Source organism: Pongo abelii, chromosome 7, assembly GCF_028885655.2.
Source record: "Pongo abelii isolate AG06213 chromosome 7, NHGRI_mPonAbe1-v2.0_pri, whole genome shotgun sequence".
Lineage (NCBI taxonomy): Eukaryota > Metazoa > Chordata > Mammalia > Primates > Hominidae > Pongo > Pongo abelii.
In genome coordinates, this window is record NC_071992.2 from 61,311,963 (window position 1) to 61,384,051 (window position 72,089).

General features: G+C 39.1%; 1 long non-coding RNA gene and 1 other non-coding gene across 2 annotated transcripts; one reads left to right on the forward strand and one right to left on the reverse strand.

The window, feature by feature from the left end:
* Positions 1 to 1,234: 1,234 nt before the first annotated feature.
* Positions 1,235 to 56,248, reverse strand: LOC129060989 (uncharacterized). The gene is made up of 3 exons (XR_010141007.1): positions 56,154 to 56,248; positions 39,370 to 39,530; positions 1,235 to 1,590 (listed from the first exon to the last, which is right to left on the reverse strand). It is a non-coding gene; the product is annotated as an uncharacterized LOC129060989 (long non-coding RNA).
* Positions 56,249 to 68,133: 11,885 nt separating this feature from the next.
* Positions 68,134 to 68,240, forward strand: LOC112134863 (U6 spliceosomal RNA). Its single transcript, XR_002916195.1, has one exon. It is a non-coding gene; the product is annotated as a U6 spliceosomal RNA (small nuclear RNA).
* The last annotated feature ends 3,849 nt before the right edge of the window (positions 68,241 to 72,089 follow it).

Consider the following 72,089-nt stretch of genomic DNA (forward strand, 5'->3'; position numbering starts at 1 on the left):
TTTACTAGGTAATGGGAAATTATTTTCCAAAGTGTTTAGCCAATTTCCATATAATAGCAGCTGCATAAAAGGATTCCTATTGATGGGTCCAGATTCAGGGCAGGGGCAAACATCATTCAAGCAGAGAATCAATACAGGTACTTGTTCTCATAAAATCACTGGAATAACTAGGGAAACAAAAGTTAAGCCTGCCACTGTAATAGTGAATTCAAGAGCACAGTACCATAGCTGAAATGCAGGGGACAGAAGCTGCTGTTGCTGCACACTGCAACCCTGAGTCTGGCTGCCACATCTGTCTCTAAATGCTCACACCTCTATGGCCTGGCTTGCAAGCAATAACAGCAGAAGGAATATAGCCTGTGCTTCATCTTACCTTCCAAAACTTGTTCAATACACCTACTTAGACAACTCTACTTTTCCTTCATGTTATTTTTCCTCTGCAGAAGAAGTTTTCTCTTCCTTTCTTTTCCATATATATATATATATGGAACCAATTCTTGGTTTTAATTAGGATTGTATCTGGCCCATCTCCCTGCCCTACCAAGGGGGCACAATGTTTAGTCCACCACTTTCTACCCTCTACAATGTACAAAATATCTAGGCTAAGATTTTTTTAATCAAAACAACTGATTAATGGTTTATAAAGTTAATTTAGTACAGCATGATCAGCATTAAAAATGAAATAAAATAGTATAGGAGAACATAAAAATAACAGTTTATCACATATAGTATGTTCTTATAGTAAGGATATTTTTTGACACCAATTATATACATACATGCAGTAGGTATGTATGTATATGTATTAGTTTTCTATTGCTGCCATAACAAATTACTACAAATTTGTGGCTTAACATATAAAGGAATGAATTAATGGCATTCACAGCAACCTGGATGGAATTGAAGACTATTATTCTAAGTGAACTAACTCAAGAATGGGAAACCAAACATCATATGTTCTCATTCATAAGTGGTAGCTAAGCTATGAGAATGCAAAGGCATAAGAATGATACAATGGACTTTGGAGACTCAGGGGGAAGGGTGGGAGGGAGTGAGGGATGAAAGAGTATAAATTGGGTTCAGTGTATACTTCTCGGGTGATAGGTGCACCAAAATCTCACAAATCACCACTAAAGAACTTACTAATGTAACCAAATACCACCTGTTCCCCAAAAACCGAAGGAAATAAAAAATAAAAATAAATAAATTTTTTATTTAAAAAATAAAAACATGTAATGGCTTAAAACAGCACTCATTTATTATCTCACAGCTGTACAGGTCAAAATTTCCAATTCCCATAAACACCAGCTGCATAAAAGACTTCTTGTTTATGGATAGAGTGTGGTTCAGTGGAGTCCTCTGCTTAGAGTGCCACAGTACTGAAATAGAAGTGTCAGACAGGCTGTATTCCTTTCTGGGAGTTCTAAGAATGAATCCACTTCCAAGGTCACTCTGGTTGTTGGTAAAATTCAGTTCCATGTGGTTATTCTACTGAAGTCCTTATTGCCTTGCTGGCTGTCAGATTAGGATATTCTAGCTCTTGGAGGCCACCCACAATCCTTGGCTCATGGCTCTTTTTCTCTGCCTTCAAAGCTAGCAATGGACAAGAATGAGATGAAGTGAGTCAATTAGAGTACAAAATTAAAAGAGGCACTCACTTATGTAAGTGCACTTGCAGGACTCTGAAAGTGAGTTCCTCTTTAAATTTCATATCGTGGGTATCTTATTCACATCACTCCTGACTCCACTGCAGTGTGTGTGTGTGTGTGTGTGTGTGTATGTGTGTATTGTGTCACAAAGAACATTTTCTTTGAGTCAAAAAAGTTTGGAAGACATTACTCTAGGCCAGTGCTTCTCAAATTGTAATGCACATAAGTCACCTGGGAATCTTGTTAAACTGCAGATTCTGATGTGGTAGGTCTGGGGTAGGGCCTGAGATTCTGCATTTCTAACAATGTTGCTGATTTCCAGAATATACATTGAGGAAGCTAACAAGCCCTCTAAATAATTCTGATATATGCTATCATTTCAGAACCACTGTAGTTCTCTTCAAACACTAATTACTGGGCCCAGCTTCCAAAGTTATTGATTTAGTAGCTTTAGGAAGAGACTTAGGAAGTTGTTAGAAATTGTATTGTTAGAAATACAATTTCCTAGGTGATGCTGCTGCTACTGGCCCAAGGAACACACTTTGAGAACCATTATAGTGCTCTGGACCTCTGGGCTCCAAACTTACCTTATCAGGCTGGAGTTCCTGCTTTGCTATCAGCTTCACATGGCTTAGCCCAACTTCTCAACAGTGTCTTTCATCGATTTAAAAGCATATTTTAAAATATTCCTTCTTTTAAAGTAGTTTAAATGATTTGAGGCTATATGACTTTGGGCTCTCTGTTATTCCATATGGCTAAAAATTGAACAAGATTCACATTGCTTTTGCTTGATGGCTCAGCATTTGTCTTAATTCAATTCATTTCACTGAGGAGCTGTAGGGTTCATTTACAATTTTTCTTGGTTAGGAAGCTAAGTTTTTTTATTTTAGCTATACACAGAATCCCCTCTCTTCCCTCAAATTCAGTAAGTTTCAAGGAGGGTAAAATATAGCATATGAGTAAACTGCAGACAGAACTCGGAACATGGCAACCCAAAATATGGCATCTTGGAATAGTGAGTGTCTTAAGCTGAAAAATTAAGAAAACTACGGAAGCAGGAAGGTCTCTTTGACCTTCTCCTCCTCTCCTCTCTCCTCAAGCAGGCCATAGAAACTAGAATTCTTTTTTTTCCCTTTTCTCTCCTGAAGTGGGCCATAAAACAAAACCGACCTTCCCCTGAAGCAGGTTATGCAACCCTCATTCCAAAAGACCCTCATTCCAAAAAGTCCTCCATCTAACTGGATGAAAGGACCATCTTTATCTTTGAAGACACAGAAAAGAATCTGAAAAAAACAGGCCTTGCTGACTTCCCCCCAGTTTATTACCATTATATCATCTTCCTTTTTCTCCAATCATGTTTCTTCACAACCATCTATTTTTTGAATCAGACTTAGCATAAAATATACAAAGATATTCCTGTTTTTTTTCAGATCATTTCTGAGGCTTCTGTATCACATACAGTTTATAATAAATCAGTTCGTATGCTTATATTAATCTGTTTTTTGTTATAGGGGTCTCAGCCATGAACCTTGAGATGGTTAAGGAAAAGATGGTACTTTTTCTCTCCTATACTTACTACCATCTTTATCAGAAGCTCATGTCTTAATTTCTGGTTGGTCTTCCTGAAAACCAGGATAGCCTCACTATCAAATAGATAGTAATCAGTAAATGCACATTAAGTAAAATATGGAAATTTTTCAATCATTTTAAAAATTGCAGGGGTTCTTAGGGTAAAGAATATTTTATGGCTCAACAATTATGAAACTCTAACATGAAACAACAATTCAATACATTGATCATTCTCAGGCATTCATTATATTCATCTTTAAGAGACAAAACTGAGTTCAAAGATTGCTCGTTCATCTCTGTAATGCCAGTGCCTATTACAGAGCCTGATACCTAACAGACACTCAGTAAATGTGTGGCAAATGGATAGTGTTTGCATGAATGAACTAATGAATGACACAGAATAGAGCAGCATTAGCAACTAGAATAAAATATTGTCCTGTCTGAATCAGACATTGGATAAGATCACAATAAATTTGTTAATAATAGTAAAAATGAGAAGATTTTGAAATTTGAAAAGAATAAGAGTAAAAGTTAAGGCAAAAAAAGCATCATTTTAATTCACTTACATTCTCTTATGTTTTCTCAAGTGTAAGTTTTTTGAGGGTCACCTCATTAGGAATTGTTAATAATGTTTGGAATCTCCTGTCTCTTCTGCAGCCTGCCATCTAGATATATATCTTGTGATTGCATCACACACGTTTTGTGAATATCATGCATTGTGGTTCCATAGTAAAGTCCTTTTTGAGAACCACTGAAATATATCATCCAAATGATATATTTCCAATCATTTATAATAAAATAATTTTATATAATTATTTAAAATTAATACTTATTACACTAAATAAAATGATATTTATATTAAACATTTTTTTTGCCTATTAATTTATAATATAAATCACACAGGAAAACAGTTACAGTTTTATTTAAACATGAGTAGTAATTATTAATCATATATCATTACATAATTACAAATTATTACATAAATAATTTGCTCTTCAAAAGAACATTTTCCTTAAGTTTCAATAGTTTCTAAAATATTTGAAAAATTGTTTGCTTAGAAATTTTTCTTTCTCAGTTTTTTCTCCTTAAATCAAGACAATTACATCCACAAGCTTGTAATAAGTTTTTTATAAAGTTTTGGAAGAGTAAGGAGACGTGACATTCTCTTCTATATTATTACAGTAATTTTGAGGAAAACCTTGACAACCCCAAAAGCAAAGTGAAAAGAAAAATGAGACAGGCACATTGTTTAATATACAACAAGCACTTTTTAATATTCTTTATACTATTGTTGGTTAATAGAACTTCTGAAGCTTTTATTCCCCCATTGAAAACCAGGTTTTGAGGTGACTCAAAAGATTGATTCATTTTCTGGGTCAACTGCAAAGAGGACAGAGTATCTTAGACTATTATTGAGTAATAGAAGATATATGTAGTTAATATAGAAAGTATACAAAAAAATATAGTCTATCCGGAACATTGAGGAAAATACACTGGCATGCCTTCACTATGTATAACATTGACACCATCAATAATATATCACAATGATGATATGAGATAAAATATGTTAGCCATCTAGGAGCATAGATAAGAACCCTTTTTGATCAATCTTTCACTATTTAAAAATAAGGTATTCTTTTGTTTGCTCTATGGAATATGTCACTGCAGGGTATTACATTAGAGATGGGTATCCACTCTGAACTTTTGCAAGGCTATTTTCTGTATTTCAGAACCACCTACATGTTTTCATTAATTTAAATAACTCTAGTCCTCTCTATATTCTTTTTGGCTACAAAATGACTCTTGAAAATGATAATTTCAGACTTTCAAGTTTTTGGTCTTATTTTATTCCAAGCTTTTATTTAATTGCTGGTAACTCAGAAGCTCCAGTATATGGTCACTTAGTACTTCAGCCCCACTGATCTTTCAAAAAATATTCTATTACATTGTACTGAGTAGTTGAATATGTATTTAAATAAAATTGTAAACAAGTCATTTTGTTTACATAATATATGATATATTAAAATATATAATAAAAAATTAAAAATAATTATATAAAATAATTTTATATAATTATTTATAATTAGTGCTTATTACATTAAATAAAATCTAAACAAGTCTCCTTTCCACTTTATATACTTTGCCATTGTGTAGAGCAAATATTCTCAGAATGTAATTGGAGTACCTCTTTAAGATATCCAGCAATAATGTTACTCAACTGATTTATTTGTACATTTAATTAGAGAAAATATCAGGATTCTCAAATATCAAAGCCACTTTTAAAAGATAACAATGTAGCCATTGTGGATGTTTAGAGGAGCTGATGCAGATTCTGAAGGCAACTTCTGGAGTTCTATGCATATATTAAATATTGTTAGCATCATGGAACTAAGTGCATAACACACCAAAGGTGACTCTTTTGAAATGAACAGCTCCCTTTGATGGATGAACCATAGTTCAACAAATCTCCCCTAGTTCCTGGGACTGCCTTTGCCTTTATGTTCATGGATGGCTTCTTAAGTTGTTGTGACAGGACAAGTGTGGAGAGGGAGGTTTAAGACCATGCTGAGGTAATTATTGTTGAAAAGAACTGAATTAAGTCAAAATAAAACTCACGAGCATGATCTTGATTTTTGAAATTGCCTTATGTAATTTCTGATGACCAGATTATTCCATCATCCAAGCCCAGGTCATGTGTCACCTCTTTTCTCATTCATTGATTTCCCTGCTCCCCCATTTAATAAGCACGAGCACCTGCTATGGGCCAAGCACTATTCCAGGTGCAAGGGATCACCAGAGAGAAAGAAGAAAATGATCTGTGCCATCACAGAGGTAACTGAACATTTTTTTAAAAATTATCTTATGGTGATTAATATAGTTTTGTTATTTAGGCATATTTCAATCTCCTATTAGATATGAGGTGTTTTGATGTCAGCCTCATGGTCTAATTCATGAATATTTTCCCCATTACACTTATCACAACATCTTACCACTGTAAAACCATTAAAGTGTGATGGATGAATGAATGATTAAATAGCGGACCGAATGAATCAATCTTTCTGGTCTGTTATGTTTGAGCAATGCAATATAATTTTTACTCTTCTGAAATAGTACAACTTTTGGATTAGAGTCATATAAAATTTGGGGGCACCAAAGAGCTATTATAATAAAATTTTAAAAGTCATCCAAACCTATTTATTTGGAATTTTGGAATGCATTTTTATAACCTAACATGACCGAACGAGGAAGGGAAAAAAGGCTGAAAATGTAGAATGATATATTTACCTAATAGAATTAACAGTTACTTAGAAGAGGCTATTAATGTGTATTATAAAATAATAGTATTTTATTAAATTGCAGTAGGGGAGTTTTTTATACTTCCCTAAATATTTCTTTTTGCATAATAATGACTCAATGAACAAAGCTTAGAAATTATCTCTGCACTTTGGTTTATTTAGAAAGAGTTTCCTTTCATGTGTGTAAATGATCTTTGAAGAAATAAATTACACAGGTAAATTTTTTTAATGAGATTAATATGAACAAAATTTAGGAAAGAGAGGAAAGGAAATGTCTATTGGAAATGTCTTCCACTGAGGCATCTTCCTTCCTTTCTGAGATGTCATTTGGGTTTGGCTTATTCTGCTCTGTTCTTTAGCTTTTAATTTCTTCCTGTATTTCCTGTCCCAACATTGTCATTTTATCTTTACTTTTTTATATACTTAAATTATTTTGGTATAAATTATTTTTGTTCATGAGCAGACTCAGTTACAACATTTTTTATACAAGGTGTTTCACTTAACTTTAAAAATTGTTCTTCAGTTTCAAAAGGCATGGGGCAAGGGAAGGAGAATTTATTTCAAATTTATGGGTTTGCCCAGAAATTCAGAGGCAGAGTTAGGCAATAGTAGTAACTCTATTACCTATGTGAGGACTATAGTTCCTCACATGCACACACACATTTGCTTCACTCTTCTTTTCAAGATGCAAGATAGTTAGCACAGGGGAAGGCAAATGTCGGTCACCACCACTTGCCGTCAATTTGCAAGACTGATGTCTAGAGAAAAGTTAGAAATGATGGAGCTATGAAAGATGTCTGTCTTGAATTCCATAACTTTAAAAAATCGTGTATATGTAATGTTACACACATACTGAAAAGTATATCATACATATACGTATGGTTTGAAGAATGGTTATGATAATAAAATAAACAGCAATGTATCCCCCATGTTAAGAAATCAAATCTACCCAGTGCTTCAGAAATGCCCTGTGTACTCTTTTCTTTCCTCTAGCAAAGGAAACCACTATCTGGTGTTTTGTGTTAATTATGTCCTTGGCTTTCTTTATGGTTTTGCCACTTACTTATGTATCTCTAAACAATGTATTATTTAGTTTATTTTTGTTTTTAACTGAGTAAAAAGTGCAAACCTAGCTGTGTAAAGAAAGGAGAATATTGCCACTATTAGATGAAGGTTCCAGGGTAGGTAAGCCAAATAGAATTTCTGGGCCACGTGCTGGTCTCAACTTCCTTTGGAGTTTACAAGTGCCCGTCCTGAGGAAACTGGAAAAAGCCATGAATTTGTCCTATAAAGCATAAAGAAATGTGGCAGAAAGGTGGGCTAGATGTGAAACCAGATACCAAGAAGAAGCATGGCCACAGAGAGTGGGCTGCTTTCTGTTTTCTGTTTACAGCCCACAGAGGCCCAACTCCAGCTCTCAGGAGTATATTGAAGCAGAACCTTTCGGCAGGATAAGATGAGAGTCCTCAGCTGATCCAGGCATAAGGCTTAGAAGGGAGAGTGGGGACCTCATTAGCACATGGGCCAGCTCTCCTGAATGTTCTGTTCCTGGGTTTAAAAGATAGCAGAATTTTAGCGGGGATCTTAATGATGACAAACCACGTCACATTGAATAAAACTTTTGTAACCTATATTAGAAGCTCAAAGTACAGTGAACTCTTCATCTCTAGAAAGAGAAACCTGATATAACTCTTAAATTACATTTCTCCATCTCTGAAAAAAACTTAAACATCAAACAGATACTACATTGGCCTTAACACAGAGTCAAGAAAGATCTGGTAAGATCTCATGCAAGCCTGTCTCCCTAACCTCATGGCTCACCACTTTCTCTGTGCTGTAACAATGCTCAAATATTTGCACACCTTGGAACACATCCCACTTTTTATACCTCTTTGTCTCTGTTCATATTGTTCTCTTGGTTTGGGGCTCACTTCCTGCCTAATTTCCCTGCCAAACTTCTCATCCTTTAAGATTCATATCTCTCTTATACAAGAATTATTCCTTCAGCCTCCTAGGTGGTATTTGTCTCTGTGCTCCCATAATACTTTTCACTTATCACTGGTATAGCCTTATCAAATTGTATTTTAATCATTTTTCAACCTGCATAGTCCCCTCACTTTCTGTGAGCTTCTTAAGATCAATGACTGCAACTCATATATTGTTTAGCCACACCTGTATACCATTATCACATCTAAATGTTAACAATAATTCCTTATTGTCATCAAATGTCCAGTGTTCAAAGTTCTCTGATTAACTCATACCTCATTTGTATTTGTTAATATAGGATTAAAAGAATGTCCATGTATTGCAATTGGTTGATATGTCTCTTAAATCTCTTTTCATCTCTAAATTACTCTTCCATTTCCTTTCCTTCTCTTTAATCTTAAAATGTATTTGTTGAGGAGCTGGGTATTTTTCTTTAGAATTTCCATTGTCTTTCCCATGGAGTCATATCTTATGTGCCTCTGACTTTTATATTTCCTCTAAATTGGTAGTTAGATCTAGAAACCTGATCAAGCTTGAACATTTTTGGCAAGAGTTCATATATAATGTTGTGTAATTCCATTAAGAAACACATATAACTTCTCTATTTCTCATTTGTGATGTTAGTATTGATTGATGACTGTTGCCTAGAGCTGTTAGTTTATAAAGGCTGTGAAATAATGATGTTCTAATTCTAACATGTTTTCTTCATTTGTTAGCTGGAATACTTCTATATAGAGAAACTTTTAACAGCTTATTTACTAAAGGCGGGATAAATGCTTGATTCCTTACCTTTATTCACTATAATAGAAAATAACGAGTTGGTTCTCTGGCAAAAGACTAAGATTTGTTTTCTTTGGGTAATTAATGCTTAGTACAAGGACTATCACATAAAAGGAATGTCCTAATAGCATGTTATATGAGTGAATAGAATCAATAAATTAACACACAAATTAAGTGAATGACTGAGTCACATTGATTGTACACAGCCCTACACATACAACACATAGCAGCCCTGTAAATAGCTGCTTCTTGAGACAGATCTGGAGGTCCTTAGCAGACTGATGTTCAGATATTCCAGGCCCCAGTCATGCCTACTGAGTGCTGCATGATCCCAAGTAGGATGGGGGAACTGACTTCTCATAGCCCCACTGCAAGATTATGTAGCACTGGATTACTGCCTAATTGGTTTTGCCTTGTGTACTGATAATCATACTCTGCACTGGCTTGTGCACATCTTCTACTAAGACATTTCTTAGGCATGCCACGGACATGTCAGTGTACAATTATTGGTTTTTAGTATAGTTATGAAGGTGTGGATTTCTCTATATTTTTACCAACACTTGTTATTACCTGTCTTTTTTATTATAGCCACCCTAGTGTGGGTGAACTGGTGTCTCATTGTGAGTTTGGTTTACCTTTCTCCAAGGGTTAATGATGTTGAATAACTTTTCAGGTGCATATTGGTCATTCTTTGGAGAAATGCCTATTTAGATATTTGCCCATAGTTGTCCCTTATCAGATATGTGATTTTCAAATACTTTCTCCTATTCTATGGGTTGTCTTTTCATCTTCTGTATAGTGACCTTTGACAGAAAAGTTTTTAACTTTGAGTGAGGTTTAGAAAAATTTATCTAATTTTCCTTTTGGTGTCATATCTATGAAGGCTTTGCTAAACCAAGCTGCAAAGATTTACCCCTGTGTTTTACAGTTTTAGGTCACCCTAAAGGTCTGTAATCCATTGGAGTGAATTTTTGTGTATGGTGTGAGGAAGGAATCCTCCATCATTCCTTCACATGTGGATATCTATAGCTATCCCAGTACCATTAAAAAAAGAAGACTATTCTTTCCCCCATTGATTGCTTGAGCACACTTGCAAAAAATCAGTCAACCATAAAGATGGAGTTTTCTTACTGATTCTCAATTCGATTGCAACAATCTATATGATTAACCTTATACCAGATCTGCACGGTCTTGGTTATTGCAGCTTTTTAGTAAGTTTTGACATTGGTTAGTATCAGTCCTCCAAGTTTGTTCTTTTTCAAAATTGTTTTGGCCATTTTGGGTCACTTGGCTTTTTACAAAAATTTTAGGATCAGCTTGTCAATATCTCCAAAAGACAGCTGGGAAAGAGCTTTGAGACCCACCTTCGCCTTTAATATGTTATTGAGGTACATTACAATGATAAGCTTTCTAATGTTTCATCTCTGGGAAAGCCTTATTTAATCTTTTTATATGTGTATGTGTGTAATATTTTATAACATATGTTACACATAAGTAATATGTACATATACATATTATATAATCATTATATGTTATACATTGTTTACATAGCATATATAATAGCATGTGCATAGATTTGTTACATATATTATTTGTTTCTATGGTCACAAGTGGGTATGGCCTACAGTTTTCTGTTCTAGAGTCCTTCCTTCGGTTTTATATCAGGGTTAGGCTAGTCTTCCTAAATGATTTGAATAGTTTCTTTTAGGTTTAGACTGACCTCATTAAATGTGTTGGAGAGTTAACTTGCACTTATTTTCTGATTTCTGAAATAGTTATTAAAAATGGAAAATGTTCATTGCCTTCATTCTTAGAGTTTTAGTTGGAATTATCTATTAAACGGACTGGGCTACTCCATTTTAGATGTCAGTGTGAGTTAGGAGTTGTAGTTCCTGAGTACAGCTATAAATACTTTCATTGTCATTGGGCTATTTTAATACTCTAATTTTGAACACTAGTACTTTCTAATAACCAAAAATTATACTTTCACACATTCATTGGTGTAGAATTTTGTATAGCAGCATCTTAAACATTTTTCCAACTCCCAGGTATGTATAGCTATTTTTTTGTCAATGTCAATTTTACCTTGTCTCTTATTTTTTTAATAGCTTTCCAAAGTTTTTCTCTTTAAAATTATTTCTTTCATTTTTTGTCCTGTTGTTCAGATATCAGAAAATTCTCTCTATATATATTTTAAAGTATATCTATTCAGTAAAGATTCTTTCCCCTGTTTTATAAAGTATAATTGACAAATAAAGACTGGATATATTTATGGTGTACAACTTGATGTTTTGATATATGCATACCTTGCAAAATCATGAAATCAATAATTAACATATATCTCTCACCTCACAAACTTTTGTAAGTGTGTGATGAGAAAATTTAAGATCTATATTTTTAGCAATTTTTAATATGCAATACGTTATTATTAACTGTAGCCACATGCTGTACAAGCTCAGTGTTTCAGAACTTATTCACCCTGTCTAACTGAAACTTTTTTACCCTTTGACCAACATCTCCACATTCCTCTTCCCTTCCCCCGGCCTCTGGCAACCACCATACTACTCTCTGCTTCTATGAGCTTGACTTTTTTTTTTTTTTTTTTGAGACAGAGTCTTGCTCTGTCACCCAGGCTGGAGTACAGTGGTGCGATCTCAGCTCACTGCAGAGCTTGACTTTTTAAACTCCAAACATAAGTGAGATCATGTAGTATTTGTCTGTGGCTGGCTTATTTTACTTAGCATAATATCTTCCAGGTTTATCCATGTTGTTACAAATGAACAGATTTCCTTCTTTGAAAAGATTGAACAGTGTTCTGTTCTGTGTGTGTGTGTGTGTGTACACATAAGCATCCATTGACAGATAAATGGATGAAGAAAATGCAGCATTTTCTTTATATGTATGCATATGTTGCATTTTCTTTATCCATTTATCTGTCAATGGATGCTTAGTTTGATTCCATAGCTTGGTAATTGTGAAGAATGCTGCAATGAACATAGGAATGCAGGTATCTCTTCAATGTACTGATTTCATTTTTTAAAATTTGTATACCCAGAAGTGGGATTGCTGGATCATGTAGTAGTTCTGTTTTTATTTTTTTGAGGAATATCCATACTGCTTTCCATAATAGTTATACTAATCTACATTCCCACCAATAGTGTACAAAGTTTCCCATTTTCTCCACATCCTTGCAACATTTGTTGTATTTTGTCTTTTTGATAATAACCATTCTAAGAAGTGTGAGGTGATAGTTCACTGTGGTTTTTATTTGCATTTCCCTAATGATTAGGGATATTAAGGATTTTTTCATATGCCTGTTGTCCATCCATATGTTTTCTTTTAAGAAATGTCTGTTCTCATCTGTTGCCCATTTTAAAATTGGGTTATTTATTTTCTTGATATAAAGTTGTTTGAGTCCCTTATAAATTTTGAATATTAACCCCTTATCAGATGTATGATTTGCAAACATTTTCTCCCCTTTTGTATGCTGTCTCTTCACTTTTATTTTCTTTGCTGTCCAAAAACTTTTTAGTTTGATACAATCCCATTTGCCTAGTTTTGCTTTTGTTGCCTGAGCTGTGGGGGTCATATCCAAAAAGTAATTTCCCAGACCAATGTAAAGAAGCTTTTCCCTATGTTTTCTTTTAGTAGTTTTATAGTTTCAGGCCTTACAATTAAGTATGTAATCTATTTTCAGTTGAGTTTTACATAGGGTGCAAGAAATCAGTCTAATTTCATTCTTTTGCATGTGTATATTCAGTTTTCCCAAAACCACTTATTGAAGAGACTGTCCATTCCCCATTGTGTGTTCTTGCTGCCTTTGTTGAACGTCATTTGACTGTAAATGTGTGAATTTCTTTTTGGGCCCACTATTCTCTTCGATTGGTCTATGTATTTGTTTTTATGCCAGTACTGTGCTGTTTTGATTATTATACACTTGTAGTATATTTTGAAGTCAGGTGGTGTGATGCCTTCAGTTTTGTTGTTTTGGCTCAAGATTGCTTTGGTTATTCAGGATTTTTGTGGTGCCATACAAATTTTAGATTTAAAAAAAATTTCTGTAAAAATATCATTGGAATTGTAATAGGAATTTCATTAAATCTGTAGGTCACTTTGAGTAGTATAGGCATTTTTATGATATTAATTCTTCCAATCCATGAAAATAAGATATTTTTCCATTTATTCTTTTCATCTTCAATTTATTTCATCAATATTTTATAGTTTTCAACATAGAAAACAGTGTAGAAACTCCCTGGTCAAATTTATTTCTAAATATTTTTTGTGTTTTTAAAATACTATTATATAGAATTTTATTGATTTTTTTTTGGATAGTTTGTGGTTAGTGTACAGAAATGCTGTTCATTTTATAGCTGATCTTGTATTATACAACTTTATGGAATTTATCAGTTCCAAGAGTTTTTTGGTGAAATCTTTACAGTTTTCTATGTATAAGGTCATGTCATTAGCAAAGAGGGACAATTTTACTGCTTTCTTTTCAATTTTGATGCTTTTTATTTATTTTTCTTGCCTAATTGCTGTGGCTAGGACCTCCAGTACTATATTGAATAGAAGTGGTAAGAGTAGAGATCCTTGCTTTGTTACTAATCTTAGAGGGAAAGCTTTCAACTTTTTACTGTGGAGTATAATGTTAACTGTAAGCTTGTCATGTGTGGCCTTTATCATGTTGAGAAACATAACAAAAAGAATATTGGTATATTCTTTCTGTAGTTATTTGTTGAGAGTTTTAATCATAAATGAATGTGGAATCTGTCAAATGCTTTTTCAACATCTATTGAAATAATCACATGATTTTTATCTTTCATTTTATTAAATCACATCATTTGATTTGTATATGTTAAACCATCTTTGCAACCCAGAAATAAATACTACCATCTTTGCAACCCAGAAATAAATACTATGTAATCATGGTATGTGATTCCTTTAATGTGCTGTGGAATTTGGCTTTATGTATTTTTTGAGGATTTCTGTGGTTCATCAGGGATGAGGATTCTTGATTGCATATGTCTATTTGTCTTAATTCTCTATATGTCTATTTTATAAAAATTCTTATGTTATTTAATTCCTCTTACTCTTGGTTACCTTTTGACTGAAAAAGTGTGACATTTTTCATAGCAATTATTTGTGTATTTTTAATACTTTAAAATATTTTGATTGGCATATATATATATACACACTTCTTAGAATAGCTATCACCAAAAAGACAAAATACAAGTGTTGCAAGTATGTGGAGAAAAGGGAAACTTTGCACACTATTGGTGGGAATGTAAATTAGAACAACTGTTATGAAAAACAATATGGAGAGTCCTCAAAAATTTAAAAACAGAACTACTATATGATCCAGCAATCTCACTTCTGGGTATATGTATATGTATTTTTTTTAAATGAAATCAGTTCATTAAAGAGATACCTGCATCCCTATGTTCATTGCAGCATTCTTCACAATTACCAGTAAAAATATATTTTTATATATGTGTATATACGTATATATATATTTATATATATGTGTTTATTTATGTATGTGTATATATATATATACAATTTTAAAAATTCTCTTTGGTAGAGATGAGGTCTTGCTATGTTTCCTGGGCTAGTCTCAAACTCCTGGGCTCGTCTCAAACTCCTGGGCTCAGGCAACCCTTCTTCCTTGGCTTCCCAAAGTGCTGTGATTACAAGTGAGAGCCACTTTGCCCAGCCTGCTTTATATGTTTGAACACACCTCATATTCATAAAGGTTTGATGCTGTTATGTATTCTTAGTAGATTGTTCCTTTTATCAATATTAATAATCATTTTTTATTTCCTGGAAATTTTACCAGGAAAATTTTTTACTGACTTGTATGACAGGAAAATTGCTATATAATCATTATGTTAGTATTTGGCAGATTTTTTAAATATCCCTTTATTTTTTAACACTTTTCTTTTTCAGGTTTGTCTTTTGGTAAATAATAAATAGCTACATTTTTATCTTTATAGCAACCTGACATCTCTGTCTTTTAATAGGTCTAATAAAACAACTCAGATTATGTGATTCTCCTTTTTGGGTTCTGCCAACAGGAAGCATTGTAATATATCACTTGGCTTAGCACATAGGTAATGTTTCCTCGCTTTTGCCTGGGCCCTGACCACAGGGAGATTGTGACATAATGCTGGGCCCAGCATCAAGGTGAGGTCACTCTCCAGCTTTGGTACTGCACAGAACAGACACTGTGACATATACCTAGGCCAATTGCCTAGGTGAAGACTCTCCTCTCTTGCCAAAGTCCTGCCCACAGAAGCGGTTTTAATATACCACTGAAATCAGCATCCAAGTGATGTGACACTTCTGCCAGGGTCCTGCCCACAAGGTGGATTGTGACATCTTACTGGACCCGCACCCACATAGGTGAGGAGACTTTCTTGCCTTCTCTCTGGCCACAGGTGATATTGTGCCATATACCTGAGACCATAACAAAAGCCTAATAACAACTCATATGCCTGGAGCCAGGACATGTGCAGGATGGTGACTCTTAAACTTTTCCACAAGTGTAATTGCGACATATACCTTTGCCCAGCTCCTGAGTGATTTTATAATTCTATCTAGGTATAGCCCACAAATCAGATTGTGACAAATACCTGGGCCAAGCACCTTGGTGATTTGACTGCACTATCTTAACAATGTCCTCAGAGGGGATTGTAACATATTTCTGGACTCATCATCTAGGTTCCATGACTCTTCTCTCCTGCCTGTACACTGCTTCCTTTGGTAATTGTAGCTTTTTTTTATATACTTTAAGTTTTAGGGTACATGTGCACAATGTACAGGTTTGTTACATATGTGTACATGTGCCATGTTGGTGCACTGCACCCATTAACTCTTCATTTAACATTAGGTATATCTCCTAATGCTATCCCTTCCACCTCCTCCCACCCCACAACAGGCCCCGGTGTGTGATGTTCCCCTTCCTGTGTCCATGTGTTCTCATTGTTCAATTCCCACCTATGAGTGAGAATGTGCCGTGTTTGGTTTTTTGTCCTTGCAATAGTTTGCTGATCCAAATGATATGACTTTCATGCCTGGGCCCTGGCAACAGGAGGCATTGTGACAAATGTTTGCACCCATCATTTAGGTGATATGACTCTTCTCTTCTGCCTGGACACTGCCGACAAGGGACATTGTGCCACATAGCTGGACCTAGCACACAAGTTATGTGACATTTCTGACAGGACCCTGCCTACAAAAGGAATATTGAAATATTTCTGGCCCAGCATTTAGGTGATGTGGCTGTTCTGTCTACTTAATAACTACAGATGAAATTGTAACATATACCTAGGCATGGCTCACAGAATGATAATGGCTCTTATATGTGGACTCAGCCAATAGAGGATATTTTGACTCTTATAACTAAATTCAGGGACATGCATGATGTCCTGGATCACCTTCTTGTACAAAGGTCACAAAAGATTACAACATTGACATGTATTTTACAAGGTCTTTGAATTGTACAGACAGAGTCAAAGCAGGGCTCGGCACACAGATGAAACTGTGAGTCTTCCATGCACACCCAGCTGACAGTAAGGACTGTCATCATCTCACATGGATGAAGCGAACTGTCACACATGAAAACAGGACATGTGTGGTATTGTAAATCTCATCTTTGGAATTTTCTGACAGTGTGATTGTGATATAAATCTTTTCCAAGCACCTGTGTAATTTGACTCTCCAGACTTGTTCCAACCCATATATAAGATTGTGATGTCTACATAGGCCAACCTTGAGATGATGTGACTCTCCTGCCTGGGCCCTTCTCTCAGTAAGCATTGTGACATATCACTGGATCTGGCATCCAGGTGATGTTACATTCTTTCCTGGGACATGCCCACCAAAATTATTGTGACATATTTCTGTGTCCACCTCATACGTGATGTAACTCTCCTCTCTGGAATGGGCCCTGAACAAAGGAAGGATAGTGACATATTGCAAGGCCAGGTACACAGGTGAATGTACTCTTTTGCTAGAGCCATGCCCAATGGAAGGCATTGTGACATATCTCTGGGCCTATCACCTAGGTGATGTGGCTCTCCTGCTTGGGCCCTGCCAACCTGGGGAGTGACATACTTCTAGGCCAGGCACACAGGTGATGGTACTCTTTTGCCAGGGCTATGCTTCATAGAGGACATTGTGACATATCTCTGAGTCTATCACTGAAGTGAAGTGATGTCCTTCATGGACCCTACCCACATGGAGCACTGTGGAATAATCAGAGAACATGCATCTAGGTGATGTAACTCTCTTGCCTGAGTGCTGTCCTAAGAGAGCCTTGTGACATATCTCAGGACCCAGCACCCAGGTGATGTGGCTATTCTGCCTGGTTTCTGCCCACATGCTACATTGTGACATATTTCTAGGGAAGCACCTAGGCGATATGACTCTCCTTGTCTGCCTGAGCCCTGCCTACTGGGGACATTGGGACATATCTCTGAGCTCATAACCTAAGTGATGTGACTCTCTTTTTCTGCCTGGGCCTTCACCATAGGAGGATTTTGACACATTGCTGAGCCCAGCACTCAGGATATGTGACTCTCTTCTTTTTCCTGAACCATGCCCACAAAAAAGGAATTTTGACCTGTTGCACAGCCCAGCACCCAGATGATGTTACTCTTCTGCCTGGGTTCTGCATAAAGAGGAAATTATGGCATATTGCATATTTCTGGGCCCAGCACCCTTATGATGTGACTCTTCTGCCTGTGCTGGAGCCGGCGAAGGTATTTTGACATATCTTGGGCCCATTATGTAGGTGTTTTGGCTCTCATAAGTTGGCTGGGTTTTTTCCACATATGGGATGGTGTCATATTGCTGGGTCCAGCACCCAGATAATGTGACCCAATTTTCTATACCCAGCCCAGCGAAGGCATTGTGACACATTGCCTGGTACAGCATCTAAGTGATGTTACCCTCCTGCCTAGTTTTTTGCCCACAAATGGAATTATGATACATTCCTTGCTTCAGTTCACAGGCATGATGATCAAGCTTATATTGGGATTCAGCCAATAGGAAGTATTTTGCCTCTCTTTGTTAAGCTTAGGGCAATATTTAAGGTGCTGGGTTGCATATTCATACCAAACTCACAGAAGCTTACAACACTAATTTATATTTTATAAACTCTTTTGTGGTAGAGAGATTCATAACAGGGCCCAGCAAAAAGTTCAGATTGGGATGCTCAGTTACACACCCAAGTGAAATTAGAAGTTGTCACCATCCCACATTTATATGCCCACTGCTGAGGTCCTGAGTCTAACAAGGGAATACAGCACAAAGTTACAATTGTGACTTTTATATGTGGATCTGGACACAGGTGGGATGGTGACTCATTTCTGGACCCAGCCCACAGGAATAATGGGTCTTCTCCTTAACCCTGCCTGTAGGAGAGATCTTGACTATCAAACCTGGGTTTAGGGCAATATGTAAGATTGTGAGTCCATACCAGCACGTAGGCCTCAGAGAGGTTTGCAACTCTCATGCAGGTTTTATAAAGTTCTTGGATGTTGAAGAGAATGTCGTACATTGGCCCAGCACAGACGTGAGATTGTGACTCTAATATACACACTCAGCTAAAAGTTAGAGGTGTCACCCTCAAGGAAAATGAGATTGTGTCATATCACTGGGTATAGTACCCAGATGTTGAGAATTTTGGCTCAAATTTCTTTCCATGGGTGCAATGTTATATATCACTGGGTCAGAATCATAATAATGTGACACTTCTGCCTGGGCCCTGTCAACAGGGGATATTATCACATATCTCTGGGCCTACCAGCTAGGCGATGTGTCTCTCCAGCCTGTGCCCTGCTCCCAGAGGACATTTTGAAATATCGCTGAGTCTAGCGTCTAGGTAATGTAACTCTCTTTCCCTGCCTGGGTCCTGCTTACCGAAGGAATTGTGACATACGGCTGAATAAAAAACCTAGGTGGCATGTCTCTCCTCTGTATTCAAGAGTTTATATCTGTGCTGCATTCTGTTTCATTACTTTGATATTCTACCTTTATACGGGCACCAAAGTGCTTTGATTACTGTAGGCTTGTTTTGTGTTTGGAAATTATTAAGAGTAATGCTTCCAATACTTTTCTTCTATTTAAAGATTGTCAGGCTTTTCATGGTCCTCTGAGTTCTTATGTAATTTTGCGGGGTTTTTTTTTCTATTTTTGGAAAAGTATAATTTAAAATTGAAAAGGGGTGTGTTGAATGTGTGGGTCACTTTAAGCAACATGGACATCTTCGCCATATTATGTCTTCCAAACCTTGAAAAAGAGCACGCCCGGCGGGGCGCTGTGGCTCACGCCTGTAATCCCAGCACTTTGGGAGGCCGAGGCGGGTGGATCACGAGGTCAGGAGATTGAGACCATCCTGGCTAACACGGTGAAACCCCGTCAGTACTAAATATACAAAAAATTAGCTGCGCATAGTGGCGGGCGCGTGTATTCCCAGCTACTCCGGAGGCTGAGGCAGGAGAATGGCCTGAACCCAGGGGGCGGAGCTTGCAGTGAGCCGAGATCGCGCCACTGTACTCCAGCCTGGGCGACAGAGCAAGACTCCATCTAAAAAAAAAAAAAAAAAAAAAAGCATGCTCAAAAGTGTGTTGTTGGCCAGGCCTAGCGGCTCATGCCTGTAATCCCAGCACTTTGGGAGGCTGAGGGGGCACATGGCAAGGTCAGGAGATCGAGACCATCGTGGTCAATGGTGAAACCCGTCTCTACTAAAATACAAAAAATTAGCTGGGCGTGGTGGTGCGTGCCTGTAGTCCCAGCTACTCGGGAGACTGAGGCAGGGGAATCGCTTGAACCTGGCAGTTAGAGGCTGCAGTGAGCCAAGATTTCCCCACTGCTCTCCAATCAATAAGGGAACGAAAAACTTGAATGCGCTATACAATAATTACACCTAACAAATGTATACAGACAGGAGAATCTGAATACACCTTCTTTTCAACGGCCCACAAAACATTCTCCTAGATGGAACACCTGTGACACCACAAAAGAAGACTTAACAATCTGTTTAGCAACAGAGTGATACTCCATCTAAAAAAAAAAAAAAAAAAAAAAAAACTGTGTGGTTTAATTTTTATATTTTATGAATTTTTCAGCTTTTCTTCTGCCACTGATTTCTAGTTTCATTCCACTTGCACTATAAATAATTGTCTGTAAAATTTCAATTTAAAAAAATTGTTAAGTCTTCCTTTGTGGTGTCACAGGTGTTCCATCTAGGAAAATGTTTTATGGGCTGTTGAAAAGAATGTGTATTCTCTTGTCTGTATACATTTGTTAGGTGTAATTTTTGTATAGTGCATTCAAGTTTTTCATTCCCTTGTTGATAGTCTGTCTTGCTTTATTTATTACTGACAGTGGGATATTGATATATCTTTTTTTATTATATTGCTGTCTATTTTTGCTTCAATTCTGTCAATGTTTGCTTTATGTGTTTGGGAAAACGGTCATATGTTTATAGGTTCTCAGTGAATGAACCCTCTTACTGTAATTGAATGTCTTAGTTTGTCTCTTTGAATTTTGACTTAAAGTATATGAAATATGACAGTTTTCAGCTTCATAAGTTGTTGTCTGTACTCCTGTCATTTGTTTAACACCTGCATGGAATGCATTTTCCATCCTGCCATTTTCAGTCAATTTTTTTATTAGTTCTGAAGTGAGTCTCTTGAACACATGACATAGATAGATCTTGATATAGATCATGATATAGTTAGGTTTTTTTATTTTTCGTTTTGAAGGACACTTTTGCTGGATATAGCATTCTTGCTTAGACTTTTTTTTTCCAGTGTTTTAACCATGTCATCCTACTCCAATCTTGCCCAAAAGATTTATGTTCATAAATTTACTGGTAATCTTGCAGAAGCATGCATATAAATAACACATCTCTTTTTTCTTCCTGCATTCCAGATTATCTTCTTGTCTGTGACTTTCAAAACATTACTTATGTTGTGTCTTGTTAGAAATCTCTTTGTGTTAATCTTATTTGAAATTTGCTGAGCTTCTTGATTTTCTTATATTTTTTACTAATGTAGAAGTGCATATTAGTCATTTTTTGTACTTCTACTCCACAATATTTATTTCTTTTTGTGCTTTTTATCTTTTTGTTCTTTTCATTTTTTATTTTATTTTATTTTATTTATTTCCATTTTATTCATTGAGCATCATTGAGGTGGTTATTTTGATTTTTTTAGGTTAATTTATTTTTTTCTTTTAAGAAATAGATCTAGACATTAATTCAAATTGTCTCAGGTAATTTTTACGTCTCTCTTTTTTATAATTGATTTCTGGATATTCATTTTTATCTTTGAGCCATATTATCTTGATATTTTGTATATGTTGTAATCTTAGGTTGCAGTTTGTATAATATAAAGCCACATGTCAAAATCCTTACTAAGTGGCTTTTTTCTGGGGAAATATGTTACCAATTTTTTAGGCTAGAGATTCTTGGAGTCTTTCAAGCCTGTTGTATGGATGTTTTCTCTGGGCTTGTGTGTCTTTTAGTTAAAAAATATTCCCCATGTTTTTTCTTTTCTTTTTTTCCTCCTTTTTTTTTTTTTTTTTTTTTTGAGTTGGAGTTTCACTTTTGTTGCCCAGGCTGGAGTGCAATGATGTGATCTTGGGTCACTGCAACCTCCAACTCCCAGGTTCAAGCAATTCTCCTGCCTCAGCCTCCCACGCAGCTGGGATCACAGGTGCCTGCCACCACACCTGGCTAATTTTTGTATTTTTTGTAGAGACGGGGTTTCACCATGTTGACCTGGCTGATCTTGAACTTCTGACCTCAGGTGATCCACCTATCTCAGCCTCCCAAACTGTTGGGATTACAGGCATAAGCCACCACTCCCAGCCATTCCCCATGTTTCTTATTGAAATCCTATAGTCAGTTGCTATACCCATTGTCTGTCTATGCTACTGAAGTGTTTCTTCTCTTGTAATAGTCCAAAACTGTCAAAGTATACCACCTTTTCTTTCAATATTGTCATGGAATATAGAAATTAGTCTTTGGTAAGGTCTCAAAAAGCCAGAAGCATGGATACAGGTGCCACTATTTTATTTATTTTTGGAGGGGGAAGACACGAGTTGGGAGTCTATATTTAAAGTCATCATAGGATGAAGAATGGCTGTGGTGGGTAAATACGAAATACCGTTGTTACACTTCTATGTGGTTCTTGGTATTTTCCTCACTTGGGGTGCTGCAAATGCTTAGCTGGTTCTTAGACTTCTCACAAAGGCATTTTGGTCAGTATATTTCTGTAAGTTAATATGTTTATAAAGGAATTAGAGCCTGTGGTATTTTATTGTCACCTTGTTAGTGTGCTTTGTATAATTATATATTTGTAAAGTGTATTCACCTGAGTCTAATGAGGAATAAATCTTGTTGTTCTTTTTTTTTTAATTCAGCTGGCTCTTTTCATTTTACTGCAGAGATATTGCCAGAGCACGACATAAAAGATTCATTTCAAAAAGTGATTCTGATAAAATATGGAAGCTGTGACTTTAATAGTTTATTTAAAGAAAGACTACCAAAGTGTTGCTAATTGCAAGGGGCAGAAAACCAGTTATAATGGCCTTCATCAATGTTTGTCAACTACCCATAGCAAAACTTGCCAATGTAATAAATGTGGCAAAGCTTTTGAGTTATGCTCAACCTTTGCTGAACATAAGAAAATTTTTAGCAGAGACAAATGCTACAAATGTAAAGAATGTGGCAAAAACTGTAGGTTGTTCTCAGATTTTACTATACAGAGGAGAATTCATACTGCAGAGAGATGCTACAAACGTGAAGAATGTGGCAAAGCCTTAAAAAGTTCTCAAACATTACTGATCATAAGAGAGTTCATAGTGGAGAGAAACCCTACAAAATGTGAAGAATGTTTCAAAACCTTTACCTGCTCCTCAACCCTTATTCAACACAAGAGAAATCATACTGGAGACAGACTGAACAAATGGGAAGAATGTGGTAAAGCCTTCAAGTTTTTCTCAGACTTTACTAATCATAAGAGAATTCATACTGGAGAGAAACCCTACATATGTGAAGAATGTAACAAAGCCTATAGGTGGTTCTCAGACCTTACGAAACATAAGATAATTCATACTGGAGAGAAACCCTACAAATGTAATGAATGTAGAAAAGATTTTATATGGTTCTCAGCCCTTAGTAAACATAAGAGAATTCATACTGGAGAGAAACCCCACATCTGTGAAGAATATGGCAAAGCTTTTACCCACTCCTCAACCCTTATTAACCAGAAGAGAATTCATGTGGAAGAGAGACCTTACAAATGTGAAGAATATGGGAAAACCTTTAAGTGCTTCTCAGACCTTACTAATCATAATTCACACTGGAGAGGAAACCCTACAAATGTGAAGAATGTGGCTAAGCATTGATCTCATTCTCACATCTCATTAGAGATAAGAGAATTCATACTAGAGAGAAGCTCCACAAGTGTTAAAAATGTGGAAGAGCCTTTAACAAGTCCTTATATTGTGTTCAACATCAGAGACTTAATACTGAACAAATGCAGTATAAAGGTAATGACTGTTGAAGAACATTTAACTTAACATCTTGGAAGGTCTCTAAGAACTTGCTTTATAATCTGGGTGCTTTTGTGTTGGGCACATATATAGCACTTTACTATTATGTAATGCCCTTCTTTGTCTTTTTTTAAATCTATATTGATTTAAAGTCTGTTTTGCCAGAAACTAGGATTGCAACCCCTGCTTTTTTCCGTTTTCTATTTGCTTGGTGGATTTTCCTTTTTCCCTTTATTTTGAGCTTATTTGTGATAGGTATCTCAATTACAGCATACCATTAGATATTCATTCTTTACTCAGCTTGCCACTCTGTTTTTTAATTGGGGCACTTAGCCCATTTAAATTTAAGGTTAGTATTCATATATGTGGATTTGATTCTGTCACTATGATCTTAGCTGGCTATTTTGGACATCTGTTTATGTTGTTGCTTTCTAGTGTCAGAAATTTTCGTACTTTAGTGTGTTTTTGTAGTGACTGGTAATAGTCTTTTTCTTATTTAGTGCTTTCTTCAGAAGCTCTTGTAAGGCAGGTCTTGTGGCAACAGATTACCTCAGCATTTGCTGATCTGAATTGGATCATATTTATTTTTTTACTTCTGAAGCTTACTTTGGTTGGATATGAAATTTCAGGTTGGAACTCTTCTTTTAAGGATGTTGAATATTGGCCCCCTAATCTCTTTTGACTTGTAGGATTTCATATGAAAAATTTGTTGTTTGTCTGATGGGCTATTTTTAGAAGTGACCTTCCCTTTGTCTCTAGCTGCCTTTAACACATTTTTTCTTTCATTTTGACCTGGGAGAATCTCATGATTATATGTCTTGGGGATGACCTTCTCATGGGGTATCTTACTGGGATTCTCCACTTTTCCTGCATTTGAAGTTGGCCTCTGTATCTGAGTTAGGGAAATTCTCATGGACTATATCCCAAAATATGTATTTCAAGTTGTTTTCATTCTCCTTATTATTTTCAGGCATTCTCTTTAATCGTAGATTTGGTTTCTTACATAATCCCATATTTCTTAGAGGTTTTGTTCATTCCTCTTTATTCTTTTTTCACTCTTCTTGTCAGTCTTATTTCAGAAAGCGAGTCTTGAAGCTCTGAGATTCTTTCCTCTGCTTGGCCTATTCTGCTGTTAATGCTTGTGATTATATTATGCAGTTTTTGTATTGTGTTTTTCAGCTCTGTCAGGTTGGCCACATTTTTCTCCAGATTGGCTGTTTTTCGTCTGTTACTGAAATTTTTTCCCTTCCTTGAATTGGGTTGCAACTTACTTTTGTAGCTCAATGAAGTTTATTTCTATCCATATTCTGAATTCTACTTCTGTCATCTTAGGCCTTGCTGGAAATGTAATTTGATCATTTGGATGAAATAAGTCACTCTGGCTTTTTGTGTTTTCAATATCTTTGCACTGACTTTGTCTCATCTTTGTGGGCACATCTTTGAGGTTGCTGACCTTTGAATGGCGTTTTGGTATTTTTGGTCCTATTTGATGGTCTTGAGTATTTGATTGTGATATAAGGCATTTGCAGCCAACAGGCTTTATTCCTGGGAGTGTTTTTTTTTTGGTGGTGGTGGTGGGGGCAATGCTCAGCTCAAAACTCAGAGGCTGCATACTCTGGGGGACTAGTATTGAGCCCCAACTGTCTTCTCTGGCTCCATGATATTTGGAGTCCACCACTCTGTGGGACTAAGGTCCCACAGTGGCAGCAGTGTGCTAGTGGATATGGAGTTTCTGCTTGTCTTTGGACATTCACCTCAGTGGCAGGAGCAAAGCAGCAGGGGGTACCTGCTGGAGACTGTATGTGCTGTTGCACTAAAGATGGTGTTGGCTTGGAGCAGAATGCTGAGCAGCAAGGATTTTGATGTTTTCTTTGTGCCCCTCCAAGAAGGAGTGATTGTGGAGGGTGTGGGAGGATACCCTGTTCTCCACACAGTGTTAGCACAAAGTCAGGGGTGGGGCTTTCTGCCTGTCTGCCCACCAAAGCTTCATTTACAATGCCAGTTGCTGGGGGTGGCTAGGGCATACTGCATTCCCATTTGCTGGTGGGTCAAGCAAAGCCAAACCTGCCTTTGCAGACATGCGCCAGCAAAGCAATATGGGGATTTGCCTTCATCTTGAGGGAAACTGCAGTATGGGGAAGAAAAATGTGGGCTGGTGCAGTCATAGGGGCTGCCTTGCTGGAGCTCCTCAGGGGCCAGAGATGGCTCACCAGTGCAGATGCTATGGTATGGGCTCCCAGAGTACCTGAGACTGTCCTGTAAGTGTCTATAGCCAGAGTGGGTCCCTGGGAGAGGCCAACAGACCAAGGAGTGCTAAGTTGGACCAGGTTCTTATGATTTGCAAGACCATCCTGCAGAAATTAAGTCCAACTGTTCCCCTAGGGCTAAAGTCTCTTATGGGAGAAAGTTGAGTCTAGGAGAATGACCATCACTGACAACAGTTTATTACAGATGCTCTCATGCCAAACCCTCTGGGCACCACATGAGCTGGCTTGCTGCCCCACCTCTTTGCTTGTTTTCTGGGGGCTGCATCTCAGAGAGATGTAGGTCTGCAATCCCTCAGTGCATTCAGCCCAGGATGGAGGATCCATGGTTTCGGCCAAGTTATGGGTTCACTGTCTAGGGAGGAGCAGTGGGTAGTTTGTGAGACCCATGGAGGATGGATTGGCCTCCTCTCTTGGGTAAACTGCAACTTGTTTGAGGTATGAATAAGGCACTTAGGGTTTTGGATTTATCATTAGTCTGAGAGTAGCAAGGACAGTTCTACTGCAGAGGCAGTGGCAGAAATATTTTCAGTTGCCCCCGGAGGCTCTGTCCAGGGAGTTGCTAAGTTGCTGCTGGCTCAATACCTCTGGCAATGATTGGCTAGTGGCCCAGGCCTGGAGAAACTGCCCAGTGAGAATATATGAGAGCAGGCACTCACGTAATGGTCTGGCCACTTTTCTGAAGGGCTGCTGCAGTATGCTGATGTCCACTGCAGTTTCTAGTCACCTCAGATTTTCCAGTACCTAAAGTGATCACCAGTGAATGCTGCAAAACAGCAACAATGGCAGCATGCCCTTTTCTCTGGGAGCTCCATACCACAGAGGTATAGACCTGTTTCCAGCCCAGAAGCCCCTGTAGGAGGTAGCTGGAAACCCTTGTTGAAAGGTCTTACCCAGTGAGGAGAACATAATTGGAGACCCACTTAAGAAAGCAGTCTAGCCACATTTCTGTAGGACAGCTCTGCTCTGTAGAGGTACCACTTCCACTGCTAGTTTTTTTGGATTCTCCAAAGCCAGAAGCCTGAAACAGCTAAGTCATATAAACAGCAAAAATGGCAGCTCACTCTTCACTCTAGGAACTATATCACAAAGAGGTTTCAAAATTCCATCAACCAAAGAGCACCAGTGGTGGTAGCTGGTCACCCTGGTTGGGAAGTACTTTCTAGTGAGGAGAAATGAGTCTGGGGAAAGGCTTTAACAGACAGTCTGGCCATGTCTTTTTAGAACATCTGTACTGTGCTAGGAGATCCTTTCTGCCCTAGTCAGCTTGAGCTCTTCAAAGCCTGAAGGCTGGAATGCCTAAGTTGCCCAAGGAGCAAAGATGGTGGGCCACTCCTCTTTCTGGTAGCTCCATCCCAGGGAGGTGCAGTGCTGCTACCAGTGGTTGGCTGGAATTCTAAGCCAGCAGGCCTTACCCTGTGAGGCACTGTGGAAGTGGGTCCTACGGACCATCACTGTTCAGTCCCCTGGATCCTGCCTGTTTCCTATGGGTACAAGGGAGTAAGCTCCTGTTTTGCTGGAGTTGCAACTAATTTTTCTGGGAAGCCTGGAGAGCCGGAGGATCTAAGGCTCTTGAATCTCTGCACAGGCCTTAGTGGCTGCTCTGCTAAGACTCCATGTAGCTCTGTGTGTTCAACTGAAGGCCTTGGTGAAGTGGGTTCATGAGGGTATCTCCTCACCTGAGAGTTGCAAAGATCTGTGGGAGAATCGTGAGTTCCCAGGGTCACACCTGCACTCACTGCTTTACTGGGTAGGGAGGTTCCCTTGGCTCAGTGTTGTTCTCAGGTGGCCCATTGTCCTGCCTTGCTTTACTCCATTCTCCATAACTTAAGTTGTTTATTTGATTAGTCCCAATGCGAGTACCTGGATGTTTCAGTTGAATGTGCTGTATTTATGCATACCTTGCATTCCTCTCTAGGAGAGCTGCCCAGTCTAGCTGCTTCTAATCAGCAAACTTGATCACTTCTCTCTAAAAGGAACCTACTTTTTTATATTAAAAGAATTTAATATATTTCAAAAGCAAATATTGATATAATTTAACACTTACATTTGATGCTATGTATTCATTTCTATAATTTATGTGAAAGAAGATGGTCAATGGTTGCTGCACCAGATCTGTGGGAGGTTCTTCTATATTAGATGGACAGATTTATATACTTTCCCATAGATGATTAAGAACACTGAAATCTACGATACATGGAGATATTCTAAGTGGAAAGGCCACTTAGTGGTTGGTTTACAACAGTATCATAAGTGACAGGATGATAGGAGAGTGGTAAGTGATCAGGATATTCTGCATAGTAAGAGAAATGATTTGAATTTTAGAAGGAAATTGCTTTACCATTTGCAAATTAAGGCAATTAAAATACAGTGAATTTCAAAATGACTTTTTATTGACAATGTGTGGACTTAACTTGTTTTAATAAACCAAAATTGTTGTTATTGTATTAAGGCTATTTTACTTTGAATGTGTACCTTGCCACTGATATTAACTTATCCCATCTTACCCAAGGTTGTAGGTAAGAGATGGTAACACTATACTATTGGGTGACAGTGGAGTAACATCCCTAGTGATTCCTTTGTCAGTGGTCTTTATCTTAAAATAATTTGGAAAATATGGCTCCTACAACTTACATTTTTGTTTTTCTTGTAACTCCAGGTTATTATGACAGTTGTAATGAAGATTATATGAGTATAATGGAGCTATTTGTTTCTGAATTCTGAACAACTATTTACAAAATATCATACTTTTTTCTGTTAAACATATGAATTCTCTGGTCTGCTAAACACATACAGACCTTTAGTTTTGATTTACATGCATTTAAATATACAGATATATCACTCTAAAATAAACTTTAGGTGTGTAACCTAAATATGATCATATTTAGGTGTGTAATCTAAATATGATTATAAAGAATAATCATATTTGTTTATGGTTATGTACCTACTTTGAGAAGAAAAAAATATTAGAATGAAATAGATAATTTTACAAGTGTTGATAACTTGCCAGCAAACCAGAAAGTTCAAAGATTTTGAAAGCAAATCTATTTTCTCTGCTTTGTATTAAACTCATTTATCTAAAATGTTATTGCTCCTGGCTTAGAATCATCTTGTGCAAATTCTCCCTTATTGTTTTTGTTGTCTGTCTGTTTGCCTGTTGCTCTCCGTAGACATATAATCTCTACTAAAAATACAAAAATTAGCTGGGTGTGGTGGTGGGCGCCTGTAATCCCAGTTACTCAGGAGGCTGAGGCAGGAGAATCACTTGAACCTGGGAGACAGAGGTTGCTGTGAGCCAGGATCGCACCATTGCACTCCAGCCTGGGCAACAAGAGTAAAACTCCATCTCAAACAACGAAACAAAAAATTCTTTGTATAATCCCCTCAGAGATTATGAAAGTGACTTTGATAAAATTTAATGGTATGCACAAAATAAGTGTCACATGTGAGTAATTTAACCGTGTGCATATTGTATGTTCTATATTTAGCATATTTTATATTTTGTTTCCATTAAAGAATGCTATTTAATCCAATTTTTGTTTAGTTATTATTCATTTTACTTTATAAAATCGACATAACTTAGTTTATTAAATTTATTGGGCCAATTTATTCAAGTAAACAGTTGAACATTTAATAAGTCATGAGGTCTTTTTGGCATAAACATGAAGTAAACAGAGACAATACTGGCTATGTAATAGAAGCTACATAATTAGAAATAAATATTCTTTTTAAAATTAGCTTGTGGTGTCAGGTGAAAAGTTGAAAGTATCTATAATAAAGAAATGGCATTAATTCTGCATATGAAGAGAGCATAATTGTACCTATGCTGCACAATTAACTCTCATAATTGAAACAAGAAGAAGAGATGGACCTTTTACCAAAACTAAGTGAAAACCTTGTAAAATTTTCAGATTATGTTTCTACATTTAAACATCTACTGAGGTAGGTAGAAGGCAAGTCTATTCAGTCAAACCTGGAATTGCTGACACATGTGAATAGTATGCACCACAGGCATCAAAGCCTATAATGCCCTGAACTATTTTCATTTAGATTAATGAAATATGGTTTCAGTCTTCCTCCTCTCTATTCTGGCTTAGACAGAATTATCAAGCCATTTCAAGTAGATTTGATTCTAGATCTTTTTTTTTTTTTTTTTTTGAGATGGAGACTCCCTCTGCTGCCCAGGCTGGAGTGCAGTGGTGTGATCTCAGCTCACTGCAACCTCCTCTTCCTGGGTTCAAGCAATTCTCCTGCCTCATCCTCCCAAGTACCTGGGACTACAGGGGCCTGTTACCATGCCCAGCTAATTTTTTGTATTTTTAGTAGAGACAGGGTTTCACCATGTTAGCCAGGATGGTCTGGATCTCCTGACCTCGTGATCCTCCCACCTCAGCCTCCCAAATTGCTGGGATTACAGGTGTGAGCCAACACGCCCAGCCTTGATTCTGAATGTTGACACAGCACATCCTCAACTTATTGTCCCTGAGGATAGAAAAGGTGTGTGATATGAAAGAACAAAACTGAACTTTTGCTATACCTAAGGAGATTTTATTTCTGCCCTGGGGTCCTGGGTAGTTCTGGCAGACATTACTGGAAGGTAGAAGTGGGAAACAAGCCTCAATGAAAATTGTGTGTGTGTCAAGGCTGTCTTCTTAGGAGCTGGCAGGATCAGCCTTCAGTTCTGGGTGGATTTTGGGCAATTGGGTGATATATAAAGAGTGGTTATGTTGCATCAAGTCTTAAGGCAACCTGGCTTCTGCCAGTAGTAAAACCCAGTAAGATTGGTATTTTTTTGGAGTATGAATTGGGTGATTTTTAAAAATCATATACATGATAGGTTTGTTCTGTATATTTTAATGATTATTTTACAAGAGCTGTTTGACCTTATTTCTATACCGAAGCCCATTCTGAACATCGTAAAGTTTCTTTGTTATCAGATACTGAAAGACAAAGAACAAGTAAATGAATCTGTTTCAGTTTGTGTGGGTAATTTAGCCGGTAAATTTAATCTCATTCCTGTAATCTTTAAGTTTTACTACTGAAGACCAGAATAGATTTTTTCACCTAAATTTTTTGCAACTATAAAAGCATGTTCATAATGTCACTTTCATAGATACTATGAATATCGATTGTCAAGTATGTTGATTTCTAATATAAACTATTTGAGTATTATGTTACCCAACATATCCAATAAAATGTTTTTAAGTTGCCTATTTAAAAAATCTGTCAATTTTTGAATTGCATACCTAGCTAAAATTTTTTAAGATGTAGGATAAGATGTAAAATAATCAGACAAGTAATATAAAGTAAGTTTACTGAAATTTTTTACTTATTTAAGAAATCTAATTACATTTTAAATAAATTGCTGTCATCTGTTATTATTTTTGTAGCACTTTTTTTAAGATTTTGCCTCTAAAACAGGTAACAAGATGAACAGAGAAGGAAACAAAAATTCAATGATTGTCATGGAAATAAATTTCAGGAAAATAAAAGGTTTGTATAATGACCTAATTAAAATAACATAAAGGATAAAAATCATAATATTTGCTTTTACACATTATTAGGCAAAAGTAACCCTGAGATAATAATGTGAAGAAAACACTATTAATTACATTTTTGAGACTCCCTTACTGACTTTGCCACTTAGAGAACCTCCAGCACAGGCCCAGGATTCCCCAGGCATTTCTTCCAGGAGAATATCCAATGGAAATGAAACAGAAGGCCATGTCCACAAAGATGTATCAATGCTCACCTCCTAGAGGCCAGTGGGTGCAGGTTGCAGAAAGAGTAGGCCTTTCTTGGATGTCCAGGAAGGGGCTATGGGCACCATCCTAGAAAAGGGCCTGGAACTCCACTGAGTCCTCCTACCTGCAGGGGCCTCAGAGGGCCCAGGGGGAGGCCAGCCTAGGTGTTCTGTCCTGTTCCTGGCCCTTGAGTCTTGCCTCACCTGCTAGCTTTTTCCACAAAGAAATCAGAATGGCAACCCCCAATGCAGCCCCACTAGAGGAAGGGGATCAAAAGTGTAAAGGCCCACACCCATCTTGGCACATTAAGTGAATTATTGATTATCTAGTCCATAAGTTAGAGCTGTGACCCCCGAGATCACATTCTGGGAGGAAACCTGGGTGGCACCTGCCTGAGGCTGTGCATTGGAGGAAGGATGGAGAGGCCACCTGGGCTTCAATGAGAATGTGCCCCTAGCCTACCCGGGGAGACATGGGCTTGATGAGAGCAGGGAATATGGGTAGCATACAGCCATATGCTGAGCTGTCAGGTGGGCACAGAGGGGTAGGCATGAGGGGAGAACCCTCTCAGGGCACTGTACTCAGCCCAGAGATCCCCCAGCCTTTTGAAGCACAGGCTGTACCTGGAGCTGCAGGGTGGGCACTGTGCAATGGCCTGGTAAAAGTGGGGTGAGCAGCCAGTCACTGAGGGGCTTTCATTGCCCAATTTTCTGATGAGCAAATTGAGCCCCCAAAGCCACAAGCCAGGAGGGCCAAAAGCACTGGGCTGAGGCATCACTTTTTTTCTTCACTGGCTCCCATAAGCGTCAGACTTTCCTGGCCTTCCCTGAAAACTCCCTGGGCTTGCCTTGAGGAAGAAAATTCCTCCTCCTTGTGAGTGTAGGCATAGAAGCAACCAGGCTTGTGTGGTAAGCCCACCCACAGCCACTTTTGTGGGCCCACCTGGGCCTCCTCACTTCACTGGCACTGGCCTGTGAAACCCAATGGGAATTCCAGAGTCCAGGATTCACATTTGGTTCTAGAACCAAAGAGTTCAGCACCTAGGCCAGAGCAGATGTGGTCCTGTTAATTCCACGGCACAAGTCCCAAATCAGAGAACTGGCTTGACTGTTCAGCTGCACCAAGGCAATGTGTGTACTGTTCCAAGCAGGTCACATTCTCTCCCTGCCTGCAACTTGTCATTTCACCTGCAACTTGTCATTTGTACCAGCTCTTTCTCTACCCACCACATCCTATGGTTTTTGAAATTCTTCTGAAGACTGCATGAGCCAAGCATTAAGGGTCACAGTACTCTAGCCTACTCAGGCTGTGCCAGGAAGATAGATCTCTCAACCTACCTTGACACTTAAGAGTCATGTATAAATAGTAACAACTCTAGCAGGAGGGCTGTCACATGCTCAGATTCTTTTCTGGTCTCCATACCAAAAGACATGTTAGAATGACAAGGCAAATAAGATACAAACCTGGCAGTTCTGCCTTTTAAAGGGCAGCCTCAGCCTGATCACCCTGAACCACAACTTCAAGGTCTGGTTTAGCATGCCCCGCCTTGGAAAATAGTGGAACTGGGGCCCCAGAGTGTCATGGGCCAAGAAAATCTGGAGAAGGGCATCTCAGCAGCCTGTACACACTTGTAACAGGAACAGACCCTACCAACTAAGAAGCCATCTTGTAAATTTAGACATCCATATCAGCAGTGTGCACACACATCAGGCCTAATAGATAAACTGCTGTCAACCCAACAATTCAAGAAAAAGCAAAAGATTTTTTGACTGTAGAGTTTCAGGAAGAAGAATGTCCACTGCCTGAACCAACCTGTATGATGGATGCAAGTAACAGTGTTAACTTGACTTGGGCATGGAGACTGACCCTATATAAAAAATGCTTCTGAGTGTTCAGAGTTCCAAGCTAAAAAATCTAGCAGTGGCCTGGCTGTGTGTGGTGACTCATGCCTGTAATCCCACCACTTTGGGAGGCCTAGGTGGGTGGATCACCTGAGGTCGGGAGTTCGAGAGCAGCCTGACCAACATGGAGAAACCCCATCTCTACTAAAAATACAAAATTAGCCGAGCCTGGTGGCACATGCCTGTAATCCCAGCTACTCAGGAGGCTGAGGCAGGAGAATCACTTGAACCCAAGAGGTGGAGTTTGTGGTGAGCCAAGATTGTGCCATTGCACTCCAGCCTGGGCAACAAGAGTGAAACTCTATATTTAAAAAAAAAAAAAAAAAATCTAGTAGTGGCCAACCTGGAGATTGTTCTTTATCTATGAGGAACATCTGAGCCCCTGGTCTGTCCTGGGCATGGTTATCTTCCTAAGCCCACTGACACTGGACTTTCTTCCCTCTATGTAAGTCCCCAGTAAAACTCCATATCTCATTCACTGGTTCTGAGTCTCTTCTTTGACACCTTGAATCTGGTGCCGTTTACATGGGAGTCAAAGTTGACACAGCTTACCCCATAGTGAGGAAGGATTTCAGGCTCTGCTCAATGTGCTTCAAAGCTCACCAGGGCATCAGCTATAGAAGGATGCAGTTGTTCTCTTTACCACTTTCATGCTCTTTTCCTTAGATGCACAATCAGCAGAATACCAAGAATGATGAAGAAGAAACATACCGTGGTCAGAAGCAAGATTAATGCCAGAATAAGCAGTGACCACTTGGAAAGCAAAAGGAAGCATTTTGCTTTCTCCTGTGGGCAGCCCTCAAATTCTGTCATCACTTTCTGGCTTCAGTAATCGTTTTTCAACTCCATCCTGGCTCTGGGGAAACCATGGACCCTGGGTGGTAAAAACCTTCACTTAATCCTGGTGCAAAAAAAGCTTTCACTTGACAAATATGACCTCTGTGATCATGAGCTTCTAAGCAATCTGGACAATGCACAACATAAAGACCTATGAAAAGGAGATGAGTAGGTCTGAGGGAAACAACTTCCCACTTTTTCCTTGGCAAGTTCAAACAACTGGGAAGGTAGACAAATGTGCAGAAGAGGGCAGCATAGCATAACTCCTCATCATGTGAGTTTACAACCAAGAGTTTTCAATCCTAGCTGTGAGAGCTCCAAATGAAAACCAGAAGTTACTTCACTGTGCATCTATCAATGACTGGTTGCACCACATTTTGTCTATCATACTGAGGAGTCTTCACTGAGGATCTTCCCATAGAACATATGGAGATAGTGACAGGAAAAGGTAAAATAGCAACTCCATGAGATCATTAATCAAAGTGTAGAAATGTTCATCTTCTCACCTCATTAGCATTTTTGCACATATTTGCATATATATCTACCCATAAAGCTGACATTTTTATAGTAATTTTTATAATAATTAAGTTATATGTCAAGTTAAAATAAAAAAATATTTTTTTCAGCTGCCCAAGTGGCGGCTTACTTGAGGTCAGGAGTTTGAAACCAGCCTGGCCAACATGGTGAAACTCTGTCTCTACTAAAAATAAAATAAAATAAGAAATCAGCCAGGCTTGGTGGCACACACCTATAATCCCAGCTACTTGGAGGCTGAGGCAGGAGAATTGCTTGAACTCAGGAGGCAGAGGTTGCAGTGAGCTGAGATCATGCCACTGCACTCCAGCCTGGGTGACATAGCAAGATTCTATCTCAAAAACAAACACACAAAAACAAATATTTTTTTTTACAACAAAAAGACACACATATGGTCTAGGCATGCTCTGGTGAAGTGGAGTGGGTGTGGAGCCTGTCCCATGAAAGAAGGAAGAAGAGTCAGCACCCTGCATTATGTGTGGGGATCCACTGGGACACAAATACAGAGGCAGTCAGGGCCTCAGCATAGCAACACTGAGGCTTGCAGGGGGCTTCTGAAAGCAGCAGAAATGGCCTGTAACACTGAATGCTAGATGGGCCTGTAACAATGAAAGCTCTGCCCAGGGATCTTAGCAATCCTACTAGGAGGTCCTGACTATACCCTGGATTGGAGACTCCTGAAGTAGAGTGGCTGGCAGAGAGCCTCAGCAAACAGGAGTCTTGACCACTGTGGCTGGGCCAATCTAAAATAGCTCATTTATTCTTTTTTACAAAACAAAATATAGAAAAATAAAGTGAAAAAATGAAATCAAGAGAAATAAAATAAAATTTAAAAATAAATTTAAAGTAATTAAAAATAGTAAGGACACAAACTGAAATAAAATAGTGAAAAATAAAGAGAAATGTAATTAAGATCAGTGAAAATAAATAAAATGAAGATGAACTTAATAAATACTATAAAATTAAGAGAAATAAAGGAAATGAAATAATTTGCAGTGCAACAAAATAAGAAAATTTTTGAGAATGAGGAGAAAAAAACTGAAAATAAAAAATAAAGACAAATATGGAGAAAGAAAATAAAATGATATGAAGGGATATTAATGGAAATAAGTAAAAGAAACAAAAAGAAATTAAATAAAATATTACAAACAAGATGCAAATTGGAGAAAATTCGAAATGAACAGAATATAATAAGAAAAATTAAAAAAGAAAATTAATAGAAAAAATGAAAGTAAATAAAAAATAAATAGTAACAAAGATAAAGACAAATATACAGAGAAATAAAAGGTTATAAAGAAATGTAAGACCTGGGGATAATCTACAAAGCACTTCACCCAACAATAGCATAATACATAATATTTCTAATTACATATGGCACGTTTCTTAGATAGGCAAACTGCTAGGCTAGAATGCAAGTTTTAGCATGTTTAAACAGATGATAATCACAAAAAGTATTATTCCTGACTACAATAAAATATAACTGGAAGTTAAAAACCAAAAGAAAACTAGCATGTCTGCATATATATGAAAACTAAACAAATTCTTAAGCATACTATTTTTCAAGAGTTAGAACGTGCAAGTTTCTTTAGATGTTAATAGTATTCAAAATGATCTACAGATCAATCAGATCTCTTTCACAAAACCAATGGTTCTTTTTGCAGAAGTTCTAAAATACTCTAAAATGTTTGAGTCAATATTTAGCTGTGTCAGCCAAGCTAGAATGCAGTGTCATAATCATGGCTCACTGTAGCCTTGACCTCTCAAACTCTATTGATCCTCCCACCTCAGCCTCACAAGTAGATGGCACTGCAGGTGCATGCCATCATGCTCAGCAAGTTTTTGTATTTTTTGTTGAGAGGGTTTCACTATATTTCTCAGGCTGGCCTCAAACTCCTGGGCTCCAGCAATCCAACTGCCTTGGCTTCCCAATGTTCTGGGATCACAGGAGTGAGCCACCAAATATTGCTCTATAATTTCTATAAATACTCAAAAAATCAAAAGTAGCCAAACAACCTGAAAAACAGAATAAACTCAGAGGCATAACTCTTTTTTATTTCAAAACATATTACAAAGTTACAGTAATCAAAACAGTGCAGTGCTGGCATAAAGACAGAAAAATAAATGTTGAAACAGATAAGAGAATCCGGAAAGAAACCCACATGCATATAATCAGCTTATCCTAAATGAGGGTTCCAAATCCTCATGTTGCAGAACTTTCTCCTTCAGCAAAATTGGGTTGTTGTCACATGACTAGGAAAGATTAGGCTCAGGGACACTCTGAAGGATGAGGAGTAGAGTTGATCAGGAAAAAAAAAACTCTCAACAAAGTGAGTGGGAGTCCTGTTTACAGGCCCTACCTCCCAGATTGATAAACACCAGACCATCAAACAAGAACTGAAGAAGCCAGGCTCCTCCTCCCTGCACAAGGGGTGAACTTTCCATGGATCCACTCCCTTCCCCCAGTGTGCAGGTGGACAATATTCAGAGAGAATCAGTTGGAAAAAGGCAGGCTTCATCTGGGACCAGCAGTATGATTTTTCAGCCTTCAGGCTGTTTTAGGCTTGAATGTGGGGTTTTACCCAAGGCCCTTGGCTGTTTCCTAACTCTGTTATTTCCCCCTCTAAAGAAGTACGTCTAACTGCAATTACAATAAGGATAAGGATGAGGACAAAAACCACTTCTAAGTGCATCCTGCTGAAAGGGGGCACTGTTTTGGAAAAACGGCAGTCAGATCTCCTTAAGATGCCTATCTAAGTGTCCCCAGTGAAAGGACCATTGTCCAAGGCTCTGGTTGTGTGACTGTTTAAAGTTTGGTAGCCTGAAGGTGAGAAGAATCAAACTGGGTTATTGAAAAACACATATTAAAATGAAACAAGGGGAAAGTGGCAAGGATGGGTAAAAAATTCCAAGGTCTTTTACCAGTTTACATAGGGAGAGGGAGGCTAAAAGCACAACTGGAAAAAAACAAACAACAAACAAACAAACAAACAAAACCCAAAAAAAGTAAGCATTTGTTCAAAGGAGTCCCAAACGTTCAGGATGCCTTCAAAAGGGCTATAGACTAAAGATGAATGGCTACTCATTTAGAAAGAGAGAGGGGACCTGGTGTCCCTGGTTCCTTTCTTTTCCTAGCAAATACCCAGTGCATGTTGCAGGATAGGAAAAAAATGTTCTCTTTCTCCCTTCATTGCTTGTATCCCTGAGTCCTAGTGATTGTGACAGGGTGCCACCCATGGGTGTCAAGCAGCTTTCACCCATGTTAACAGGGAGGCATGGGGGTGAATATATCTGCTGTTACCCACATATGCCCTATCTCTCCTTCTGTCAGTAGTTCTGGAGTTCACTAGACCTCATTTATGACATGGATATTAGCATAATCTTTACTCATGAAATGGGAGGCTTGTCTTAATCAGCTGGAATTAGTCATGCTCACCTTCACTGTGCCTTTTAACCTCCATTGTCATCTGCCTCTGGATTTCTCAGATCCAAGATTCTTTCCTAGGGCTTCAACCTGAAACTTGGAACTGAGGTTGGGACAAAAATGTGTCTCAGGGGATTGCATGGACTCCTTATCATGAGCCGAATGCTAAGATGAAGCTGTGAAATTGAGTCCTCTTTCCACAAGGGAGAGAAAAGAATGTCTTGTGACACACCCAGAAGACTAGTGGCTACAGTTATGCTTGCTAAGATTTGGGTGGGCACCCTATTTATTCCCATCACTCTACAGGATTTGCAAGATAATTGCCCAGAACTAGAATATTAATCCAGATTTTTACATTACCCATCCCTTTTTGTTTCTTCTGAGCTGCAGTTGAGGATTGCTAGTTGGTTCACAGAAATAAGCAGGGTTGGTCTAAAATGTAGGCAAAAATGCCCAACTAATGAGTTTAGAATTTAATGACAAATGTATAAGTTTTGAAACATAATCTTTATTCAGTCCTCTTTTCTGTTAAAAACAAATCATGATAGGACTGAGTTGTTTGTGAAATAAACTTTAGTCTTATACTTGGCCTGATTATTTGTATAAAGTGCAGCAAGAATAATTATTTCTACATAGGTCTTTGACATTGGCTTTGATGGAACTCTGTTCCACAAGGAATTTCAGAAATTTCACTTTCTAAAGTCAAGCCCAGCCATGGGTTTGTACCATCAAATACTTATGAGTTGTGTGATCCTCTCCTCTTATGGTCCTGCGATTAACCTGGAGCTCCTGGGCTTGTCAGAAAGTGTCATTCTTTACTTACCACAGATCAGAAACCATACAGAAGGACTGTGTAGATGAGGTATGAGGCCAGTCTTTGCAAGAGGCTTTGACTGGCTCTGCAAGTTGAGCTTGACTCCTTAAAGGGAAACATACCCTTTCAGTCAAGGCCTTGGTAAAACAACAAGTTTCTCCAATTGTGTCCTGTTGCAAAGGAAAGTGGATTATTATTGCACTGATGCAAATAGCTATATTGCCATAAGTTAAGAATACTCACAACTATTTTTCAAATTCTGGAGAAGCCAGGCAGAGAGAGACATACATTCTCCAAATTTTGTTCACAGGAGTACACATTACTCACATATTAAAGGCTGTCACTATCTCAAGGTAAGTTTCCTTCACTCTGGTAAACAATACAAGGATCAGTAATGTTACAAGCAAAAGTCAGAAAGATTACTTTGGATTTCTATTAGTCAACTGCATTCAGTTAACTCTTGTTTTGTTTGGTATTCATGAACATTTTAGCTCTTCATGAGTCCTGTACGTTTTTCCTGTATTCCAGTGTCGCAAGCTCCAATGTTATCAGAAGCCTGCATTTGAGATCACCTGTCAAAGTTCTATACCTGATTAAAAACCATTTTTTGAAAAAAATCAAAACAAGGCAACAATTGTCTGTGTATAATAAAATGTCCAGAGGAGTTACAGTCAGAAACATGACTGACAAAAAATTTTGGTTATTTCTGTGGTTTACAATAACTTAACATACTAACCTAATTGTGGTTGATAGCTTATATTTCAGACATTAGAATTTTAGAAATCCCATACAATTTTGGAACTTATATTAGTATTATTCACCAAAATATTATCTAAAGAATATTGAACACCATTTTGGCAATTCCATGTAACTAAACATGTCATATAACCCTATTTACCTCTCTTGTGGGTACTCCAGGGGCCCTCTTTAGCATCCAACAGCAAGTAATTAGAAAAGACAATTTTGTAACTAAAGTTTGATTTTCAGAAGGATGTTAAATGTTAGGGGTTTAAAACACTTGATATTATGAAATAAAATTCCAGATTCCCATAAATTACTTATTTAACTGAAATGATGACTTAAAAATATAAAAAGCAAAAACCTTTTATAATTATTTACAAATTTTGCTAAAGAACAGATTAGTGCCTTATGAGGATCTTGTGCTTTTATTTCAATGCTCAATATACAAAAAACCCATATAATAGCTTTCTGAATTTAATTAATGTTCACACACAGAATTTCTTTGGCAAGATTTATTTTAACAATCCTTCCACAACTTGTTTGAACTGTTAGCTTTATCGTATCTAATTCAAAACAACTGTTTGACCCTAGGCAAAAATTTATATTTTCATCCCTTCTTATAATCACTTATTAAAAACACATTTTACTGTTCTTACACACCTTGTATGTGAATCTACTTCCAGTGGTTTCAATTACATGTTATAGGGGTAACTTCTAGCAATTTTAACTTTAATGTGAAACCAGGTAAATTGTTTTAATTATGTGCTAGGTGCAGCCAAGGGTTTGACTCCTTTCAGCATGATTAAGGGTGTGATTAATTCCATTTGTCCTCAGGCCTTACCAATTGTGAAGCAAAGTTGAGCTGTTCTCAAAAACCAAAAAATAGTTTATAACCTTAAGACATTTAGCAAACCTAGTACCTGACCTGCATAATTAAGTCCACCTACTCATCTATTGATCACATTTGTTTTACAGATAATCTTTTAGGCTGTTTTTATTTCTCAAAGATTAAAAGTCATGTGAACTAAAAGGTACACAGCTTTTATCTTCCCTTCAAAAAATATTTGATCCAAGTTCTTACCATTCTTTAAGTCAATTTATTAGAGCTCTGTTTTATAGACATCACACACATAACACATGTATAACTACAGACAGGCAGAAGAAAACTCAGTAACCATAAGATTTATTATTTGCCAATTTCCTGATTGAATTACTGGCCTCTCATGCATGCACTAGAGTGGCAAGACAAAATGAAGGAAAAAAATTCAGTTGGCTGAGAAAAAACCTTTTCCTAGCAAAACAAGATCCCAGAAGTGAAAAATATAAAGATCTTTTAAATATACCTATAATTTGGATATCCACTTTTAATTAAGTTGAGCATGCTTTGAGAAAGTCTTTTAAATTCCTTATTACCTGACTCTAGCAGCACCAAGCAGCCAGTATTTCTGGCATTCAAACTTTACCAAAGTTAACTTACCAGGTGCTCAGAGGAAAAAAAAATTTAAGGCAGTTTGTGAAGGGGAAGAAAATCAGCAAATCTCAAAAGTTACATGCTGATATAAAATCAGAAGGGACTTATTCCTTAAGCCAGGATTAAACCTGGGCCACCATTGTAAAATGGCAGAGGCCAAAATAAAACATTGCTACGTGGTTACAGATCATGCTCCTAAAAACTTAAAACAAGATGGAGGCCTGCAGCAAAATGTCCTAACAACCATAGAGAATGGCATACAAAGCACACCAGATTGGCCACAGCTCCAGACCAACCTCACAAATATCCTTTCACAGTTAAAACTCTACAAAGAATATAAGCAGTGATAGTTGGGATCCTAGCCCAGCAAAACATTTTCTAAGAAGAAAAAAAAATAGGCTTTTGGTTAAAAGTAAACTGCTGACAGGGTAAAGGAAAAAAATAAGGCTTAGGTGTAGGGCAGGGAAAAAAATTTTATTCTTATGCAAATGGGTTCCTTCAACAGAGAGAAAAACTTAATTGCTGTTGGATGAGGCTGGATCCCTTGGCCGATGAAGGGGAAGATACCACTAATGCCTGCCATTTTCCAGCCCATAGGAGATGGGGGTGAGGAGCCGCCATTCACCTCTCTATCCCGCTTGTGCTTAGGGCTGTTAGAGTGGGGTGGTGCACAGTTTCCTCTACCCTTGGGAGAAGTTCAAGGATGAAAAGGCATACAAACAAAAGAGAAAAAGAGTTTTTGGTTTACCTCTTACCCTTCCTCAAGCCCCACATCTAGACACCAAAATGTTGTAGAACTTTCTCCTTAATTCAGCTAAAACCAGGATCTTGTAACATGACCAGGAACAAATAGGCTAACGAACACACTGAAGGGTGAGGAGTAAAGTTTATTGGGCAAAAAGGAAAAAGAAAAAAAACTGTCAGCAAAGTGAGACAGACTTCTGTTAACAGGCCCCCACCTCACAGATTGATGAACACCAGGTAACCACACAGCAACTGAATAGTCCAGGCTCCTCCCCTGCCAAAAGGTGTGAATTTCCATGGCTCCACCTCCTTTTCCCAGTGTGCAGGTGGGCATTATTCAGAGAGAAACAGTCAGGAAAGGGTCAGCTTCATCCTAAACCGGGAGTCCAATTTTTCAGCCTTCAGGCTGCTTTAGGCTTAAAGGAGGAGTTTCGCCCAGGACCCTTAACTGTCTCTTGTCTCTAACACTCAAAGTGGGAAAAGGTCCTTTGGCTATCTCCTGTCTCTATCACTCAAAATGAGAAAAGAGCAGTCTCTTTAACAAATGGGTTGGAGAATACTGAATATCCAAATGATAAAAAATGAAGTTGAATATTACCACAAGCATGAACTTAAAATGAAGTAAGATTTATTATTTATAGTTGTTGTAAATAATTTTTTTCTTGAATTTCTTTTTCAGGTGGCTTATTCTTGGCATGTAAAAGTGCTCCTACTAATTTTTTATGTTAATCTCATATTCTGCCACTTTACTGAGTTTCTTTATTAATTCTCGATTTTTAGCGTAGTATTTAAGTTTTACTGTATAGACAATTATGTGATCTGCAAACAAAGACAATTTGACTTTCTCCTTTTTTATTTGGATGTCTTTTATTTCTTTCTCTTGCATAAATAATCTGGCTGAGACTTCCAGTACTCTGTTAAATAAAAGTAAAAGTAGACATCATTGTCTTGTTCCAGGTCTTAAATAAAAAGCTTTCTTCTTTTCTTGTTCAGTGTGATATCAGCTATTGATTTGTCATGTTTTGCCTTAACTGTGTTGAGGCACATACCATCTATACCTAATTTGTTCAGTTGTTTTAATCACAAAGGCATGTTAAATTTTTCCAAATACTTTTTCTGCATCTAGAATAAAAAATAAAGGAGTTTAGCAGTAAACTTAATTAAAAAGATAAACACTCTCTACACTATAAGTTATAAAACTGATGAAGGGCCAGGCACAGTGGCTCACACCTATAATCCCAGCACTTTGGGAGGCTGAGGCATGGATCACGAGGTCAGGAGATGGAGACCATCCTGGCTAACATGGTGAAACCCCGCCTCTACTAAAATACAAAAAAATTAGCCAGGCATGGTGGTGGGTGCCTGTAGTCCCAGTTACATGGGAGGCTGAGGCAGAGAATTGCTTGAACCCAGGAGGTGGAGCTTGCAGTGAGCCAAGATAGCTCCACTGCACTCCAGCCTGGGCAACAGAGTGAGACTCCATCTCAAAAAAAAAGAAAAACTGATGAAGAAACTAAAACATGAAAAATTTGAGAGATATTTTTTGCTCATGAGTTATAAAAAATATTGTTAAAATAGCTATGCTACTCAAGGTAATCTACAGATTCAATACAAATTCTATAAAAATACCAATGACTTTTTTTTCACAGAAATGGAAAAAACAGGCCTAAAATTTATAGGGAACAAAAAAAAAAAACTCCCCAAATAGCCAAAGTAATCTTGTGAAAAAAGAACAAAGCTGAAAGCATCAAACTACCTGACTTCAAAATATACTGCAAAGCTATAACAAGCAAAAGAGCATGATACTGGCATAGAAAATGGACACATGGACCAAGGTATCCAGTGATCCCAGTAATAAATTTATAAACCTACAGTCAAGTAATTTTTCAGTTATTTAGAACACACATTTAAGAAAAGTCAATCTTTTCAATGAGTTGTGCTAGGAAAATTGATTATTTAAATGAATACAACTAAGTGCCTCACTGTTGCCATATTAAAACAACTTAATTAAAAATAAATCAAAGATTTAAATGTAAAACTCAAATATATGAAACTATTTGGATAAAACATAAATTCTTTACCAAATAGGACAGAAAAAAAATTTCAATAAGACCTCAAAAGCACAGGCAACAAAAGCAAAAGGAGACAAGTGAAATTACCAGAATCTGAAAAAAATTTACATAGCAAAAATGAATTAACAGAGTGAAAAGACAATTTATCGTGTGGGCAAATATATTTGCAAAATATACATATGACAATGGATAAACATACAAAATGTATAACAGACTTAGCAAAAATAACACACAATTTAGTAATAAGCAAGACACCTTAAATGACATTTCTCCAAAGAAGACATACAAATGGCCAAGTACATGCAAAGATGCTCAACATTAATTATTAGAAAAATGCAAATCAAAGCCACAATAAGATACCAAACCACTTCAGTTAAAATGACTATAATCAGAAATGATATGTGACTGGCCCTTTCATCAGGAGGCATTGTGACATATCTCTGGGCCTATTATTTAGGTAATATGACTCTCCTCTTCTGCCTGGACACTTCCTTCAAGGGGCATTGTGCCATACAGTTGGGCATAGCCCTGAAGTTATGCGACTTTTCTGCCAGGAACTTGCCTACAAGGAGAATATTGGGACATTTCTGCCTCAGCATTTAGGTTATGTGGCTGTCATGCCTGTTTCATTACCACAAAGTAAATTTTGACATATACCTAGGCACAGCTCTCAGGCATGATAATGACTGTCATATGTGGACCCCACAAATGGGAGTAATTTTGACTCTTGTAACTTGCTTTAGAAACACGAGTGATATCTTAGATCTCTTTCTGATAAAAAGGTCACAGAAGATTAAAACAGCCTCAGATATTTTATAAAGCCTTTGGCTTGTACAGAGAGTGTAATAACAGAACCCAGCAGAAAAGTGAAATTGTGAGTCTCATATGCACACCCAGCAGACAGTAAGTACTGTCACATCTCACATATATGAAGCTAACTGTCACTCATGAGATCAGGACATGTGTGGTATTGTAAATCTCATCTCTGGAATATTCTGCCAATGTGATTGTGATATAAATATTTGCCGAGCATCTATGGGATTTGACTCTCCAGCCCATATATGGGATTGTGATCTCTACATGGGCCAGCCTCTAGATGATGTGACTGTCCTGCCTGGGCCCTTCCCTCAGTAAGGATTGTGACATATCACTGGACCTAACACCCAGGTGATGTTACATTCTTGCCTGGGCCATGTCCACAGACATCATTGTGACATATGACTGTGTCCACCACTTAGGGGATGTATCTCTCCTCTCTGGAATGGATCTTGAACACATGGGGTTGTAGTTACATATTGCAAGGCCAGGCACACAGGTGAGGGTACTCTTATGCCAGAGCTATGTTTCAAGGAGGGCATTGTAACATATCTCTGGGTCTATCTCCTAGGTGATGTGACTCAATGCTTGGGCCTCACCCACATAGAGTATTGTGACATAAAATTTAAAACTGCACAAAGGTGATATAACTCTTTTGCCTTGGTTCTGTCCTAAGGGAGCCTTGCAACATAGCTCAGGACCCAGCACCAGGTGATGTGGCTCTTCTGTCTGGTTCCTACCCGTGTGTTAGATTGTGATGTATTACTGAGGAAGCACCTAGGTGATATGACTGTCCTTTTCTGCCACAGCCCTGCCTACTGGGGATATTGGGACATATCTCTGAGCCCATGACCTAAGTGATATGACTCTCTTCCCCTGCCTGGGCCTTTAAAATGGTGGGATTGTGACATACTGCTATGCCCAGCATTTAGGTCATGTGACTCCAATCTTTTTTCTGAACCATGCCCACAAAGGGAAATGTTGACCTATTGCACCCAGATGATGTTACTCTTCTGCTAGAGTCCTGAATAAAGAGGGAATTACTGCATACTGGTAGGCCCAGCACCCTGATGATGCTATGGTCCTGCCTGTGGCAGAGCCACAGAGAGTATTTTGACATATCTTCAGCTTATTCTGTAGGTGTTTTGGTTCTCATCCCTTGGCTAAGTTTTTCCACATGTGAAATTGTGTCATATTGCTGGGCCCTGCACCCAATGAATGTGACACTCCTTCCTAGATTCTGCCTAGAGAGGGCATTGTGACATGCTTGCCACATCACCTAAGTGATGTTACTTTTTCCTAGTTTTTTGCGCAAAAATGGGATTATGACATATACCTTGCTTCAGTTCACAGGCATGATGGTCAAACTTATATTGGGATTCAGCCAATGGAAGATATTTTGCCTTTCATTGCTAGGCTTAAGGTAATAGATAAAATCCTGGGTTGCATATTTATAGAAAGTTCACAGAAGTTTATAACACTAACTCATATTGTATAAACTCCCTGAGAGAGTTTCATAACAAGGCCCAGTACAAAGTTAAGATTGTCTCTCTCAATTACACACCCAAGTGAAAGTAAAAGCTGTCATCATCCCATATTTACCTCAAAGCCCACTGTTGAGGTACCAGGTCTAACAAGTGAAAAGAGTACAAAGATGGAATCGTGACTCTCACATGTAGATCTGACCACAGGTGCGATCGTGACTCATTTTTGGACCCAGCTCACAGGCATAAAAATGGGTACATTCTTGAACTCAGCCTAAATGAGAGACGTTAACTATTATACCTGGGATTAAGGCAATATATAAGTTTGTGAGTCCATATGAGCATGTGGGCCTCAAAGTAGTTTGCAACTCTCATGCATGCCGTATAAAGCCCTCGGATGTTGTAGAGGGTGGCATACGATGGCCAAGCACACATATGACATTGTGACTTATATGCACACCAAGCTAACAATTAAAAGTGTCACCCTCAAAGATGAGGAGATTGTGTCATATCACTGGGCCTAGAACCCTAGTACTTAGGTGGTGTGACTCTCCTCTTTTTCTTCAACCCTGTCTACAGCAGACATGGTGCCATGTTTCTTGAGGCTATACCAAGGTGATGTGACTCTTCTGACCTGGCCCTACCTGCAAAGGAGATTATAATACATCCCTAATTCAGAATCCAGGTGATGAGACTCTCCTGCCTTGTTTCTCCCCACAGGTGAATTTGTGACATATACCTGAGTTCAGCTCACATGCACGTACATAACCATAATACCTGGACCCAGAAAGGAGAGATATTTTGACTCACGATGCCAGCCTCATGGCCATAAGCAAAGTAATGGGTCTCCTAATTGTATAAAGTTCACAGAGGATTATGACACTCAGGAATATAATATAAAACCTGAGTGGTACAAAGAGTGTCATAACAGGGAACAGCAACCAGGTGCAATTGACTCTTGGGTGCACACCCAGCTGACCTGAATGTCATTCTCTCATAATAACAGGACCTACAAATAAGGTAGTAAATCTCACACAAAAGAGCAAATGAAGGTTGAAATTGTTCCTCTCATACACAGATCTGACCCACAGGTGGTTTGGTGAAGCATGATTCAGCACACCTGTGAGGCTGTGACTCCCCTACTGGAACACAATCTTCAAGTGGGATTGGGCATCTTATACATCGATTTAGCCCATTGTTGAAGATTGTGACTCCTCTGCTTCGACCCAACTCACAGGAGGTGTTGACCCACTTCATGAAACCAAGACTTGTGTGGGACTGTGGAACTTACTTCTGAATATTTACTTCTGTGTGATTAGGACATAAAAGTGAGCACACCTCTTAAGTGATTTGACTCTCCTTTTTAGGACATGACCACAGATAACATTGTGACATAAGTGGACCATACACCTAAGCAAAAATGCCTGGGCCTGCCTACAAAGGGCACTTTTATATGTGACTGGCACCAGCACCCAAGTGATATGAATTCTTTGCCTGATCCCTGACTATAAAAGGCATTGTGGAGAGAGGAGGAGCCAAGATGACCGAATAGGAACAGCTCCGGTCTACAGCTCCCAGCGTGAGTGATGCAGAAGATGGTGATTTCTGCATTTCCATCTGAGGTACCGTGTTCATCTCACTAGGGAGTGCAAGACAGTGGGCGCAGGTCAGTGGGTGAGTGCACCATGCACCAGCCAAAGCAAGGGCAAGGCTTTGCCTCACTTGGGAAGTGCAAGGGGTCAGGGAGTTCCCTTTCCAGGGGTGACAGACAACACCTGGAAAATCGGGCCACTCCCACCCAAATACTGTGCTTTTCCGACAGGCTTAGGAAATGGTGCCCCAGGAGATTATAGCCCGCACCTGGCTCAGAGGGTCCTATGCCCATGGAGTCTCACTGATTGCTAGCACAGAAGTCTGAGATCAAACAGCAAGTCGGCAGCGAGGCTGGGAGAGGGGCGCCCGCCATTGCCCAGGCTCGCTTAGGTAAACAAAGCAGCCTGGAAGCTTGAACTGGGTGGAGCCCACCACAGCTCAAGGAGGCCTGCCTGCCTCTGTAGGCTCCACCTCTGGGGGCAGGGCACAGACAAACAAAAAGACAGCAGTAACCTCTGCAGACTTAAATGTCCCTGTCTGACAGCTTTGAGGAGAGCAGTGGTTCTCCCAGCACGCAGCTGGAGATCTGAGAAAGGGCAGACTGCCTCCTCAAGTGGGTCCCTGATCCCGACCCCTGAGCAGCCTAACTGGGAGGCACCCCCCAGCAGGGGCAGACTGACACCTCACATGGCCGGCCAGGTACTCCAACAGACCTGCAGCTGAGGGTCCTGTCTGTTAGAAGGAAAACTAACAGAAAGGACATCCACACAAAAAACCCATCGTACATCACCATTATCAAAGACCAAAAGTAGATAAAACCACAAAGATGGGGAAAAAACAGAGCAGAAAAACTGGAAACTCTAAAAAGCAGAGTACCTCTCCTCCTCCAAAGGAACGCAGTTCCTCACCAGCAACTGAACAAAGCTGGATGGAGAATGACTTTGGCGAGCTGAGAGAAGAAGGCTTCAGATGATCAAATTACTCTGAGCTATGGGAGGATATTCAAACCAAAGGCAAAGAAGTTGAAAATTTTGAAAAAAATTTAGAAGAATGTATAACTAGAATAACCAATAGGGAGAAGTGCTTAAAGGAGCTGATGGAGCTGAAAACCAAGGCTCGAGAACAACGTGAAGAATGCAGAAGCCTCAGGAGCCGATGTGATCAAATGGAAGAAAGGGTATCAGCCCTGGAAGATGAAATGAAGCGAGAAGGGAAGTTTAGAGAAAAAAGAATAAAAAGAAACGAGCAAAGCCTCCAAGAAATGTGAGACTATGTGAAAAGACCAAATCTACATCTGATTGGTGTACCTGAAAGTGATGGGGAGAATGGAAACAAGTTGGAAAACACTCTGCAGGATATTATCCAGGAGAACTTCCCCAATCTAGCAAGGCAGGCCAACATTCAGATTCAGCAAATACAGAGAACACCACAAAGATACTCCTCGAGAAGAACAACTCCAAGACACATAATTGTCACATTCACCAAAGTTGAAATGAAGGAAAAAGTGTTAAGGGCAGCCAGAGAGAAAGGTCGGGTTACCATCAAAGGGAAGCCCATCAGACTAACAGCAGATCTCTCGGCAGAAACCCTACAAGCCAGAAGACAGTGGGGGCCAATATTCAACATTCTTAAAGAAAAGAATTTTCAACCCAGAATTTCATATCCAGCCAAACTAAGCTTCATAAGTGAAGGAGAAATAAAATACTTTACAGTCAAGCAAATGCTGAGAGATTATGTCACCATGAGGCCTGCCCTAAAAGAGCTCCTGAAGGAAGCGCTAAACATGGAATGGCACAACCGGTACCAGCCACTGCAAAATCATGCCAAAATGTAAAGACCATCGAGACTAGGAAGAGACTGCATCAACTAATGAGCAAAATAACCAGCTAACATCATAATCACAGGATCAAATTCACACATAACAATATTAACTTTAAATGTAAATGGACTAAATGCTCCAATTAAAAGACACAGACTGGCAAATTGGATAAAGACTCAAGACCCATCAGTGTGCTGTATTCAGGAAACGCATCTCACGTGCAGAGAAACACATAGGCTCAAAATAAAAGGATGGAGGAAGATCTACCAGGAAAATGGAAAACAAAAAAAGGCAGGGGTTGCAATCCTAGTCTCTGATAAAATAGACTTTAAACCAACAAAGATCAAAAGAGACAAAGAAGGCCATTACATAATGGTAAAGGGATTAATTCAACAAGAAGAGCTAACTATCCTAAATATATATGCACCCAATACAGGAGCACCCAGATTCATAAAGCAAGTCCTGAGTGACCTACAAAGAGACTTAGACTCCCACACATTAATAATGGGAGACTTTAACACCACACTGTCAACATTAGACAGATCAATGAGAGAGAAAGTCAACAAGGATACCCAGGAATTGAACTCAGCTCTGCACCAAGCGGACCTAACAGACATCTACAGAACTCGCCAACCCAAATCAACAGAATACACATTTTTTTCAGCACCACACCACACCTATTCCAAAACTGACCACATACTTGGAAGTAAAGCTCTCCTCAATAAATGTAAAAGAACAGAAATTATAACAAACTATCTCTCAGATCACAGTGCAATCAAGCTAGAACTCAGGTAAAGAATCTCACTCAAAACCGCTCAACTACATGGAAACTGAACAACCTGTTCCTGAATGACTACTGGGTACATAATGAAATGAAGGCAGAAATAAAGATGTTCTTTGAAACCAACGAGAACCAAGACACAACATAGCAGAATCTCTGGGATGCATTCAAAGGAGTGTGTAGAGGGAAATTTATAGCACTAAATGCCCACAAGAGAAAGCAGGAAAGATCCAAAATTGACACCCTAACATCACAATTAAAAGAACTAGAAAAGCAAGAGCAAACACATTCAAAAGCTAGCAGAAGGCAAGAAATAACTAAAATCAGAGCAGAACTGAAGGAAATAGAGACACAAAAAACCCTTCAAAAAATTAATGAATCCAGGAGCTGGTTTTTTGAAAGGATCAACAAAATTGATAGACCACTAGCAAGATTAATAAAGAAAAAAAGAGAGAAGAATCAAATAGATGCAATAAAAAGTGATAAAGGGGATATCACCACCGATCCCACAGAAATACAAACTACCATCAGAGAATACTACAAACACCTCTACGCAAATAAACTAGAAAATCTAGAAGAAATGGATAAATTCCTCAACACATACACCCTCCCAAGACTAAACCAGGAAGAAGTTGAATCTCTGAATAGACCAATAACAGGAGCTGAAATTGTGGCAATAATCAATAGCTTACCAACCAAAAAAAGTCCAGGACCAGATGGGTTCACAGCCGAATTCTACCAGAGGTACAAGGAGGAACTGGTACCATTCCTTCTGAAACTATTCCAATCAATAGAAAAAGAGGGAATCCTCCCTAACTCATTTTATGAGGCAAGCATCATCCTGATACCAAAGCCTGGCAGAGACACAACAAAAAAAGAGAATTTTAGACCAATATCCTTGATGAACATTGATGCAAAAATCCTCAATAAAATACTGGCAAACCGAATCCAGCAACACATCAAAAAGCTTATCCACCATGATCAAGTGGGCTTCATCCCTGGGATGCAAGGCTGGTTCAATATACACAAATCAATAAATGTAATCCAGCATATAAACAGAATCAAAGACAAAAACCACATGATTATCTCAATAGATGCAGAAAAGGCCTTTGACAAAATTCAACAACCCTTCATGCTAAAAACTCTCAATAAATTAGGTATTGATGTGACGTATCTCAAAATAATAAGAGCTATCTATGACAAACCCACAGCCCATATCATACTGAATGGGCAAAAACTGGAAGCATTCCCTTTGAAAACTGGCACAAGACAGGGATGCCCTCTCTCACCACTTCTATTCAACATAGTGTTGGAAGTTCTGGCCAGGGCAGTTAGGCAGGAGAAGGAAATCAAGGGTATTCAATTAGGAAAAGAGGAAGTCAAATTGTCCCTGTTTGCAGATGACATGATTGCATATCTAGAAAACCCCATTGTCTCAGCCCAAAATCTCCTTAAGCTGATAGGCAACTTCAGCAAAGTCTCAGGATACAAAATCAATGTACAAAAATCACAAGCATTCTTATACATCAATAACAGACAAACAGAGAGCCAAATCATGAGTGAACTCCCATTCACAATTGCTTCAAACAGAATAAAATACCTAGGAATCCAACTTACAAGGGATGTGAAGGACCTCTTCAAGGAGAACTACAAACCACTGCTCAAGGAAATAAAAGAGGATACAAACAAATGGAAGAACATTCCATGCTCATGGGTAGGAAGAATCAATATCGTGAAAATGGCCATCCTTCCCAAGGTAATTTACAGATTCAATGCCATCCCCATCAAGCTACCAACGACTTTCTTCACAGAATTGGAAAAAACTACTTTAAAGTTCATATGGAACCAAAAAAGAGCCTGCATCACCAAGTCAACCCTAAGCCAAAAGAACAAACCTGGAGGCATCACACTACCTGACTTCAAACTATACTACAAGGCTACAGTAACCAAAACAGCATGGTACTGGTACCAAAACAGAGATATAGATCAATAGAACAGAACACAGCCCTCAGAAATAATGCCACATATCTACAACTATCTGATCTTTGACAAACCTGACAAAAACAAGAAATGGGGAAAGGATTCCCTATTTAATAAATGGTTCTGGGAAAACTGGCTAGCCATATGTAGAAAGCTGAAAATGGATCCCTTCCTTACACCTTATACAAAAATCAATTCAAGATGGATTAAAGACTTAAACGTTAGACCTAAAACCATGAAAACCCTAGAAGAAAACCTAGGCATTACCATTCAGGACATAGGCATGGGCAAGGACTTCATGTCTAAAACACCAAAATCAAAGGCAACAAAAACCAAAATTGACAAATGGGATCTAATTAAACTAAAGAGCTTCTGCACAGCAAAAGAAACCACCATCAGAGTGAACAGGCAACCTACAAAATGGGAGAAAATTTTCGCAACCTACTCATCTGACAAAGGGCTAATATCCAGAATCTACAATGAACTCCAACAAATTTACAAGAAAAAAACAAACAACCCCATCAAAAAGTGGGCAAAGGATATGAACAGACACTTCTCAAAAGAAGACATTTATGCAGCCAAAAAACACATGAAAAAATGCTCACCATCACTGGCCATCAGAGAAATGCAAATCAAAACCACAATGAGATACCATCTCACACCAGTTAGAATGGCAATCATTAAAAAGTCAGGAAACAACAGGTGCTGGAGAGGATGTGGAGAAATAGGAACACTTTTACACTGTTGGTGGGACTGTAAACTAGTTCAACCCTTGTGGAAGTCAGTGTGGTGATTCCTCAGGGATCTAGAACTAGAAATTCCATTTGACCCAGCCATCCCATTACTGGGTATATACCCAAAGGACTATAAATCATGCTGCTATAAAGACACATGCACACATATGTTTATTGTGGCATTATTCACAATAGCAAAGACTTGGAACCAACCCAAATGTCCAACAATGATAGACTGGATTAAGAAAATGTGGCACATATATACCATGGAATACTATGCAGCCATAAAAAATGATGAGTTCATGTCCTTTGTAGGGACATGGATGAAATTGGAGATCATCATTCTCAGTAAACTATCGCAAGAACAAAAAACCAAACACTGCATATTCTCACTCATAGGTGGGAATTGAACAATGAGAACACATGGACACAGGAAGGGGAACATCACACTTCAGGGACTGTTGTGGGGTGTGGCGAGGGGGAGGGATAGCATTGGGAGATATACCTAATGCTAGATGACGAGTTAGTGGGTGCAGCGCACCAGCATGGCACATGTATACATATGTAACTCACCTGCACATTGTGCACATGTACCATGAAACCTAAAGTATAATAATAATAATAATAATAATAATAAAGAAAAAAAGGCATTGTAGTTTATATCTAGGTCCATCATGTAAGTGATGTGACTCCCTTCTACTGCCTTGGCCCTGCACTTATGGTGCATTATGACACATAACCGGATACTGCACCCAGGTGATGTGACTGTCCATTTTGGGTTCTGCCAACAGGAAGTTCTGTAACTTATCATTCGACTCAGCACCTTGGAGATGTTTCTCCTTTCCTACCTTGCCCTGACCACAGGGGAGATTGTGACATATTGCTAAACCCAGCTCCAAGGTGAGGTCCCTTTCATACCTTGGTTTTGCACATAGTGGCCATTGTGGCATACATCTAGGCCAAATGCCTGGGTGAAATGAGTCTCCTTAACTTCCTAAGCCCTGCCCACAGGGGGAATTTTGACAAATCACTAAAACCAGCATCCAAGTGCTGTGACTCTTCTTCCAGGGTCTTGCCCACAAGAAAGATTGTGACATCTCACAGACAAACACCCACCCAGGTGATGTGACCTTCCTGCTTCTCTCTGTCCACAGGAGATATTGTGCCATATACCTGAGACCAGATAAGGGGACTAATCATGACCCTTAAACCTGGAGCCAGGTCATATGCAAGATGGTGACTCCCATTCCTGGAACCTTCCACCAGTGTTATTGTGGCATATACCTTTGCCCAGCTCCGGAGTGATTTAATAATCCGGCCCAGGTGTAGCCCACAAATGAGATTTGGACATTTGCCTCAGCTGAGCGCCTTGGTGATTTGACTCTCCTGTCTTAACAATATCCTCAGGAAGGATTGTAACATGTCTCTGAACCCATCGTCTAGTTGCCTGACTCTCCTCTCCTGCCTGGACCCTGCTTCCACTGGGGATTGTAACATTTCTAAGCACTTTATCCAAATGATATGACTCTCTTTCCTGGTCATTTCAGGCTAACAGGAGACATCGTGACATATCTGTGCATATCATTTAGGTGATATGAGTCTCCTCTTCTGCCTGGACACTGCCCACAGGGGGCACGGTGCCATACATCTGGGTGTAACCCCAAGTTATGCAACTTTTCTGCCAGGAAAATATCTACAAGGAGAATATTGGAAAATTTCTGGCTCAGCATTTAGATGACTTGGCTGTTGTGCCTGTTTCATTACTACAGAGTAAGTTGTGACATATGCCTAGGAACAGCTCACAGGCATGATAATGACTCTCATATGTGGACCCCACAAACAGGAGTAATTTTGACTCTCATAACTTGCTTTAGAAACATGAGTGATTAAATCTCTTTCTGGTAAAAAAGGCAAAGAAGATTTTAATAGCCTCAGATATTTTATAAAGCCCTTGGTTTGTACAGAGGGTGTCATAACAGAACCCAGCAGAAAGGTAAAATTTTGAGTCTAAAATGCACACCTAACTGACAGTAAGGACTGTGATTGTGTCACATATATGAAGCCAACTGTCACTCATGAAAACAGGACATGCGTGGTATTGTACATCTCATCCCGGGAATTTTCTGCCAGTGTGATGTGATATATATCTTTGCCAAGCACCTGCGTGATTTGACTCTCCAGACTGGTTAGATCCAGCATATGTTATAGTGATATCTACCTGGGCCGACTTCTAGGTGATGTGACTCTCCTGCCTGGGCCCTGCTGTCAATAAGAATCATAACATATCACTAGATCCAGCACCCAGGTCATGTTACATTTTTGCCTGAGCCATGCCCACAGATATCACTGTGACATATTGCTGTGTCCACCACTTAGGTGACATAACTCTCCTCATTAGAATGGGCCCTGAACACTGTGGGGGATAATGACATATTGCTGGGCCAGGCACACAGGTGATGGTACTCTTTTGGTAGGGCCGTGTCCTAAAGAGGGCACTATGACATATCACTGAGCCTATCACCAAGGTGATGTTGCTCTCCGGCTTGGGTCCTGCTTACCTGGATAGTGACATATTGCTAGCCTAGGCACACAGGTGATGGTACTCTTTCAGTAGGGCCGTGCCTCAAGGAGCACATTGTGACATACCTCTGGATCTATCACCTAGGTGATGTGACTCCCTGCTTGGGCCCTGCCCACATGGAGCATTGTGACATAAGAGTAGAACCTGCACCTATTTGTTGTAACTCTCTTGCCTGAGTCCTGTCCTAAGTGAGCCTTGTGACATAGTTCAAAACCCAGCATCAAGGTGATGTGGCTCTTCTGCCTGCTTTCACCTCACATATTAGGTTGTGTCATGTAGCTAGGGAATCACCTAGGTAATGTGAGTCTTCTCTTCTGCCTGACTCCTGCCTATTTGGGACATTGGGCCAGATATCTGAGGTTGTGTCCTAAGTGATGTGACACTTTTCTTCTGCCAGAACCTTTACAATGGGGTGACATGGCATATCGCTAAACTCAATACTTAGGTAATATGACTCTACTTTTTTTCCTGAACCATGCCCATGAAAAGTAATTTTGATGTATTGCAGGGCCCAGCACCCAGATGATGTTCCTCTTCTGCCTGGGTCCTGCATAAAGATAATTATGGCATATTGCTAGGCCTCCCACCCTGATGGTGTAAGTCTCCTGCCTGTGCCAGAGGAACAGAAAGTATTTTTACATATCTTGGACCTATTCTGTAGGTGTTTTGGCTCTCATCATTTTTCTGTTTTTGTTTTTTGTTTTTTTTTCCACATTTGGGATTGTGTCATATTGCTGGGTCCAGCACCCAGGTAATGCAACCCTGATTTCTAGATCCTTCCTAGAGAGGGCATTGTGACATATTGCTTGGCACAGCACCTAAGTTGTGCTATCCTCCTGCCAAGTTTTTTTCCTACAAGTGGTATTATGAAATGTACGTTGCTTCAGTTCATGGGAATGATAATTAAACTTAAATTTGGGTTCTACCAATAGTAGATACATTGCCTCTCATCGTTATGCTTAGGGCAATAAATAAGGTTATCAGTTACATATTTGTACAAAGCTCACAGAAGGTTACAACACTAACTCATATTCTATATACTCCTTGGATGGCACAGCAAGAGGTTAAGATCGAGACTCTTGATTACACATGCAGGTGAGAGCAAAAGTTGTCACCATCCCACATTTACAAAGCCCACTGCAGAAGTCCTGAGTCTAACAAGCAAATAAAGTACAAAGATGGAATTGTGAATTTTATATACGGATCTTGATACAGGTGAGACGGTGACTCATTTCTGGACCCAGATCACAGGCATAATAATGGATCTCTTGTCTGAACCCAGCCTATAAGAGAGATATTGTCTATCATAACTGGGTTCAGGGCAATATGTAAGATCATGTGTCAATACAAGCATGTAGGCCTCAGAGATTTTTGCAAGTCTCATTCATGTTGCATAAAGCCTTTGAATGTTGTACAGGGTGCCATACAATGACCCAAAACACAAGTGAGATGGTGACTCTTCTATGCACACAAGGCTAGCAGTTAAAGGTATCACTCCAAAAGATGAGGAGATTGTGTCATATCACTAGGCCTACTACCCCGGTGTTGAGACATTTTGGTTTAAATTATTTCCCATGGGAGCATCGTGAAATATTGCTGGGTTAGAATAATAAAAATGTGACTCTTCTGCTTGCATCCAGCCAACAGGAGACATTAGCACATGTCTCTGGGCCTATCAACTAGGTGATGTGTCTCTCCTGCCAGTGCCCTGACCACAGGGGACACTGTGACATATCGCTAGATATAGCATCTGGGTAATGTGACTCTCCCCTCTAGCCTGGATTCTGCCCACTGAAGAAATTGTGATGTAACACTGAGTGCAAAGCCTAGGTGATGTGACTGCCCTACTTGTCCCAGACTCTGCCAAGAGAGGGAATTATAACATATTGCTGAGCCCATCACCTAGGGAATGTGACTATCCACTATTTTTTCAACCCTGTGTACAGTGAGCATGATGACATATTATTTGAGACTGTACCCAGGTGATATGACTCTTCTGACTTGGTTCTGCCTACAATGGAGATTATAATATATCCCTGGCTCAGCACCAACATGATGTGACTCTTCTGTCTTGTCTCTGTCCAAAGGTGAATTTGTGACATATACCTGGATACAGCTCATATGCACAATAATAACTCTCATACCCAGACCCAGCCAGGGGATATATTTTGACTCTCATAGCCAGTCTTATGGCTGTGAGTAAAGTCTCAGATCTCCTACCTGTAAGAATTCACAGAAAAGCATACTACTCAGGCATGTTATATAAAGCCTAAGTGGTAAAAAGAGTGTCATAATAGGCACCAGCAACCAGGTGCTATTGTGACTCTTGAATCCACACCTAGCTGACACAATTGTCATTCTCACACATGAACAGAGCCTACAAATGAGGTACTAAATCTCACACACATAAGCAGTTGAAGCTTGAAATTTTTATTATCATACATGAATCTAGGCCACAGGTGGTTTGGTGATGTTTGAACTACGATTCAGCAGTCCTGTGGGGCTTTGACTCTTCTACTGGAACAATCTTCAGGTGGGATTGGGGCTCTTATATGTGGATCTTGCCCATTGCTGAGACTGTGACTCCTGTACTTCGACCCAACTCTTAGGAGGCATTAACTCCCATACGCAAAGCCAGGACTTGTGTGGGACTGTGAAACTTATTTCTGAACATTTTCAAGTGTGTGATTGAGAAGTATGACTTTGCCCAGCATCTGAGTGTTTTCACTCTTCTTTCTAGTCCCAGAATACTGTTGAAATTGTGACATACATGCAGCAAGCACCTAAGCAATGTATAACACCTTCTTTGACAATCTGACAAAGGGCACTGTTTATTATCACTGATACCAGCACCCAGCTGATGGGAAATCTTGGCCTGATCCCTTCCTATAAAGTGTACTGTGGCTTTTTTCTAGCTCCATCATATAAGTGATGTCACTTCCTTCTACTGCCTTGGCCCTGAACTTATGTTGCATTGTGACACATACATGGGTACTGCACACAGGTGATGTGATTCTTTTTTTTTTCTTTTTTTTTTTTGAGGTGGGGGTGGTTCTGCCAATAGGAAGCTTTGTAACATATCACTTGGCTCAGCACCTAGCTGATGTTTCTTCTCTCTTACCTGGGCCCTGACCACCAGACAGATTGCGACATATTGCTCTACCCAAGGTAAGGTCACTCTCCTGCCTTGGTCCTGCACACAGGGGCCGTTGTGACATATATCCAGGCAAATTGCCTAGGTGAAGTTTGTCTCCTTTCCTGCCCAAGCCCTGCCCACACGGAAGATTAAGATATATCGCTAAAACCAGCACCCAAGTGATGTGACTCTTCACCAGAGTCCTGCCCACAAGGAGGATTGTGACATTTCACTGGACCAGCACCCACTCAGGTGATGTGACTCCTTTCTTCTCCCTGCCTACATATGATATTATGCATATACCTGAGGCCAGATCAAAGGCCTAATAACGACTCTTGTACCTGGAGCCATGAAATGCGCAGGATGATAACTCTCATCCCTGAACCTTTCCACAGGTGTTATTGTCACATATACCTTTGCCAAGCTCCTGAGTGATTTAATAATCCTACCTAGTTATAGCCCACAGAAGAAATTTAGACATATACCTGGGCCAAGAGCCTTGGTGATTTGACTCTCATGTCTTAACAGTGTCCTCAGAAGGGATAGTAACATATCTCTGGGCACATCCTCTAGGTTATGTGACTCTCCTCTCCTGCCTGAACCCTGCTTCCAGTGAAGAGTGTAGCGTTTCTAAGCACAGCATCCAATTGACATGACTCTCTTGCCTGGGCCCTTTCAACAGGAGGCATTGTGACATATCTCTGGGCCCATCATTTAGGTGATATGACTCTCCTCTCCTGCCTGGACACTCTCCATAAGGAGCATTATGCCATAGAGCTGGGTCTAGCACCCAAATTTTGTGACCTTTCTGTTAGGGCCCTGCCTACAAAGAGAATATTGTACTATTACTGGCTTAGGATTTAGGTGATGTGGTTGTCCTGCCTGTTTCATAACCACAGAGAGGAGGGTGACATACACCTAGGCACAGCTAATAGGCATGATAATGACTCTCATATGTGGACCCAGCCAAGAGGAGAAATTTTGACTCTTATAACTAGGTTTAGGGACATGAGTGATGTCCAGGATCTCCTTCTGGTGCAAAGGTCACAGAAGATTACAACACTCACACGTATTTTATAACACCCTTGAGTTTTACAGAGAGTGTTATAACACTCTCTAGCACACAGAAGAAACTGTGAGTCTTGTATGCACAGCCAGTCGACTGTAAGGACTTTCACCATCACAGATGGATGAAGGCAACTGTCCTATATGAAAACAGGACATGTGTGGTATCATAAGTTTAATCCCTACAATTTTATTCTCTCATAATTGTGATCTAAATCTTTGCCAAGCACTTGTGTGATTTCATTCTTCAGACCATTTCCAGCCTACATATGGGATCTTGATATCTACCTGGTCCAACCTTGAAGTGATGTGACTCTTCTGCTTGGGCCCTGCTCTCAGGAAGAATTGTGACATCACTGGATCCAGCACCCAGGTGATGTTCATTCTTGCCTGCACCATGCCCTCAGACATCATTCTAACATATCACTGTGTCCATCACTTAGAAGACATAACTCTTTTCTCTGGAATTGGCTCTACACATAGGGCAGGATAGTGACATATTCCTAGGCCAGGCAGACAGGTGATGATGCTCTTTTGCCAGGGCCATGCCCCAAAGAGGGCATTTTGACATATCACAGGGCCTGTCATGTAGGTAATATGGCTCTTCTGCTTGGGGCCTACACACTGGAATAGTGACATGTTGCTAGGTCAGGCACAAAGGTGATGGTATTCTTTTGCCCGGGCCATGCTTTAAGGAAGGCTTTGTAATATTTCACTGGTTCTGTCACTCAGGTGATATGCCTTTCTGCTTGACCCTGCCCACATGGAGCACTGTGACATAAGGGTGGCACCTGCGTGTAGGTGACATAACTCTCTTGCCTGAGTCCTTCTCTAAAGGGGACTTGTGAATATCTCAGTACCCAGGACCAGGTGGGTCTTCAGCCTGGTTTCTTTGGCCCGGTTTCTGCCCACATATTCAATTGTGACATATACCTAAAGAAGCACCCAGGTGATATGACTCTCTTTTTGTGCCTGAGCCCTGCCTACATTGGGCCATATCTCTCCGAGCCCGTGACCTAAGTGATGTGACTCTCTTCTTCACTCTGGGCCTTTACAATGGGACTATTGTGATGTATTCATAAGCCCAACATTTAGGTAATACAACTCTCATGTTGTTGCTGAACATTGCCCATGAACAGGACCTATGCCGTATTTCAGGGCCCAGCACCCAGATGATGTAACTCTTCTGCCTAAGTCCTGCATAAAGAGAGAATTATAGCACATTCTTCAGCCTAGCACCCTAATGATGTGTCTCTCCTGCCTGTGCCAGGGCCACAGAAGGTATTTTGACATATCTTTGGCCCATTCTGTGTGTGTTTTGGCTCTCATCACTTTGCTGGGTTTCTTCCATGTGTGGTTGTATCATATTGCTGGCTCCAGCCCCCAATTAATGTGACCCTCTTTCCTAGGCACTGCCTAGAGGGGGCATTGTGACATATTGCTTGGCAAAGCACCTAAGCGATGTTAACCTTCTGCCTAGTTGTTTGCCCACAAATGGGATTATGACATATACCTTGCTTCAGTTCAAAGGCATGATGATCAAGTTTCTATTGGGATTCAGCCAATAGGAGATATTTTGCCTCTCACCACTAGGTTTAGGTCAATAGTTAAGGTCCTTCATTGCATATTTGTGCAAAGCTCACAGAAGTTTACAACACTAACTCATAATGTATAAACTTCTTGGGTGGTACAGAGAGTTTCATAACAGGGCCCGGGAAGAAGTTAAGATTGCGCCTCTCAGGTACACACCCAGGTGAAAGTAAAAGTTGTTACCATCCTACATTTACAATGCCCATTGTTGAGTTCCTGAGTCTAACAAGTGAATACAGCACAAAGTTGGAATTGTGACTTTCATAAGTGATTCTGGCCACAGATGGGATGGTGACTCATTTCTGGTTCCAGTTCACAGGAGTAATAGCAGTCTCATTCCTGAAGTCATCCTATAGGAGAGCTGTTGACTGTCATACCTAGGTTTAGAGCAATATGTAAGATCATGAGTCCCTATAAACATGTAGGCCTCAGAGAGGTTTGCAACTCTCATGCATGTTGTATAAAGTTCTCAGATGTTGTAAAGTGTCATACAATGGCCAGAACACACGTGAGATTTTGACTGTAATATACACAACTACCTAACTGTTAATGGTGTCACCCTTAAAGATGAGGAGATTGTGTCATATCCCTCAGCCTGGTACCACAGGCTTGAGACTTTTTGGTTTAAATTCCCTTCCATAAGGGCATTGTTACATATCACTGGGTCAGAATCATGATAATGTGACTCTTCTGCTTGGGTCCTGAAAACAAGAGATATTTTCACATATGTCCAGGCCTATTGGCTAGGTGATATGTCTCTCCTGCCAGTGCCTTCCCACACATATTGCTAGATACAGCACCTGGATAATGTGACTTTCCTCTCCTGCCTGGATCCTGCCCCCTGAAGAAATTGTGACATACCACTGAGTACAAAGCATTGGTGACATGACTCTGCTCTTTGTCCTGGACCCTGCCAAGAGAGGGAATTATTACATATTGCTAAGCTCAGCACCCAGGTGGTGTGATTCTCTTTTTTTCTTCAAACCTGTCTTCATTGGTGATGGTGACACATTACTTGAGGCTGTACCCAGATGATGTGGCTCTTCTGTCTGGTTTCTGCACACATGTAAGATTGTGACATATAATTAGGGAAGCACCTAGGTGATGTGACTCTCCTTTTCTGCCTGGGCCCTCCCTACTGGGGACACTGGGATATATCTCTGAGCTCCTGACCTAAGTGAAGTGACCCTCTTCTCCGGCCTAGTCTTTACAAGGGGGGGGATTGTGACATATTGCTAAACCCAGCACTCAGGTATCTGACTCTCCTTTTTTTCTTGAACCATGCACAAACAGAAATTTTCATCTATTGCAGGGCCCAGAACCCAGATAATGTCACTTGTTTGCCTGGGTCTTGCATATAGAGAGAATTACAGCATATCGCTGGGCCCATCCCCATAATAATGTGACTCTCATGCCTGTCCTGGAACCACAGAAGGCATTTTGACATATCCTGGGCCCATTATGTAGGCGTTTTGGCTCTATAACTTGACTGGGTTTTTTCCGCATGTGGAATAGTGTCATACTGGTGAGTCCAGCACCCAGTTAATGTGGCCCTAATTCTTATACCCTGCCTACAGAGGGCATTGTGACATGTTGCTTGTCACAGCACCTAAGTGATATTATCCTTCTGCCTATTTTTTGGCCACAAATGGGACTATGACATATACTTTACTTCAGTTCAGAGGGATGATTGTCAAACCTATATTGGGATTCAAACAATAGGAGATAGTTTGACTTTCATCACTAGGCCTAGGGCAATAAGTAAGGTCCTGTCCTGGGTTGCATATTTGTACCAAACTCACAGAACTTTACAAAACTAACTCATAATGCACAAACCCCTTTGTGGTACAGAGGGTTTCATGACAGGGACCAGCAAAAGTTAAGATTGGGACTCTTGATTACACATCCAGGTGAAAGCAAATGTTGTCAACATCCCATATATCCAAAGCCCAGTGTTAACGTACTGAGTCTAACAAGTGAATACAGTACAAAGTTGGAATTGTGACCTTCATATGTGGCTCTGGCCACAGGAGGGATGGTGACTCATTTCTGGATCCAGCTGGCAGGCATAATAATGGAACTCAATTTTGAACCCAGCCTACAGAAGAAATGTTGACTATTATACCTGGGCTTAGGGCAACATGTAAGATCATGAATCCATACAAGCATGTAGGCCTCAGAGAGGTTTGCAACTGTCATAAATGCTGTATAAAGCCTTCAAATGTTGTAGAGTATTGTACAATGGCCCAGGAAACACGTGAGACTGTGACTCTAATATACACCCCCAGCTCACAGTTAATGGTGTCACCCTCAGAGACAAGGAGATTTGGCATATCCTCTTGTATAATCACTTAGTGCTTTTACTCAGGTTGTGTATTAGAAATGCAGTAGCTGTTAAAAGTAAATAATCAGGTTTAGAATGGTAATATTTGGGTTATAAATTAGTGCTGCTATTATTCAACCTATGTGAGTAATTGAGGAGTAGGCTAGGAATTTATGAAGTTGTTTTTGATTGAGTCCTCCCCAACCACCCACTATAATGAATAAGATTGTGATAGATAGGAGAATATTCATGTTTATTGATGGAAAATTGGAAACTTAATCAAGATACAGGCTAGTTTTTGTCACATGAGGAGAAGTATGCCAGATATTAGAGAGCTTCCTTTGGTTATCGCTGGGACTCAGAAGTGAAAAGGGGCTATTCCTAGTTTTATTACTAGGGCTGTTATTATTATTAAGGATGAAAATTTATTAATAGTGTTTATTATTGTTCATTGTCTGCAGGACAGGTTAGTGGAAAGGATACCTATCATGAGAATTATAGACGTGGTTGCTTGTGTAAAGAAATATTTGGTGGCTGCTTCTGTAGAGCAGAGATTAATTTTTTAATTAAGATTGGGGTAAGATCTAGTATATTTATTCCTAGTCCTGTTCAGATGAGAAATCAGTGTGAGCCTAGCATTGTGCTAAGAGTTCCTGTGAAAATAGTAAAGGAGATAATAAGTTAAGCTAATGGATTAATTAGTAAGGGAAGGGTATGACTGATTTTTTCAGGGTATGGGTTTGATAGCTTATTTAGCTGACCTTACTTTAGGACATGGTGTAATAGGTTGCACAGAGAATTTTCGGTTCTCAGGGGTAGGTTCAATTCCTATAGTTCTAGAAATGAGAGGATTTTAACCTCCATTGTTTAGTCTATCAAAGTAATTCTTTTGTTGAACATATTTCCTATGTTTGGTGTGGAATTAGAAGATCTGGTATAGGAAGGGGAGTCCACAAGAGGAGAACAATAGAAAGGGTAAGGGTTGTAGCAATAATATAAAGGGTAATAGAAGATGTTGAGGGCTGTAAGAGTTCCTTGGTGAGAAGTTTTATTGCATCAACGAATGGTTGAAGTAGTCCATAGGGACCTACAGTGTTAGGTCCTTTGTGTAGTTGTATATAGCCTAAAATTTTTTGTTCGATTAGTGTAAGGAATGTTATAGCAATTAGAGTGGGAATAATAAGTAGAAGAAGTTTAATTATGGGCATATTTTTAAGAAGAGGCATTGAACCTCTGATTATAAAGTCTTAAGTTTTATGCAATTGCTGGGCTATGCCATCTTAACAAACCCTGTTTTTGAGCAGGGTGTGTGGTGAGTTGTTAGACTGAGATAACATCATCTATGCGGTGAGGGTGCTTTATGAAGTTGGCCCTATTTCTCTTACCCTTTCATACTAGGAGAAATGTTAAATAGATAGAAACCAACCTGGGTTACTCTGATCTGAACTCATATCACGGAGGACTTGAATCCTTGAACAAGTGAACACTTAATAGTGGCTACACCATGAGGATGCCCTGATCCAACATCGAGGTCATAAACCCTATTGTCAATATGGACTTCAGAATAGGATTGTTCTGTTACCGCTAGGGTAACTTATTCTGTTGATCAAATTATTGGGTTAATGTGTATCAACTCACTTAGACTAGTGCCATCTTAGTTTGGGTTGTTCGGAGATTGAATTATGCTCCAAGGTCGCCCCAACCAAAATTTTTAATGCAGGGATAGTATTCTAGGGCCTGTCAGCTTTTTTGAGTTTTTATTTGCAATAATGAATTAAACCTCCATGGGTCTTCTCATCTAATTTGTTTATATCCACCTCTTCACAGATAGGTCAATTTCACTAATTAAATGTGAGAGACAGCTGAACACTCATGTGGCCATTCATACAAGTCCCTATTTGGGGAACAAGTGATTATTCTACCTTTGCACTGTCAGGATACTGTGGCCGTTGATCATACATCACTGGGCAGGCGGTGCCTCTAATACTGGTAATGCTAGAGGTGATGTTTTTGGTAAACAGGCGGGGTAAGACTTGCAGAGTTCCTTTTAGTTTTTGTAATCTTTCCTTAGAGCATACCTGTGTTGAATTAACAGTATAAATAATAGGGTACTTATTATATTGCTTATTAACATTAGGCTGTTAACTGTCAGTGGATTATTGGGGTCTGATATAAGCTTATGCAATGGAGAATATCTTCATGTTACTTATATTAACATTATTGGTTCTATTAAGTAATAGATTAGTCCAATGTGATGTTAGAAGTTCAGTAGGATGATTAGAATTTTAGATAATTACATGTTGAGCTTGAACGCTTTCTTAATTGGTGGCTGCTTTTGGGCCATCTATGCCAACTATGGTAGTGATATTTTTTATTCCCTGTAGGACAGTTGTTTCCTAATGTCTATAGAGCAGTCCCTCTTTAGACTAACAGTTAAAGTCACAGGGAGATTAAGTAAGTCTGTGGGTAAGTTTAAAGTTGAAAAACAATCAGTTGTTACCAGGATCGGTAGGCTTGTCACCGCTACTCATGAATCTTCCCACTATTTTGCCACATAGATGGCTGTGTGCTGTTTTAGCTGTTATTGAGTAGCTTGTCTGGTTTTGGGGGACTTGGCTATGGTTCTCTGTGTAAAGTTATTTCTAGTTAATACATTATGCAGAAGGTATAAGGGTTTGTCTTTGCTTTTTAATGCTTTATTCAGTTCTTTCATCTTTCCCTTAGGGTATTATGTCTATTATGCCAGGGTGAAAATTTCTATCACCTATAATTTTTTCTAAGGTAAATGGTTTGATTAAGATGGTTTGATAATACTTTTAGTGAAGTTTGGGGTTAGAGTTGGCTCAAAGTGATCAGGTCGTTATGAAATCTTCTGGATGTAAGCCAGATGATTTAAGTTAACCTGTACTTTGGTTTGTCCAAGCACACTTTCCAGTATGCTTACCATGTTATGACTTATCTCCCCTGTATGTGCATAGAGAGTTTTTAGTAATTTCTAGAATATTTGAGGAGAGTGATGGGAGGGGTGTGCATGCTTCATGGCTTTATTCAACCAAGCACTCTGCCCTTGGTTTTCTGCTAAGTCCTCCTTGAGCCCTTAGATTTCATAAAGGTTGTTATGAGATTTTCTGGGTATACAAAATGTAGTCTACTTCTTGCCACCTCATGAGCTACACCTTGACCTAACATTTTTATGTGTACTTGTGCTTACTCTATAACCATTTTAGGGTTTGCTGAAGATGGCGGTATATAGGCTGGGGGCAAGAGGTGGTGAGGTATACTGGGGTTTATTGATTATAGAACAGGATCCTCTAGAGGCATATAAAGCAGAACCAAATCCTTTGAGTTTTTAGTTGTTGCTGGTAGTATTCTGGCGAATTTTTTTTTAATGTAACTATTAGAGTTTAGGGGTAAGCATAGTGGGGTATCTAATCCCAGTTTGGGTCTTAGCTGTTGCGTCTTCAGGATATTAAAGGCACATTCATAGTATATTTTATTTCAGCTGGAGTTTTTTACAACTTAGACGGAGTTTAGCTTTATTGAGGGCAGACCTTAAACACTCTTTGTACCAAGTTCAATTAGGTTGAGTTAATCATATGACTGTGGTGGCTGGCATCAAATTGACCAATGCTAGATATCAGTATAGCTGAAAGTCTCACTTATTACTAAATATTTATTAGTGCTTTTTCCCGTGGGGGTGTGGTTGAGCAAAGTGTTTTAAGCTGCATTTGTGCATGCTTGATACTTGCTAATTTTGATCCGGGTGATCTAAAAGGCATTTTCACTGGGGTGGGGATGCTTGCATGTGTAATCTTACTAAGAGCTAATAGAAAGGCCAGGACCATGCTCGCTTCGGCAGCATATATGCTAAAATTGGAATGATACAGAGAAGATTAGCATGGCCCCTGCACAAAGATGACATGCAAATTCGAGAGGCATTCCATTTTTATGGAGCTGAAAACCACAGCACAAGAACTATGTGATGAATGTACAAGCCTCAGTAACTGATGTGATCAACCAGAAGAAGGGTATCAGTGATGGAAGATGAAATGAATGAAATGAAGCATGAAGAGAAGTTTAGAGAAAAAAGAATAAAAAGAAATGAACAAAGCCTCCAAGAAATATGGGACTATGTGAAAACACCAAATCTACATCTAATTGGTGTACCTGAAAGTGACGGGGAGAATGGAACCAAGTTGGAAAACACTCTGCAGGATATTATCCAAGAGAACTTCCCCATTCTAGCAAGGCAGGCCAACATTCAAATTCAGGAAATGCAGAGAACGCCACAAAGATACTTCTCGAGATGAGCAACTCCAAACCACATAATTGTCAGATTCACCAAAGCTGAAATGAAGGAAAAAATGTTAAGGGCAGCCAGAGAGAAAGGTCGGGTTACCCCAAAAGGGAAGCCCAACAGACTAACTGCTGATCTTTTGGCACAAACTCTACAAGCCAGAAGAGAGTGACGGCCAATATTCAACATTTTTAAAGAAAAGAATTTTCAACCCAGAATTTCATATCCAGCCAAACTAAGCTTCATAAGTGAAGGAGAAATAAAATACTTCACAGTAAAGCAAATGCTGAGAGATTTTGTCACCACCAGGCCTGCCCTAAAAGAGCTCTTGAAGGAAGCACTAAACATGGAAAGGAACAACTGGTACCAGCCACTGCAAAAACATGCCAAATTGTAAAGACCATCAAGGCTAGGAAGAAACTGCATCAACTAATGAGCAAAATAACCAGCTAACATCATAATGATAGGATCAAATTCACACATAACAACAATAACCATAAATGTAAATGGGCTAAATGCTCCAATTAAAAGACACAGCCTGGCAAATTGGACAAAGAGTCAAGACCCATCAGTGTGCTGTATTCATGAAACCCATCTCACATGCAGAGACACACATAGGCTCAAAATAAATGTATGGAAGAAGATCTACCAAGCAAATGGAAAACAAAAAAAGACAGGGGTTGCAATCCTAGTCGCAGATGAAACAGACTTTAAACAAACAAAGATCAAAAGAGACAAAGAAGGCCATTACATAATGGTAAAGGGATCAATTCAATGAGAAGAACTAACTATCCTAAATATATATGCACCCAACACAGGAGAGCACCCAGATTCATAAAGCAAGCAAGTCCTTTGTGACCTACAAAGTGACTTAGGCTCCCACACAATAATAATGGGAGGCCTTAACATACCACTGTCAACATTAGACAGATCAACGAGACAGAAAGTTAACAACGATATCCAGGAATTGAACTCAGCTCTGCACCAAGTGGACCTAATAGACATCTACAGAACTCTCCACCCCAAATCAGCAGAATATACATTCTTTTCAGCACCACACCACACCTATTCCAAAATTGACCACATAGTTGGAAGTAAAGCACTCCTCAGCAAATTTAAAAGAACAGAAATTATAACAACCTATCTCTCAGACCACAGTGCAATCAAACTAGAACTCAGGATTAAGAAACTCACTCAAAACCATTCAACTACATGGAAATTGAACAACCTGCTCCTGAATGACTACTGGGTAAAAAATGAAATAAAGGCAGAAATAAAGATGTTCTTTGAAACTAATGAGAACAAAGACACAACATACCAGAATCTCTAGGACACATTCAAAGCAGTGTGTAGAGGGAAATTTATAGCACTAAATGCCCACAAGAGAAAGCAGGAAAGATCTAAAATGGACACCCTAACATCACAATTAAAAGAACTAGAAAAGCAAGAGCAAACACATTCAAAAGCTAGCAGAAGGCAAGAAATAACTAAGATCAGAGCAGAACTGAAGGAATTAGAAACACAAAAAACCCTTCAAAAAATCAATGAATCCAGGAGCTGGTTTTTTGAAAAGATCAACAAAACTGATAGACCACTAGCAAGACTAATAAAGAAGAAAAGAGAGAAGAATCAAATAGATGCAATAAAAAATGACAAAGGGGATATCACCACTGATTGCACAGAAATACAAACTACCATCAGAGAATACTATAAGCACCTCTATGCAAATAAACTAGAAGATCTAGAAGAAATGGATAAATTCCCTGACACATACACTCTCCCAAGACTAAACCAGGAAGAAGTTGAATCTCTGAAAAGACCAATAACAGGCTCTGAAATTGAGGCAATAATTAATAGCTTAACAACCAAAAAAAGTCCAGGACCAGATGGATTCACAGCCGAATTCTACCAGAGGTACAAGTAGGAGCTGGCACCATTCTTTCCAAAACTCTTCCAATCAATAGAAAAAGAGGGAATCCTCCCTAACTCATTTTATGAGGCCAGCATCATCCTGATACCAAAGCCTGACAGAGACACAACAAAAAAAGAGAATTTTAGACCAATATCCTTGATGAACATTGATGCAAAAATCCTCAATAAAATACTGGCAGACCGAATCCAGCAACACATCAAAAAGCTTATCCATGATGATCAAGTAGGCTTCATCCCTGGGATGCAAGGCTGGTTCAACATACACAAATCAATAAACATAATCCAGCATATAAACAAAACTAAAGACAAAAACCCCATGATTATCTCAATAGATGCAGAAAAGGCCTTTGACAAAATTCAACAACCCTTCATGCTAAAAACTCTCAATAAATTAGGTATTGATGGGATGTATCACACAATATTAAGAGCTATCTATGACAAACCCACAGCCAATATCATACTGAATGGACAAAAACTGGAAGCATTCCCTTTGAAAACTGGCACAAGATAGGGATAAAGGGCATTCAATTAAGAAAAGAGGAAGTCAAATTGTCCCTGTTTGCAGATGACATGATTGTATATCTAGAAAACCCCATTGTCCCAGCCCAAAATCTCCTTAAGCTGATAAGCAACTTCAGCAGTCTCAGGATACAAAATCAATGTGCAAAAATCACAAGCATCCTTATACACCAATAACAGACAAACAGAGAGCCAAATCGTGAGTGAACTCCCATTCACAATTGCTTCAAAGAGAATAAAATACCTAGGAATGCAACTTACAAGGGATGTGAAGGACATCTTCAAGGAGAACTGCAAACCACTGCTCAATGAAATAAAAGAGGATACAAACAAATGGAAGAACATTCCATGCTCATGGGTAGGAAGAATCAATATCATGAAAATGGCCATACTGCCCAATGTAATTTATAGATTCAATGCCATCCCCATCAAGCTACCAATGACTTTCTTCACAGAGTTGGAGAAAATACTTGAAAGTTCATATGGAATCAAAAAAGAGCCGGTATTGCCAAGTCAACCCTAAGCCTAAAGAACAAAGCTGGAGGCATCATGCTACCTGACTTCAAACTATACTACAAGGCTACAGTGACCAAAACAGCATGGTACTGGTACCAAAACAGAGTTATAGACCAATGGAACAGAATAGGGCCCTCAGAAATAATGCCGCATATCTACAACTATCTGATCTTTGACAAACCTGACAAAAAGAAGAAATGGGGAAAGGATTCCCTATTTAATAAATGGTGCTGGGAAAATTGGCTAGCCATATGTAGAAAGCTGAAACTGGATCCCTTTCTTGCACCTTATACAAAAATTAATTCAAGATGGATTAAAGACTTAAATGTTAGACCTAAAACCATAAAAACCCTAGAAGAAAACCGAGGCAATACCATTCAGGACATAGGCATGGGCAAGGGCTTCATGTCTAAAACACCAAAAGCAATGGCAACAAAAACCAAAATTGACAAATGGGATCTAATTAACTAAAGAGCTTCTGAACAGCACAAGAAACCACCATCAGAGTGAACAGGCAACCTACAGAATGGGAGAA